Below are 72,089 nucleotides of genomic sequence, written 5' to 3'. Positions count from 1 at the left end.
AATTCACCATGGGAGAGTATATCCATGGATTTCATCTTTCGATTACCCAAGTCTATCCATGGGAATACAAGAATATGGACAATAGTTGACAGGTTTAGCAAGCAAGTACACTTTATCCTTGTCAAAAAGAGTATTAAGGCACACCAAATGGCAACTCTCTTCATATCTCAAATTTTCAAACACCATGGATTGCCAACATCCATTGTGTCAGATTATGACGAGTAATTTTTTGAAAGGCCTTTTTGAAAATCTAGGTACGAGATTGAATTTCTCTTTGGCCTATCACCCACAAACGGATGGCCAAAGTGAGATAGTCAATCTTACGATACTCGATCTACTAAAGACTTACGTTACAGAAGTTGATCAATGCTCACAATTGGAAAAGTACTTACCTCTTGTAGAGTATGCGTACAATAATATTGTACATACTTCTATTGAAAAAGAACCTTTTGAAATCATTGAGGGAAGATGTAAAAGTCCCTTTCTACTTAAAGTACATGGGAAGATCTTCATTGCCGATGAGTATAGCCCTGACCTACAAGAATCTTTTCAAAAGATTAAGGAGGCTATATCCATCTCTCAACAAAGGCAAAAAGCTGTTGCTGACAAGCACAGAAGGGACTTAACATTTAAAGATAATGATTGGGTCTTACTTCAGTTTCCCAAGGCTTGACTAAGGCAAACGACAGGCAAAAATCCTACGGGCCATCAAAAGTATTATGCTAAACTAGAAAAAAGATACTATGGCCCTTTTCAAATCTTGAATCCAATCAATGAGATGGCTTATCAACTCAAGTTGCCCAACCATTGGCTCATACACAATGCTTTTCATGTGAGCCTACTTAAGCCCTACAAAGGAGAGCCACCAAGTGAACCAATTATTGAAGACCCTCCCAAAATTTAAGACCAAGAAGACATGCTACAACCCGAAGCTATCCTTCGGCATGAAGACAAGGTACTATGACATGGTAAGATTATCCAACGGTATCTTATTAAGTTCAAAAAATATCCGTTTGAAGATGCTAGATGGATGCAAGTAATACAGCTTAAGGATAGTATGAACCTTGTCAATGCTTACAATGCTACACTAGAGTAAGCAAATGTACAAATTTCTTTCAAATGATCAATTTTTTTTTCTTATAAGACTAATTCTCTTTTTATTGTGCACATATTTTAATTAGTATGCATGCTTAGAATCATGTTTGTGATACAACGTTTCTCAAACACCAAGTAGAATTTGTCACTCTACTTTGGGAGAAAGAAATGGACTAAGGAGTAGACATGCTTGCGGTAGCTATGTCTCCCAAGCACCAAATGGATTAGTCATTCATCTTGGAATGATGTCGTAGGGTAAAAAGGGTTTCTTAGCCCGCTAAGAAAGATTGACTAATGACTGAGACTTTATCTCTTATATCTCATAGTAGAGGACGACTATGATTTCAAAAGAGAGGTAATGTCATAAAAATATAATATCTAACCAACCCAAATGATTTTTTGATATTAAACTAATCATTTAATGTGGAAGAATAGACAGGAACAAGGGTTAGAATATAGACATGTGCTTTCGGGTCTATCTCGACACAGGGCCAATGGTAAAGGGGCCCAAATGAGAGATGATTTGTCAAAGAGCAAGGTTATATAGTGGATCTTAAAGACATTAGGGTTAGCTTCATTAAAGACCTCCAAAGGTTAGTGTTAAAAAGTCCTATGACCTTAGGTAAGCTAGGGCTGAGCTTGAGGTGGGAACCGGCCCAAGCTTGAGGTGCTTGTCCTACTTGATGACTAAGTGCTTGAGGTGCTGACTAAGATGGTTGAGGTATTTGTCGTGCTTGCGGACTAGGGAGCTTAACACTAGAATGGTAACAGGACACTTTTATGTCCTTGGACACTTTTGTGTTCTGTTAAGTGACCATTTTGCTTGAATTATTTGAAGAGTATGAGAATGGATTTCTAGGTGCTATATATCCACAAAGCTGTCTTATGAGCTGAAAAAAACTTAGCATTTTTTTTGGAGTATCGATCTCACCATTAACCTTACTCTTGCACAACATTTTTGAACCTAAACTGTGTGAAAAAAACAGGTCTTGTTTTTGGCTTTTTTTTAAATTTTTGGCAACTATACCACTCTAAACTTCATGTTTGTGAGGTTTAGATGGCTAGAGGTTACGCCATCATAGTTCTTAACATGTTTTGATGCTTGTAGGGAGAGCTAAATGTTAAAATTGAAAGTTATGACCAATTTACAAGAATTGCATAATCCTGTTTTTTGGGCAAAATTAACACTTTTATGATTTTTTTGGGGGCTTTCTTGATATTCAAATTCAATTTTGATTGTGTAGGTGTAATATATAACATAAATTTAATATTCCTTGAGTTTTGGGGGACCTAATATGCTATATAGCATAGTATATGATGATGGTTGAGTTTTTTGATTGCTGAAGAATACGATACATTTTAGAGTAGCAAGTATAACTTTCTCAATATTGCTAGTTTCTTAGGCCAATTGTGTGTATTTTGTAGGTAGTAACCATATCTAATCATAGACTACAAACTTGGCTAGATATTGAGTAGTTTCTATGGGTTTCTAGAGGTCATGATGCTAAACCCAATTTTTTCATGTTTGCTGTATTTATCACTTTATCATTGCCCCCAAGGTTCCAATTGTAAGAGATCCATTATCCTTTTGACATGCTCCATGGTTCCTTTTGAATCCAAAGGCCCAAATGGAACTAAGAAAACATGTATATAGTATCCGTATTGAGCGTGACTATAGAAACTTTGATGATAGGTCCGCAGAATGGCAAAAATGCAACTTTTTTGTACCTTTTTTTTGCCCAAAAAAAAATTAGTGAGGTAAAAGCAACCATATGTTTTGGTCACCAACCCATTGAAGTTAACACGGCATTTTATCTCATGTCCTACAAAAATCCCCACTCTTATTTATATGCAATCAACCGTAAGAAATTGTTGTTTTGGGCAAAATGCACTGGTCCATCGCTTGAAGTGACCAAGGGGTGAGAAAAATTACAAGTTTCTCATTTTTTCCATATGTAGTAGTTATTGAACTATAAGCTCATGAAAGGATTTTTCAAAATGAGTGGATCTAATATGGTTTTGGAATTTTTTCCCAAAACCCTGAAAGGACACTTTTATGTCCTGTTAGGTTACCATTCTAGTGTTAAGGTGCTTGTGGGAACACTCCCAAGCTTGAGGTGCTTTGTCATGCTTGCTGACTAAGGTGCTTGTAGGGTAAGGTATCCCTACAAGGAGGGGGTGAGCACTACAAGAGGGCGGCTAGAGAGAGAACACACACACCCTCACACAAGGCAAGCTTGGTACAAAGAAAGCAAATAGGACACTTGTCAAGTTCCTCCTCATGTTGCCCTCATGGTGTGCCTAAAGCCTATTGGTTAGCCTCCCAAGGGGTCCAATAATAATTTAGTAGATTTAATTAATTGTTTTTGCATTTATCAAGTCTTTTCTCTCAAAGGGGAAAGGGAGACACTTGTCCCAAGACTACCCTTGTTGCTTCTAATGCATCCTGCATGTGATTGGCCAGACTTGCAGGGGTCCAATGAGCTTCAAGCTTGAGCTACAAGGGGGGGTCGACCAAGGAAGCTAGGGGCATGCTTGAGGGGTGTACTCTCCCACACACACTCTCATGGTGTGAAGTGCAAAGTGCAAGAGCTCCATCTCCTTCTCCAAGCTAGTAGAGAAGTTGAGAGCCTACACCAACACTCTTGGCTATGGAATGCAAATCCAACCAAGAGCTATGCCTCAATGCTTAAGCTTAACATCTTCTCCATCTTCATAACTACGCTATTATGTATTCTAGCAAGAAGAGTGATGATAAGTCAGAACTAATTCTTTCTCCTATGACATGTTTCTTCTTCCTTTTCCCTACCCTCATTCCCCACTAGCTCTCTCCACCTTCGAAGGTGTTTGAGGCCTTGGGACTGAGGCTTGTGATAGTTAACGCTTTTGACAAAGTTTATTTTATGCTCGTGATGCAAGAAGCTTTCCATCTTCATTGCATCACCTAGGTCACGAGGAACACAAAGATTGTATTGTACCAAGTCTCTCTTAATGGGAGAATCTATAATACAAATGCCTATTGGAGGGGGGACCGGCTCCACATAAATCCGGTCCTCAACTATTGTCAAGCTCTCTAAACTCTCTCTCTTGCAAAAGTATTGTTCATGCCAATTTAATTAAGTACTATGTTTATGTTGCTACCATCAATTAAGTTCATCGTCTATGATCACAAAGTTATACCACAAAAATGCTTTCTCTAGTTTCCTAATTCCGTTAGTCTCAAAGTCATAGGCCATTTCCATTACACTTGGCTTGCCTAAGGTCAAAGGAATTTCAAAACTAACCATTGGAGGTCTTTAATGAAGCTAACCCTAAGGTCTTTAAGCTCCATTAGCTAGCCTTGCTCTTTGACAGATCATCTCTCATTTGGACCCCTTTACCATTGGCCCTGTGTTGAGATAGACCCGTAAGCACCTGTCTATATTCTAACCCTTGTTCCCATTCATTCTTCCATATTAAATGATCAATTTAATATGAGAAAATCATTTGGGTTGGTTAGATATTAGATTTTATGACATTACTTCATTCTTGAAATCATAGTCATCCTTGACTATGAGGTAGAAGAGATAAAGCCTTAGTCATTAGTCAATGTTTCTTAGTGGGTGGAGGATCCCTTTTTACCCTACAACATCATTCCAAGATGGATGACTAATTTGGTGCTTGGGAGACATAGCTGCCGCAAGCATGTCTGCTCTTCAGTCCATTTCATTCTTTGAAAGGAGAGTGACGATTCTACTTGGTGTTTGAGAGACGTCATCATCACAAACATGATTCTAAGCATACATACTACTTAAATTTGTGCACAATAAAAAGAGAATTAGTCTTATAAGACAAGAAAATTGGTCATTTAAAATAAGTTTGTACATTTGCTTACTCTAATGTAGCATTGTAAGCATTGACAAGGTTGATACTATCCTTAAGCTGTATTCTTTGTATCCATCTAGCATCTTCAAAAGGATAATTTTTTAACTTAATAAGATACCGTCGGATAATCTTACCATGTCGTAGTACCTTGTCTTCATGTCGAACGATAGCTTCAGGTTGTAGCACCTCTTCTTGGTCGTCGATCTCCAGAAGGTCTTTAATAATTGGTTCACTTGGTGGCTCTCCTTTGTAGGGCTTAAGTAGGCTCACATGAAAAGAATTGTGTATGAGCCAATGGTTGGGCAACTTGAGTTGATAAGCCATCTCATTGATTGGCTTTAAAATTTGAAAAGGGCCATAGTATCTTTTTGCTAGTTTAGCATAATACTTTTGATGGCCCGTAGGATTTTTGCCCGTCGTTTGCCTTATCGAGCCTTGGAATATTAAGTAAGACCCAATCATTTTCTTTAAACGTTAAGGCCCTCCTGTGCTTGTCAGCAACATCTTTTTGCCTTTTTTGACAGATGGATATAACCTCCTTAATCTTTTGAAAAGATTCTTGTAGGTCACGGATATACTCATCGATAGCAAAGATCTTTCCATGTACTTTAAGTAGCAAGGGACTTTTAGGTCTTCCCTCAACGATTTTAAAGGGTGCTTTTCCCATAGAAGTATGGACAATGTTATTGTACGCATACTCTACAAGAGGTAAGTACTTCTCCATTGTGAGCGTTGATCTACTTCTGTAACATAAGTCTTTAGTAGATCGAGTATCATAAAATTGGTTATCTCACTTTGGCCATCTGTTTGTGGGTGATAGGCTGAAGAGAAATTCAATCTTGTACCTAGATTTTCAAAAAGACCTTTCCAAAAATTACTAGTCATTCTGGGATCTCTATCTGACACGATGGATGTTGGAAACCATGGTGTTTGAAAATCTAAGATATGAAGAGATTTTCCATTTGGTGTGCCTTAATAGTCTTTTTGGCAGGAATAAAGTGTGCTCGCTTGCTAAACCTGTCGACTATTGTCCATATTCCCGTATTCCCATGGATAGACTTGGGTAATCCAAAGATAAAATCCATGGATATACTCTCCCATGGTGAATTTGGGATAGGGAATGGCTGGAGTAATCTAAGTTGCTTCCCTCTATCATACTTGGTCTTTTGGCATACCACACATTTTGAGACATACTCTTGTATGTCCACTTTCATGGTAGGCCAATAGAAGTATGTCTCTACTCCTCAAAGAGTAGGTTGAATGCAAGGTGAACGGTTCTTCTTTCTTCCCCAAAGCAAGGACTGACATTATGTATTTAAAGTCAGGGTCAGTAGCATACTTGTCTATCATAGAAGATAGATCATTGTGAGTTGCTATGGACACCGCATTAACTTTTGATCATCGTGAAAGTGCATCGGTCACTTGATTGTGCTTACTATTAATGTGAGCAATATGAAAATAAAATTGTGAAAGAAAACTTTACCACCTCATTTGTTTGTCGGAAAGTTTGGTTTGCGTCATGAAGTACTTGAGACTGGTCTGTTCGCAAAATAAATGGAGTCACCAATAGATAGTGCTTCCATGTGTCTAGGGCATGTAGAACAGCCAAAAGATCTTTCTCATAAATGCCCAAGACTCGTTCATCCGTATTGAGTCTTCGGCTCTCCATAGCATGCCCTTCTTGAAGCAAAACTGCTCCAAGGGAATCACCACAAGCATCACATTGGACCTCAAATGGCTTTGAGAGATCCGAAAGCATACGGACTGGTTGGGAGATAAGCTTCTCTTTGAGTTTTTTTAAAGCATTTTTCTCCTTAGCAGTCCATGAGTACTTAACGTTCTTCTTTGTTAAGTCATGTAATGGTCCTGCTATTTGAGATAATTCTGCTATGAAGCGTCTATAATATGCACACATACCAATAAATCTTCTTAGCTCATGTAGATTCCTTGGATTAGGCCATACTTTTATTACCTCTAACTTCAATGGATCCATACGGATACCATCTTGAGAGATAATGACCTAAGTATTGAATCTCTTGAAGGAAAAATTCACTTTTCTTTTGATTGATGAAAAACTTGTTCTCCCTCAATGCTTGAAAAATCACCTGGATATGTTGCTTGTGTTCTTGGAGTAGATGATGATATTAGTGAATTTGCAGTAGGGTCTAAAGATTTTCTCCATTAAACGATTGAACATGGCTGGTGCATTAGTCAAGCTAAAAGGCATGAGTAGATATTCATAAAGACCAAACGTTGTACGAAACACAATCTTTAGGATATCTTCATCCACTATCCTTATTTGATGATAGCCACTTTTAAGGTCAATCCTACTGAAGTAGGTAGAGCCTTGTAGCTTATCAAACAGATCTTCTACTTGAGGTACGGTAAATCTGTTTTTGATAGTGATATGGTTTAGTGCTTGATAGTCGACACACATGTGGTATGTATAATCTTTCTTTTGCACTAAAAGGACTAGAGAACAAAAGGGAGAGGAGCTAGGCCCCAGTCTAGCAATTCTTGTACTTGCCTCATGGTCTCCTCTTGTTGAGCTTGGGAAACTGGATAAGGAGGTTTGTTAGGTGATGAGCTTCCTGGTAGGAGCTCAATTCGATGATCATCATCCCCTCGTTTCGAAGGTAAGTCCATAGGGATATCATCAATGAACGCATCTTGGAATCCTAACTCTTCTTGATTCCTACCATTTACATTTGATAAAACATTAGGATCTTTTAGGGACTCTTTGACAAAAATCATGTAAGCAAAAACTAAGGTTTTCATTGATTTATCAAAACCAGGACGATTTAGAAGTGGTATAGTACGACCAGACTCACTAGCATCTATATACATGCTCTTTCCCCTGTAGGTGAAGTGGATTCTCCTTTCAAGGAACTTCATGTTGGCAGCCATGCGGTTAAACCATGGTGCCCCTAGGATAGCATCCTCATGTTGGAGAGGAAAGATAATAAAGTCTTCTTTGTCGACATAGCTTTGGACATGAAGCCTCAACTTCCCAATCAAGGGAGTAATGGAGGCTTGATGTCCCTTGAAAGTGTTCTACTCTCTTGGTTATTGTCAGCCATGCTAATTAAACTTGTGTATAGATTACTTTGTGCTTTGGTACCCTCAAAAACCTTAGTCGCTACTCTTCTTTACCTTTGAAAATCACTTCTCAAGCAACGACACCCGTGGTTTAGACATTGTTGATTGCAATGTTACCATATACATGTGGTAGTGATGTGTGTGAACACACTAGGACCGCCGGGGCATTTTTTCCCTCTTTAGGAGGTTTTTTCCCCCGTGCATTGTATATACGCCCATCACTCTAGGGCTATCTATCTTTCTATTGCACAATAAGTAACACACTCTCTATTGTGTGCCTTGAGCTTCCTTCGTCTTCTCCAAGCTGTGTGCGTTTCTCTGCAACCCTAATTCCAACAATTGGTATCAGAGCAGGTTGCGTCCTCCCCGGCTTAGTCGCCAGTAGCTCTAGTACACGCCTGTTCACTTTCTCCAATTTCAATGAGCTTTAGCGAGCGTTCGTTGTACTTCAGGAGAGCTCCTAGAGCTTGGTCTGCTCAGATTTTTTATTTGGGCTCATTTCGGCCTCCGTTTCCAATACATGCAGGTCTACACATGCAATTTTGTCATTTTGTGCAGAATTTCTATCAGGGTCGTTTTTTGCATAACAGGTGCCTTATAGTCTTCTACGGTTTGTGCTATATAGCAGGTGTTTTTCTCACTCTGTTTCTCCTATTCTCGGGCAGTTTTCACATCAGGTGCAGCATTTACCATGGCTAACAACAACAACACAGATGTGTTCAAGATGTTTACTGCTGAGGATAGGTTGAATGGGGACAACTACCCTATGTGGGCTTATATGATGCAACATGTTCTTGTGTCAAAGGGCGTCTGGAACATTGTGCAGGGCATTGATGTATGTCCTGGTTCTAAGGATGTAGACGATGTTGAGGATGTTGCAGGTCTTGATGTAAGGATTGCTGCTGTTAGAGTTGTTTTGCCTACGGCAGAACAAGCTCGTTGGGATGTAAAGGATGCGCAGGCTCATGCATTGATTGCGTTGTCTGTGAAGCACACCATTGTTCCTCACATCCGTTCAGCAAAATCTGCAAAACAGGCTTGGGATATTCTAGCAAGTCTTTATGCAAGCTGTAATGAGGCTAAAATTGCTTTGCTGCGTAAAGAGCTGGAGTCGAAGATTATGCATGAGGAAGATGATATGGACACTTTCCTTGCTAGTGTCAAGGATATCAATGAGCAACTTATTTCTGCAGGTGAAGTCATTTCAGACAATTCCCTTGTGCAGACTGTTCTTGATGCCTTACCAGATTCCTATCAGACTTTTGCTAGTACTTGGAGACTAATGACCCAAGGAAATCCTGGAGTTGTCAAGTTTGATGCATTATGCACATTGCTGTTGCAAGAGTCACTTTCTGATAAAAAAACAGGACTAGACTTTGCAGTCTATTACTCCATATGAAGCATGGCATGATAGAAACCCTATTGGAATTAGGGTTGCAGAAAAATGCACACAGCTTGGAGAAGACGAAGGAAGCTCAAGGCACACAATAGAGAGTGTGTTACTTAGTGTGCAATGGAAAGATAGATAGCCCTAGAGTGATGGACGTATATACAATGCACGGGGAAAAAAACCTCCTAAAGAGGGAAAAAATGCCTCAGCGGTCCTAGTGTGTTCACACACATCACTACCACATGTATATGGTAACAAATCCCCCCTGGAGTGATGCGGTGAACAAGAGCTGGCACATGAGTAAAGGGAAGTGTCGTGCCCTAAGGACATGATCAGTCCACAAGGGGGAGTAATCCCAAAGCTTTGCGGAAAGCTTCAAGCTTCTCACAAGACAATGCCTTTGTGAAAAGATTTGCAAGGTTGTCCTGTGTTGGCACATAAGCCAAGCTGATCTCTCCTGTTGAGAGCCTCTCCCTGACATAGTGGTAATGCACCTCAATGTGCTTTGTGCGAGCATGAAAAACTGGGTTCCTCGCAATTGCCAATGCGCTCTGACTGTCAGTGTAGATAGTGTTGGCAGTGTCATGTCCAACACCCAAATCAGCCATAAGGCGTCTGAGCCATACACACTCAACTGTAGCTGTGAAGACTGCCCTGTACTCAGCCTCACAACTCGAAGTGGCCACAATAGGTTGCTTCTTGCTCAACCATGATATACATGAACTGCCAAGCATGAAACAAAAACCACTTGTGGACACTCGCGTGTCAAAACAACCAGCCCAATCTGAGTCCGAAAAAGCATGTAAGTTTGGCGGCAATGATCCTCCCTTGGGATAAAACAAGCCAAGATGTAAAGTGCCACTAAGGTAGCCGAAAATCCTCTTGACAGCCTGCCAATGCTTAGACCTTGAGCTATGCATAAATCTGCTGACTCGTGAGACTGCAAACTGAATATCCGGCCTCGTGTTGCATACATAAATGAGGCAGCCAACAATAGTTTGGTAAAGAGTGACATCAGCAGGATCGCCAGCATCATGTAGACTCAACTTCAAACCTGTTTCCATGGGAGTGGTAATAGGTTTGCAATCCTCAAGTCCAAACTTACATAGCAATGTCTCTATGTAACTTTTCTGACACAAGGCAATACCACCATCACACTGCTTAAACTGTATACCCAAGTAATTATGCAACAACCCCAAATCTTTCATCTTGAAAGTAGCATTCAAATCAGCCTTAAATTCAGTAATATGTCTCTCATTTAGTCCAGTGATCAACAAATCATCGACATAAACAACCACAATGAGAAGTACATCACCCTCACGCTTTACATACAATGTGCTTTCTGTTGGACTGTTATGAAAGCCTTGTTTGACCAAATGAGTGTCAGCTTTCTCATACCAAGCATGAGGAGATTGCTTCAACCCATACAAAGCCTTGTTACATTTGCACACTTTGTCCTCTTGTTTATGACAAAACTACGAGGCTACGTTACATAAACTTCCTCAAATATGTCACCATTCAAGAAAGCAGTAACAATGTCGGATTGATGTACATCCCGACCAAAATGAGCTACCAATGCACATAGAAAACGCACAGTAGTCATACGACAAGTGGGAGCAAAAGTCTCTTCATAATCTATGCCTTTTTGCTGTGCATAACCCTTTGCAACAAGTCGAGCCTTATGGCGATCAATCTCACCATCCGGCTTGTGTTTCAACTTGTAAACCCACTTCGTACCAATGGCCTTTTTGCCAGGAGGCAAATCACATAAAGTCCATGTGTCATTTTCTATGAGTGCATCATATTCTGATTGCATGGCAGCCATCCAATTTTCTGAATTCTGTGCTTCAGCAAAAGACAGAGGCTCCTCAACATCATGTAACCTAGACACAGCCAAAGCATAACAATCTGATGCATAAGATGCATGGCGAGAGCCTGAACGAGTACGACTAGACAAAGGTGCATCCAATTTACTGTCACGCAAAGTGTGCACCAGCCATTTTGGCATACCTCTAGCCTGCTCATTTTCAACCCTTTCCTCATCAAGTACATCATTTACATCTGCATCAGTAATAGGCTGATCTAAAACATTTTCAAAAACCCCCATAGGCTGTACATTTGCCTCATTGGAACTTACATTTGTATTTCCACCACTGAAAAGAGGCAACAAAGTGTCATAAATGTCCTGTGAGCTTACATTAATGTCTCTAGTACATGACAGCAAGGGCTAAACAGAATCTTCCACAAACACTACATCCCGTGAAACCAGAATACGTTTTGTTTGCGAATGATACAACCTGTAACCTTTGCTTTCAGCACTATAACCAACAAAAATACATTTGACAGCCTTATCATCCAATTTTTTGCGATGCACTTGTGGCACCAAAGCATATGCCAAACAGCCAAAAACACGCATGTGCTCAATAGAAGGCTTTCTATCATGCCATGCTTCATATGGAGTAATAGACTGCAAATCTTTCGTAGGACACCTGTTAAGTACGTAAGTGGCACACATGATGGCCTCAAGCCAAAAAGAATGCGGCAACGCTTGACTTTTGACCATACATCGTGCCATTTCCATCAGGGACCTATTTTTCCTCTCAGCAACACCATTTTGCTGAGGTGTATAAGGCACTGTACATTGGTGTTTTATCCCACGACTAGCCAGAAATGCATTAAATTCTTTAGACATATACTCCCCCCCTTGATCGGAATGGAGGGTGCCCATAGTACATTTCGAGACATTTTCAGCCATAGCAAGAAATTGTTTGAAGCACATAAAAACATCGGACTTTTCTTTAAGCTGAAATACCCATGCATGCCTGGAGTAATCATCAATGAAAGTCATGAAGTACAGGTAATTGCCCAAGGACGGAGTTTGCATGGGCCCACAAACATCACTATGCACAAGCTGCAACCTGCATGTGGCCCGAACTGAACCATTCTTTGGAAATTTAGAACGCTGCATCTTACCCAAAATACAGCCTTCATAAACATGTTTGATTGTTGCTTCAAGAGGCGGCAAAGAAGCAATCATATCAGATTTCTCCAAAGGCAGCAAACTTCAAAATTCAAATGACCAAAACATGCATGCCAAAGTTTTGCATCTGAAATAGCCCTTGAATCTGCAACAGTATTTGCAAAATTTTGTCCACACTTGTCATACAAAGTGAGCTTATACAGTCCACGGCACAAAAGCCCAGATGCAACAATTTCATCACCAAAACTGAGATCATGAACTGTACATCTGTCATCCACAAATTTGACTACAAGTCCAAGTCTAGCAAGTGTGCATACAGACAAGAGATTCTTCTTGATCCCAGGTACATAAAGTGCATCAACAAGTGTAAAGGAGATGCCATTAGCAACAGTGAGCACAATCTTTCCAACTCCCTGAACTGGATAAGAGGCGTTGTTGGCACAAGTGACTGAATTCCCATGAGGGACAGACTCGTGAGAGGTAAAAATTTCACGATGTGAGGTAATGTGCTTTGTAGCACCATTGTCGAAATACCACACATGTGAATCTGCAGCAACTGACAAGCATGTATCATGGACAACAGGATTGTAAGTGCACTCTATGCTAAAAGCCCATTCTGCATCAACATCAGCATTACAGTATCCTTTCACAGGAGACTCAACAATGGCTGCATTTGTAGTGGAACCAGCATTGGCAGTGGAACCACCCTCTTTCTTCTTAGCCTCTTTGGCCTTCAGCTTAGGACACGACTTGATCAAGTAATCATTAGCTTTACAATAATGGCAACGCATCTTCTTTTTGCCCTTATCACCAAAATTTCCAGACGAAGTGCTGCCAGTAGAAGCATTAGGAACATAATTTTTGCCACTCGCAGCAGAACCATAAGAAGTGGCTGCATTGATGTTACCACCCTTTCTTTGAGAAGCAATAAAAGCCTGTTCAACTGCACGCTGCCTAGTCCTATTTTTTCTAGAAAGTGACTCTTGCAACAGCAATGTGCATAATGCATCAAACTTGACAACTTCTGGATTTCCTTGGGTCATCAGTCTCCAAGTACTAGCAAAAGTCTGGTAGGAATTTGGTAAGGCATCAAGAACAGTCTGCACAAGGGAACTGTCTGAAATGACTTCACCTGCAGAAATAAGTTGCTCATTGATATCCTTGACACTAGCAAGGAAAGTGTCCATATCATCTTCCTCATGCATAATCTTTGACTCCAGCTCTTTACGCAACAAAGCAATTTTAGCCTCATTGCGGCTTGCATAAAGACCTGCTAGAATATCCCAAGCCTGTTTTGCAGATTTTGTTGAACGGATGTGAGGAACAATGGTGCGCTTCACAGACAATGCAATCAATGCATGAGCCTGCACATCCTTTACATCCCAACGAGCTTGTTCTGCCATAGGCAAAACAACTCTAACAGCAGCAAGTCCTGCAACATCCTCAACATCGTCTACATCCTCAGAACCAGGACATACATCAATGCCCTGCACAATGTTCCAGACGCCCTTTGACACAAGAACATGTTGCATCATATAATCCCACATAGGGTAGTTGTCCCCATCCAACCTGTCCTCAACAGCAAACATCTTGAACACATCTGTGTTGTTGTTGTCAGCCATGGTAAATGCTGCACCTCATGTGAAAACTGCCCGAAAATAGGAGAAACGAAACAAGAACAACCTGTGCTATATAGCACTAACCGTAGAAGACTATAAGGCACCTGTTATGCAAAAAATGGCATTGACAAAAATTCTGCACAAAATGACGAAATAGCCTGTGCAGTACTGCCTGTACTGAAAACGGAGCCTTAAATGAGCCCAAATCAAAATTCTGAGCAAACCGTGCTCTATGAGCGACCCCGAAAAATTTGTCGACCCGTGAACGCCCGCCAAAGCTCACTGAAATCGAAGAAAGTGAACAGGCGTGTGCTGGGGCAGCTGGCGACTAAGCCCGGGAGGACATACCCTGCTCTGATACCAATTGTTGGAATTAGGGTTGCAGAGAAATGCACACAGCTTGGAGAAGACGAACGAAGCTCAAGGCACACAATAGAGAGTGTGTTACTTAGTGTGCAATGGAAAGATAGATAGCCCTAGAGTGATGGGCATATATACAATGCACGGGAAAAAACCTCCTAAAGAGGGAAAAAATGCCCGGGCAGTCCTAGTGTGTTCACACACATCACTACCACATGTATATGGTAACAAAGCCTTCTATTGAGCACATGCGTGTCTTTGGCTTTTTGGCATATGCTTTGGTGCCACAAGTGCAGCGTAGAAAATTGGATGATAAGGCTGTCAAATGTATTTTTGTTGGTTATAGTGCTGAAAGCAAAGGTTGCAGGTTGTATCATCCGCAAACAAAACCTATTCTGGTTTCACGGGATGTAGTTTTTGTGGAAGATTCTGTTTAGCCTTGCTGTCATGTACTAGAGACAGTAATGTAAGCTCACAGGACATTTATGACACTTTGTTGCCTCTTTTCAGTGGTGGAAATACGCATGTAGTTTCCAATGAGGCAAATGTACAACCTATAGGGGTTTCTGAAAATGTTACAAATCAGCCTATTACTGATGCATATGTACATGATGTACTTGATGAGGAAAGGGCTGAAAATGAGCAAGCTAGAGGTATGCCAAAATGGCTGGTGCACACTTTGCGTGACAGTAAATTGGATGCACCTTTGTCTAGTCGTACTCGTTCAGGCTCTCGCCATGCATCTTATGCATCAGATTGTTATGCTTTGGCTGTGTCTAGTTTACATGATGTTGAGGAGCCTCTGTCTTTTGATGAAGCACAGAATTCAGAAAATTGGATAGCTGCCATGCAATCAGAATATGATGCACTTATAGAAAATGACACATGGACTTTATGTGATTTGCCTCCTGGCAAAAAGGCCATTGGTACCCCAGGGGATTCACCATGTAAAACTTACCGCACCACGTAAGTGCAGGGGAGGGGGGTTTTTTTACACATTACATAAGCATATAGGTTAGGGGTAGTCCCCTAATAATTATCTCCCAAGCTTAAAAATAAGGGAGGGGATATCATATTTATGGGATGGGGGGGGGGGGGGGGGGGGAGAAGTGAGAAAAGGAAAAAATGAGAGAAAGTATTTGTGTTTCAAAATCATGGCTTCCCAAAAGAGTCTACCCTCAATCTTGTGAGTCAATAGCTACAAAGATACACACAAGAACTAACACTGCTTTGTATCAATTTCTTGTTTTGTGATTATAGTTCATTTGTTGAGAGATGAAAGCTATAAAGAGATTGTATAGATGGAAATTTACATGGAGAACCTAACACAACTTTATAACCATATTTTTTGAGTAACTTAGATAGATCATAATTGGAGAGTAGCTAGAGTATAGGTTGAATGTGCACATAATTTGAAAGTCAAACTAAGACACTTGAAGGTACATCTACTTATCAACAGAAGTGGTTTCTCAGTACGTTGCCAATCACTATGCTACATACTCTTTGAATAGTTTTACTCAGCTAGGCCCATGTCACATGAGGGCAGCAGACACAGCCTCCGTGGCTAGCAATGATCAGGTGCTTTTTGCATGCGAAAACACCATGTCCATCAGAGCAGTCACATGAAGCGGTCGCCTTTTCAACCAAACCTGACAAGTTCTGTGTATCTCCACTCTGATTGGTTGTTGTGTAGGATGGGAGGGGCTGGGCAGCATAGACCCCTCGAACATGAATCTTTGTAGTACGCCCATGACATGCCTTCCAGCTCACCAGAAGGGAATCTTGTCCATCGCTCCATGTGACAGACATTTGGGAAGGTGGATTGCAAGATTGTTCCAGCTCACTATGGTACATGGCCATCCGGATACGTCTAACAAAGGCCTTAGATCATGTGAGACCTACATTTTATATGTAAGATAGGGGTATGATAGTTTTTTGTATTGATTGTCGTATAAGCGTAGGAGGTGTCATATTCCCTAATATGAGTCGTATATAGGGGTTTTATCAAAGTTGTCCGCTCGCAGGTGGCGTCCCATTTTGTATATAGAGTGAATCCCCCGGGATTGATACGAAGTGGGTTTACAAGTTGAAACGCAAACCGGATGGTGAGATTGATCGCCATAAGGCTCGACTTGTTGCAAAGGGTTATGCACAGCAAAAAGGCATAGATTATGAAGAGACTTTTGCTCCCACTTGTCGTATGACTACTGTGCATTTTCTATGTGCATTGGTAGCTCATTTTGGTTGGGATGTACATCAATCAGACATTGTTACTACTTTCTTGAATGGTGACATATTTGAGGAAGTTTATGTAACGTAGCCTCGTAGTTTTGTCATAAACAAGAGGACAAAGTGTGCAAATGTAACAAGGCTTTGTATGGGTTGAAGCAATCTCCTCATGCTTGGTATGAGAAAGCTGACACTCATTTGGTCAAACAAGGCTTTCGTAACAGTCCAACAGAAAGCACATTGTATGTAAAGCGTGAGGGTGATGTACTTCTCATTATGGTTGTTTATGTTGATGATTTGTTGATCACTGGACTAAATGAGAGACATATTGCTGAATTTACGGCTGATTTGAATGCTACTTTCAAGATGAAAGATTTGGGGTTGTTGCATAATTACTTGGGTATATAGTTTAAGCAGTGTGATGGTGGTATTGCCTTGTGACAGAAAAGTTACATAGAGACATTGCTATGTAATTTTGGACTTGAGGATTGCACACCTACTGCCACTCCCATGGAAACGGGTTTGAAGTTGAGTCTACATGATGCTGGCGATCCTGCTGATGTCACTCTTTACCAAACTATTGTTGGCTACCTCATTTATGTATGCAACACGAGGCCGGATATTCAGTTTGCAGTCTCACAGGTCAGAAGATTTATGCATAGCCCAGGGTCTAAGCATTGGCAGGCTGTCAAGAGGATTTTCGGCTACCTTAGTGGCACTTTACATCTTGGCTTGTTTTATCCCAAGGGGGGATCATTGCCTCCAAACTTACATGCTTTTTCGGACTCAGATTGGGCTGGTTGTTTTGACACGCGAGTGTCCACAAGTGGTTTTTGTTTCATGCTTGGCAGTTCATGTATATCATGGTTGAGCAAGAAGCAACCTATTGTGGCCACTTCGAGTTGTGAGGCTGAGTACAGGGCAGTCTTCACAGCTACGGTTGAGTGTGTATGGCTCAGACGCCTTATGGCTGATTTGGGTGTTGGACATGACACTGCCAACACTATCTACACTGACAGTCAGAGCGCATTGGCAGTTGCGAGGAACCCAGTTTTTCATGCTCGCACAAAGCACATTGAGGTGCATTACCACTATGTCAGGGAGAGGCTCTTAGCAGGAGAGATCAGCTTGGCTTATGTGCCAACACAGGACAACCTTGCAGATATTTTCACAAAGACATTGTCTCGTGAGAAGCTTGAAGCTTTCCGAAAAGCTTTGGGCTTACTCCCCTTTGTGGACTGATCATGTTTAGGGCATGGCACTTCCCTTTACTCATGTGCCAGCTCTTGTTCACCGCATCACTCCAGGGGGGATTTGTTACCATATACATGTGGTAGTGATGTGTGTGAACACACTAGGACCGCCGGGGCATTTTTTCCCTCTTTAGGAGGTTTTTCCCCCCGTGTATTGTATATACGCCCATCACTCTAGGGCTATCCATCTTTCTATTGCACACTAAGTAACACACTCTCTATTGTGTGCCTTGAGCTTTCTTCGTCGTCCCCAAGCTGTGTGCGTTTCTCTGCAACCCTAATTCCAACATGCAAAGACTAGTGGAGAGGGTCTAACATTGCTCGGTTGATTATGGTTCCTGTTGAGCTTGCTCGTAGCTCAATAATGGTGAAGCCAAAGGAAAACCCCGAGAGGCTCCATTATTAAGACTATAGTTCCCAACGGTGTACATTGAACTAAGTCCTTCTTAACCAAGATAATAGATCCATGTCCCACTTACCCTATTGCAATAAACAGGCCCAACCTTTCATGGACAACTTAAGGACCTCTCTTCTTAAGCAAGAAAAGAGAAACCAACAGCTCTGAAACCAATGTAATGGAAATGGCCTATGAACTTTGTGAATAGCAGATTTAGGAGAATTAGAGAAAGCATTTTTGTGACACTACTTTGAGAACATAGAGGGTGAACTTATTTAGCGGTAGCAAATTAACCATAATACTCAATTAATTTAGCATGAGCAAGAGAGAGAGTTTAGAGAACTTGACAACAGTTGAGGACCGGATTTATGTGGAGCTGGTCCCCCCTCCAATAGGCTTTTGTATTATAGATTCTCCCATCAAGAAAGACTTGGTACAATACAATCTTTGTGTTCCTTGTGACCTAGGTGATGCAATGCAGATGGAAAGCTTTATGCATCATGAGCATAACATGGACTTTGCAAAAAGCATTAACTATCCCCAATGTCAATCCCAAGGCCTCAAACACCTTTAAAGGTGGAGAGATCTAGCAGGGAATGAGGGTAGGGAAGAGGAAGAAGAAACATTCATAGGAGAAAGAAGTAGTTCCGCACTTATCATCACTCTTCTTGCTAGAATACTTAATAACATAGTAATGAAGATTGAGAAGATGGAAAGCTTAAGCATTGAAGCATGGCTCTTGGTTGGATTTTCATTCCATACCCAAGAGTGTTGGTGTAGGCTCTCAACTTCTCTACTAGCTTAGAGAAGGAGATGGAGCTTGAAAGGGTGGTGGTAATGTGTGTGCTATTCTCCATCCAACCGTGCTATCTTATAGCCTCCCCCTAACATACACACTATCCGGTCGTGCCGGTGGCCTTGCCCATAGGACCCATGTCCTTACATTCCCCCCCCCCCCTTGGAGAATCGTTTTTGTCCTCGAAAAAAAATGTAGGAAAACGTTTCTTAAGTGGGGAGACATTCTCCCATGTAGAACCTTCTTCAGGTCTATCTAGCCATTTTACCAACACCTGTTGTCTGACATGATAGCTCATGAGAATCCAAAATCTTTTTGGGCTCATGAGGGATGCTTGGCGGTTTGATAAGGTCAACTAACACACCTGTGTCAATGACATTATCATTCTGTCCTAGCTGTTTTCGTAAACGGCTAACATGAAAAACAGGATGAACTCGTGAGTGCTCTTGAAGAGCTAACTTATAGGCCACTTGACCTATATGTTTGAGAATGGTAAACGGTCCACAATAGCGTGGTGAAAGTTTAGCAACTTATCTCGTCTTCAGACTTTTTGAATGCTTCAGAACCTTGAGGAAAACCTTGTCTCCTTCTTCGAAAGTAGCAAGATAACGATGCTCATCTGCATACTTCTTATATCGATCTTGATCTTGCTTAACATTTTTTCTAGCAACTCGAAGCATGTCAAAATGGTCTTGGAGAATATCCTTCGCTTGTTGTATCTTCTCCTTAGCCAACCCCACTGTAATGGGTGATCTAGGTTGAAATCCATATAAAAGCATAAATGGACTAAACCCTATAGTCACATATAAGCAAATTCAAATATAGGTAAGTAGTTCTTCCCAATTGGTTTGCTTCTTGCTAACATATGCTCGTAGCATATCCTCTAGCACTTGATTAACTCTTTCGGTTTGAACATCTGTTTCTGGATGATCAACCGTACTTAGATTAAATTTAGTTTCCAACTTTTGAAACACAACTCTCCAGAAGTGATTACCAAACTTTCGGTCTCTATCACTAATGATACTAGCTGGAAGACCGTAGAGTTTATATATATGCTCTACAAATAGCCGCGCTAATTCCAGTGTCTTAACCGTAGTCCTAGTGGGAATGAATCAAACCATCTTTGTGAAACGGTCTACAATGACCCATATGGCATCATGGCCACAATTTGTAGTAGATAGTTCTAATACAAAATCCATAGAGATACTCTCCCACTTACCTTGTGGAATCTCTAAAGGATGTAAAAGGCCACCTACCTTGAGGTGCTTTGCCTTATTAACTTGGCACTGTTGGCAGTTTAGTACGTACTCTTGAACATCATGATGTAAGCCTGACCAATAAAATTTCCATCGAACTAAGACATGCGTCTTACGAATACTTGGATGACCAGCACTTGGACTATCGTGAAATAAGATTTGGTGTCTAGTGTTTAAGTCCTTTGGTACACATACTCTACCCTTGTGGAGTAAGTAACCATCATCAATGGAAAAAATTTTCCATTGCTTCAGCTCTTCCTGAGTACGGGTGGAGCTCTATGTGTTAGAGTTTTTATCTGCGCGTGTAGAGACATGTTGATCTAGCTATACAGAGATATGTGAGTGTGTGGGGATCCCTTTTTAAAACTGCACTCCACACTTCAGCATATGGTTGCTCTTGTGCACACTTGCCACGTAAGGACTCCAAAAATCCACTCTTTATTTTCGTGAAAGAAAGTGAATTAATCTGAGGCATCCGACTTAATGCATCAGCTACTACATTATATCGCCCCTTGCGATATTGTAGCTTACAATCATAATCTTGAAGGATTTCTGCCCATCTAGCTTTACGGTTCTTCAAGTCCGTTTGAGTATTAAACCATTTGATATTCTCATGGTCAAAAACTACTTCAAACTCGACACCATATAAATAGTGTCTCCACTATCGTAAAGCGTAAATTATTGCATAGAGCTCTCTGTCATAGACATAATAATTATGTTGAGCTCTCTCTAACTTTTTACTTTCAAAGGCTATAGGTCTTCCCTCCTGAAGAAGTACCGCATCAATTGCTTTATCACTAGCATCACTCTCCACCACAAACGGCTTAAGTGGGTCAATGATTGCTAGGATGGGAGCAGTGGCTATAGCTACCTTGAGCTGTTCAAAACTACATTTTTGGGCTTCTTTCCGAGAAAAGATCTTACCTTTTGCTTTAAGTTGATCCTTCATAGGAACAGTAATTTTGACATAATCATGGATATATTGTCGATAAAATCCAATCATGCCTAAAAATATTTGAAGCTCCTCAACCGTGTTGTGATGTGACCATCGAAGAATGGCAGCGACCTTTTCAGTGTCCATTTTGATGCCAAAATAAGAGATCACATGACCGATGTAATGTATCTCTGTTTTAAAGAAATTGTAGTTGCTTTGCTTAGCATACAGCGCGTGAGCTCGTAGATGTTCGAACACTAATTGTAAGTGTTCTATGTGTTCATCTTCAGTCTTACTATAAATGAGAATGTCATCAAGGAAACCACAACAAATTTTCCAAGATAGGGACGTAAGACACTATCCATGAGTGTCATAAATGTAGCTGGAGCATTGGTTAAACCAAAAGGCATAACCAAAAATTCAAAATGCTCGAACCGTGTTCTAAAGGCGGTTTTGGAGATATCTTGCAAAAGGATACGAACCTGGTGGTATCCTGAACAAAGATCTATCTTTGCATAGTATCTTTCCCCATGGAGTTGATCAAACAACTTATCCACTCGAGGCAAAGGATACTTGTTCTTGATGGTTATGGCATTTAATCTGCGATAATCTACACACATGCGCATAGTACCATCTTTCTTTTTAACCAATAGAATTTGTGATGCCCAAGGAGAAGTGCTAGGTCTAATGAAACCACGGGTGAGGTAGTCAGTCAAATGACTCTCAACCTCCTTGGCTTCTTTAGCACTCATACGATAAGGTGGTTTACTCATCGGTTTAGTGCCTGGCAAGACATCTATGCCATGTTGCACATCACGTGTAGGGGGTAAACCCGACGGTAAATCACTTGAGAATACATCACTATACTCCATGACTTAGAGAGTCGGCTTTTGCCGTGCAAAAGGAGAAAGTAAACTAGAGTTATGCTGGGATGGAGAATCTTGTAATTCATGTAAAGTTTGTGTTACAACAGTTGCATGTTGCTCTATAGGATTAAAATTGAGAGCACTTTGCTCGTTAGATTTGTTAACACTTTGCTTATCATTAGAATTCATTGCACTTCGCATACCATTACTAGAATCAACACACTTCCCATCACTCTTTGAGTCCTTCCTCATCCCACAGCACATCTCATCACTCGTGTGTGACTAAGAAGAAAAGCATAGAAGGAATCACTTAAAATTTTAAGAGAGAGAGAGAGAGAGAGAGAGAGAGAGATTTGACTCACCTCTCTGACCTAGTGTGTAGGGAGTATGTAAAAATGTCATATAACACGTGTGAACAAGAGGTATTTAATAATTCCTTACCTGTATATTTTCAAGTATTATAAGTACCCCTTATGTATGCATTTTTGTTAAAAAAAACTAGCCCTTATGTATGAAATTTTTCACTTTCTCAATTAAAAAACCCTTTATTTTGTAAATGTACCTAATTATAAATCCCTTATTTTGTTCGCATTCGCACGTGCTATCTTACATATTTCCTAGTAGACGCCACGAGACCTGGCGCTACCATCTTCATCTCTGTACGCTTCACTATGCAAGCACTGTGCGGTGCCTCCACCAAGGCTCTACCATTGTACAACCCTGCTTGCTATCAACTGAGCAACTTGGCAATAGATGCCAACTCATACACAACTGGACGTCCTCGGTTTGAAGGGGATTGGCATGCTGGTGAATGATGGGTAGAGAATGAATTGACGAATATAATGTATGTACACCGCACTTGTTGGCATACATATTGATCAAGGAGTTGTTGAAATATTTGCCCCTTTCAAGTAACCCACCTTGCATATATTTATCCATGTACATGTCTTCAAGATGCATGCATAGGTGGTTGCATATGGAGAGGCCCTCACTATACATCTAATGAAGACAACCTAGAGCTTCTCACCCAACCACAAAGTTTTTCTTCAAGACCCCCTCACTAGCAATCTCATCATGAATTTGTTTGCCTCTGTCAACTTCTTGCATAACTTATGATGCCTTCAAGATGCGAGCATAGGTAATTGCATCCAAATAGAAATCATCCCAATACTTTGTTGCCTTACCTCGATAGAGTTGTCATATTATAGGTGAATCAAAAAAAGAATCTTCTAAAATATGAGGAATCTCATGGTGTGCTATATATCAGTAGATAGAGCTTGAAGAGGACATTATAACTCTCAAACCTCCGCCAACTTTGGAGTTTGTTTGCAAAATTTTATCAATGCGTCCGTTTTGGTAGAGAGAGGTAAAGTCAAACTCCTTAAAGGGCCCCTTTGTGAGTCCAAATTTCACCTAATGTAACCTCCTTAGCTTATGTGCTTTTGGCTTGTGCCCTTATTTAAGGACTATCTTGTGCTTGACACACTTTGCTCCTCACAGATCTTTATACTTTGTTGCAAATAGATTTGGAAAAGAGGCACACAATTGGACATAGCCTTCTCTCTCCTGCTTGGTCAAATATTCACTTAGCATAGCAGCTACCTTCTCGGCACCTATGCCATGAACCTGTGGTTGCACCTCTTCTTTGGTATGAGAGCTTTCTACGTTGATGCCAAACAAATTTCCATCGATCTTTAAAATGGCATCCTTGCTCTCCTTCTCCTCGGTATCTATTGGTATACTTGCAATGCCCACCTCTCTCAATTTTGCCACCACAATATATGTTGCACAGTTTGTAAGACCCCCATATGAGAAGGAGCCATTGGTACACATATATTTGGTGGATTCTAGCTTTGCACACGCTGATGAGATCTCTATTTGTGATTGTGGATGGTACGGAGAAAATTTAGGGCCAACTTTGGGGAATATTCCTTTTGTCGAAATATCATGGCCGGACAGTGGGCCGAAAGACAATTGGAAAACGGTTGTCCAGTGATGACCGGTTGTCCATGGTCTTTGGCCAATGGCCGAGTTCTAGGCGAACTTGTCTACCCAAAAGAGGCGACACATGGATGCATGGGAGAGTCCTACTTGGACTTGGTTACACAAGGGCGGCCACACACATGGACGCATGGGAGAGTTCTACTTGGACTTGGCTATCTAAGGGCAGCTACACATGGGTGTTTAGAGGCTCTCGTCGATCGTTTCTTTTTTGTCTTTCCAATCTTGGTAGAACCATGCAATTAATGCACTCTAGGGGACAACATTATGGACATGAAGCTCGTCAAGCACTTTTTGTGCTTTCATGAATAGATGACATTTGGCATACATGTCTACCAAAGAAATGCCCTCAAGCTATATGCACAGATGACTGCAGTCAAAGAATCCCTTACTCAATACTTGGTGAAATCAACCAATTACTTCTTAGTCCTGGCCCTATTGGGCATATCCTATAATCAATGAAATTCAAGATACACTCTATATTCACCAAATTCATCCAAGTACTTCTTGCATAAAACCACATGCCGTCAAGATGGATGCATAGGTGAGTCCATTTGGAGAGTGTCCCTCACTTTGTAGTTGAGGAAAACAACCACATCCAATGGCCATTCATACCTTCACTCGTGTCACATTCTTGCATAATACCACATGCCTTCCAACATGGCAACACAGGTTGCCACATGTGAAGAGAGCCCCTCACTTTGTGTATGATGATGCCAACCAAGAGCTTCCTTTCCCTACATATGATAAAACATATCTTGCAATACATGTAGTCCAAGAAATTGCATCTAAGACCAAAAAGTTTTCATAGAAGGTCATCAATGACTTGTTGAGGCCCAAAAAATGCACCAAACTTGCCGTACATATCAACTCACATGTTGCTAAAGTATGTGTCTATTTGAAATAAAACACATGCAAGGCAAACATTCAGAAGGAGAGTTGGCATGAAGTTGGCAACTCTTTATAGCTTATTAATGTTGTCAAAATTTGCACGCATAGTTTATTTCATTTGAGGAGAGGCCCTAACTTTGCATCCAAAAGACACCTAGTGCCACATACTTTCTAGATGCAAGCATAGGCAATCACATTTGGAGAGATATCCTCCCTTTGCATTTGATTTAAAAAAACCAGTAGAAAATGGTGGGGGGAACGTTGGGTGTGATATTTTCAAGGAGCCTCTTGCACGATGGAAGATGAAGAAGATAGCAGGGAAACCAATGGGTATCCCCCACCGTGCAATAACGAAAAACCCATTACATGTTGGCGCGCATCCATCCAAGGAGAGAACACATCATTTAGAGTGGGTTTTCATTGCTTTTGTTCCACGCAAGCAACCACTCCCGCAACCTTCGCTTCAATTGTCTTTGCTTGGTGCATGGAATCCATGCTTCCCACACTTGTCCTCAGCCTCGATCACACATGGCACCCTAACAACACAAGATCCCTCCTACTTCCATCTCCATGGAGAGAGAGAGAGAGAGAGAGAGAGAGAGAGAGAGAGAGAGAGAGAGAGTCCATGCAAGGCATACCAAGCCTTCCACTCCTCGCCCCTACTCTCCCCTCTCCCCTAAGCACTGATACCAATGTAAGAAACTAGGGACAGCCGCATGCACATCACCACCGAACCATACTATGTATAGTCCCTGTCCCTAGCTATATATATACCTACATACTGCATGTGGGTCACGGCCCTACCCTTGGCCTGACAGAGATGAAGGGCTCTCAACTTCAAAGAAGGTTACAAGAAATGGGGGAAGAAAGGATCCAGGACCCTCTCATGAGGCTTCACTACAAGTTCCTCCTCCACCTAAAGTACCATGGATAAATCCACAACATAAATGAAGAAAGAGGAGACAACAGCTAAAGAGAAGGGTGTTGCTACAATGCTACAATTTTACATTGAAGATACTAAAAACCTCAAGGTATTGGAGGAAAGGATTTTGAATAGTAAGGTTGAGTTTACTTTGGGTGAAGTTCTTGGCATAGCCAAGCATGAGCTCCATGAGAAGATTATAGCTAGCATAAAAAGGAAGAGGCAAACTCTAGTAGAATCTATTCCTCCAAAATTATAGGGAAGGAGTTCCATTGAAGGCAAAAGAGATACATGTACAAGAGAAGGAATGTGATGAAGTGGGTAGGATGCTACTAGTCTTTTGGAAGAGAAGAATGTGTTAGATTTGTGGATGATGATGATGATGAAGCCACACACAAAATCCACTACTCTAAAAGTTATTGAGCAAGAGCTACAATGAAAACTTTGGTCAATGTGGGTGACATTGAGTAGCCATATGTTGCACTCATAGATAATGGCTCTGAAATCAATCTCATGTCCAAGAGTCTTCACATGAAGGGAAAATGGCTGATAGATATAGATCATGGTTGAATTATTAAACTTTGAAAATGTGAAGGTGACTAATCGCAATGTCAAATATGAGTAGAACTTTTGGTACTGGAGATGTCTACTTGTATTCTTATCCTTGGGCAGCCATACATCATAGCCATTTGCAAGGAAACAAAGGTCTTGGATGTTTTGCTTATGTGCCATGTTAGAAGTAGAGATGGAAAGTGCGCTTACTATGTGTGTGAATCATGAGAGAAACCATGATAGTCTTTGGGAGTATCCTCTACCAAACTTGAACAAAGAGTTTACCCATTACATAGAGATGAGGAGTTTTGTTCATGTACCATTGTAAAGCAGGTTTGTAATGGTACAAAAAGAAAAAGGTTTTCTCTTGGCCCAACGAGAGAAATGTTTTTCTACATGTTTTCCTAGGGTCACCCATCAAAAAATTCCTATATCATGTGATTTTAAAACACTCCACCCCCTCTAATGTATACATAAAAGTATACATTTGTGATAGTCCTCTCCCATTAACTCACGTGATATGATACATGTTTTCAAAAGGGACTACCCCATGATGATTTCAAGCACTAGTAGAGCATGGATCAATATGTTTTATGAAGCTTGAGGATATGAGAATAAGTGAACGACAATATGTATATATAATATACGAAAAGAGATGAGGAAAAAATGGTTTCATAGAGGGTAATGAAATGTATTTCAAGTTTCTTTGAGCAAGTTTTTTATGTAGATACTACGTATGTGCTTGAGGCTACAATGGGTTCTAGTAGGCAAGATTGAAGCCAAGTTCTAGACATGTACTCTATTGAAATGCATGAAGGATAGAGGCTTTTAAAAATGAGGAAGGTTTCAAGGTCAATGAAGGACCAAAAGTGTGGGTAGAGACCAAGTACCGCACTGTGGCAAAAAAACTAAGAATAGTAGCCTTACCTTTACCATCAGATTGCATGGAGCTAGAAAAAGCCTCTTTGTAGCCAAATCTTAGAGCTCAAAAAAGAATTGGACGCTAAGTTCACAATGGAATCTCTATAAGAATTAAAGGTTGGTTGTGAGGAGTTTTTAATATGACAAGAGAAGAAGTATTTTAAAGAAATTATTTCAAGACATGTAAGGCTTTTGCTTTATAGACACATGAGATAGGGTTTTTTCATCCTAGTGTTGTTGATGCACCTATGGTGATCTTCACTATAAGTCATGTACTTTGAAATGTGTGTCCAAGTTTGGTTGTAGTAGCAACAATGTAGTAATTGCTCTCTTAGTTGTTTGAGCACTTGCTCTTACTTTCAAGATTGGCATGATGTAGAGATTTTTCTTGGTTGTTTTGAAAATTCATTCTTACTTATAAATGGACATTGCATGTAATAAAAGGTGTCTTGGTTATTAGAGATGATACTCTTACCTCCAAGTAGGTTGTATTTGTACTGGTTTTGAGCCAACTCTCTTACTTTTAAGTGAGCATAGATGGTTGTTTGACTTAAGAATTCACTAGTTGTGTTTTTGGGCAAATAGCTCTTACCTCTTAGGGAAGATAATCTCATTGGTGAGTTTAGGTGCTACTTGGTTGTGTTTGAACAAGGTTTTTCCCCCGGGGGATTCACCGTGGAAAACTTACCGCACCACGTAAGTGCAGGGGAGGGGGATTTTTTTACAAGTTACGTAAGCGTATAAGTTAGGGGTAGGCCCCTAATAATTTATCTCCTAAGCTTAAAAATAAGGGAGGGGGTATCATATTTAGGGGGGCAGGGGGGAAGTGAGAAAAGGGGAAATAAAAGGATTTTTTTGTGTCTGAAAATCATGGCTTCCCAAAAGAGTCTTCCCTCAAATTTGTGAGTCAATAGCTACCAAGATACATGCAAGAACCAACACTGCTTTGTAAGTATCAATTGCTTGTTTTATTATTATAGTTCATTTGTTGAGGGATGAAAGCTATAAAGAGTTTGTATAGATGCAAATTTACACGGAGAACCTAATACAACTTTATAACCATGTTTTTTGAGTAATTTAGATGGGTCAGAATTGGACGAGTAGCTAGAGTGCAGACTGAACGGGCACATAGTTGGAAAGTCAAACTAAGACACATTGAGGGTACATCTAGCTATGAACAAAAGTGGTTCCTTAGTACATTGTCAGTCACTATGCTACATGCTCTTTGACTAGTTTTACTCAGTTAGATCATGTGAGACTTTAATTTTATATGTAAGATAGGGGTATGATAGTTTTCTGCATTGACTTTTGTATAAGCGTAGAAAAGGGGGTCATATTCCCTAATATGAGTCGTATATAGAGGTTTTATCAAAGTTGTCTGCTCGCAGGTGGCATCCCGTTTTGTATATAGAGTGAATCCCCCGGGGGTTTTCCCTCTACGTTGGCATAGAAATGTGTCTCTTGGGTCTTTTGGTGTTTTGAGCTTCTACTCTTACATCGAAGAGACATAAACGCTGCATTTTTAAATGGTGTTACTTGGTTGTTTGTGAGTAAACTCTCTTTACCTCCAAGTAGCCTTAGATGTCAATGTCCACCGATGAAAGTTTTTTAGATTCTAAAATTTAGTATCTCTAAATTACATAGCACTTTTACATAATTTCATGTACGTTGGTCTTTTGGTGTTTTGAGCTTCTACTCTTACATCCAAGAGACATAAACAATGGATTTTACAATGGTGTTACTTGATTGTTTGTGATTAAGCTCTCTTTACCTCCAAGTAGGCTTGAGGTAGCCTTAGATGCCAATGTCCATTGGTGAAAGTTGTTTAGATTCTAAACTTTAATATCTCTAAATTACATAGCACTTTTACATAATTTCATGTACTTGGTTACTTATAGCATTTTTATTAATGGGGAAACTAATTGTATTGTGCATGAACATTGTAGGAAGCACCAATAAAGCTCAAAGAATATGGTGGAAAGGAGTGGACTAACATGAAACCCTTGATCATGGAAAACTATCTTCAAGCTTTAATGCTTGACTTGCAGCCATCTCTTCGACGTCAATGAAACTCGCATCAAGGAGCACTTGTTTAGTGTCGGCACTAATGTGTTGAGCTTTCCAACACCACCTGTGGACATTTGGGTTCACTTTGTAGCTTCCATAAATGTGTACAAAGAGAAAGGATTGCTTCTCAAAAAACACAAGGGTGGGCAAGATACATGGACCATCTACAAGCGCCTGTGTAGGGAGTAGACCCACCGCCACTTAAACATTGCATGCAACTTTCTAGAAGCAAAACCTGTACAAATAGCACCTAAAATGGACTGGCATGTGGAATTTCATTCAGTGTCATTAGAATTCCCTTTTAGAGATTCATTAATGTCCACTGCAAAGAAAGGCTTTGTCTTACTATGAACGCGATACTCAAGCTAATAATGCTTGATTTTTGTCCCAATGTTTGGTTGTAACATAGCGTTGGATATGTGGACTAGCTACCAAAAGAATCCATTGATTGATGTAATGATAGTCTAGCTGCCCCAAGGTTTTCAAATCCATTGACACCTCTCTAGAAGAGAAGATGGTTTTTTTTTAGCAAAAGTGTATGAGCGTACCATCAGTTGACTAGGTCCCCCCCAAAAATGCTCTGCCAAAATGTGTTAGCAATTGTGATTGGCAATGCCTCCAAGTACAAGGGTTCATGCCTGGTTATCTAAGAGTACCCTAGAATTCCATGGATATCCTATGTCGAGGGGGTCCACCTTTCAAATATACATATAACATGTGCACTCAAGAGGTATTTATAAAACCCCTCTACACACATTTCACCATGAATTAAAAGACCCCATTTCGTTCATAATCTTTTTATTTTTTAAAAACTTTTCTTTTTTAACCCCTTTTGTACATGTAATTTTGTAACTCGTTGAAATAAGAAAAACCTATCTGGGTGAACTCACGTGCTTGAAACATTTGCATAGTATCTGCATTGAAACGCATGTTTCTCTTCTTGATCCATAGCTTATAATCTTTGTATTGAGACATTTGAAAAGCTTTTGAACCCTTACCCTAACTTGTTTCGCGTCAGGTTCACCAAAAAAGTACAGAGAAAAGTTTGTGGTACGGCTACGTATGCACCAAGCATGTGAATGTGGGAGTTCAACGTACTCAAGAGTGGATCACAATGCGTAAAACAAAACTCACGTGTTTGTGGTGATTTCTTGTAGCCTCAACCCCGATTGCATAGATACAACTCTACTTTGCCTTGTGGAAAACCCTATTTTCCTCCCTCAATTCTTCATTGAGGCAATTTCATGGAGGCTTAGGCACCTTGATAACAAGCCCAAAGAAAACCCTAATTGGAACCCTTGCTCACTCGAATACAATGTAGGAGTAGGGCAAGATTGATGGAAGAACCATGTGTATCCTTCTTTAAAGAGGGAGAAAGTGCTCATACTCAACCATAAGCAACTCGATAAGCAAGCACTTCCCTTCCTTACAATCATGCCATTGTGTGATGTGGCATTCTTTTACCCTGAATGGGTAGATTTTGACCATTTTATGGCCATTTTCACCCAAAAATGACCCGTTTTGAGCATAAAAAGCCCAAATGAGTTGAAAAAAATGCCTAAGTTTGTGTAAAAACACCCTTGAACTCAATTTTTATGCTAAAACTCATTTTTCACTTGTCATGACATCTAACCACATCATTGATGATTGTGCATACCGACCGCTATGTTTAGATGGTGTTCATCATTGAGCTTCCTAGAAAAAGCGAGTGTGCCACCATGATGTTGTTGGGATTGTGGCGTTTGGCCTATATCGGCAACTGGTGTGTGAACCATCTCTCTACATTCAACATCCCAGTCACATCATATGAGCATGTGAGGGCACATGGTCTAGTACACTTGACATGTAAGTTGCACAAGAGTCCAAAAAGGTATCCCAGTCACCCTAGCTTTCCACATTCTATGGAGCCACTCTTACCCATTGGGAGTTGCCCCTTGACCCTCGAGAAAGATATCGATGTGATCCTTGAGAGGTGCACCTAGCCACTTTATACTTCTTATCTTATACACTTCAAGCATGTTAGTTTTTCATTAATCAAGTTATCATTAAAGTCTACTCTCTCTCTCTCTCTCTCTCTCTCATTGCGTAATTAAATAATACGTTTGATTATCAAAAATAATACGTTTGATTATCAACTATGCTACCATGACTTCCACGCTTTCTAATCCCCCCTAATCCTTTCAATTGGTATCAAAGTCGATGGTTTACACCTAGGCCTATTAATCCCTAATCACTCTCTCTTAATTACACACTTGATCCCTTTCTTTAAATCAAGTGTTAGTAGGAATTAGCTACATAATCATGTTGTCATAGATTTTGGGCACGTTCATTGCTAGCCACTACCCTCATCTATGAGAGGAACATGCGATTAGTAGCAATTAGGCAATGAGTGTGTGTGTGTGTGTGTGTGTGTGTGTAGGCTATTGCATTTTCATCTAGGCAATTAGGCAATTTATGTGTGTGTAGGCTATTGCATTTGCATCTAGGTTGCCTTTTTTTTGTTGATTTTTTAGCAATTCAAATCTTCAATTAGTTTTTCCAACTTTGTTTTCACCGTGCCACTGTTCACCTCCTCCTTGCAAACTCTCAATAGAATCCTTAAACTCCCAAAATCGAGGTCGGGAGCTCGACCCCAAAGCCTAATTTTTACTCGTGTGTGTGTGCGTGTGTGCATGTGTGTGTGTGTGTGTAACTCTGTCAACCAGGTTGTTTATTTTTATTTTCAGAGGCTTTGACACACTAGCTAAGTGGCTTGGTGGCTGGTGCATTGACCACTAATTCGGAGGTCAGGGGGGTAGTATCCTAGCTTGGGCAACTGGGTCGGACACAAAGCTCATATAGAATTCTAGTTTTGGAGATCGACGGGTCCACAACAGCTATGCCACGTGCTCAAAGCTTTCAAACTTGTCATTTTGACTTGAAAGAACATTCAAATTAGTTTTCAACTCTCTTCATCTCCACAAGATGGTGATCTCGCACCTCTACACACCCAAGGGATCCCTGAGCATACAAAGGGGTGCAATCCCATGCAAGCAGAAGAGCACAAGCCTCAAGGCCTTATAAGGGGCAGTTCCCACGAGTGGAAGAGCACAAGCGTGAAGCCCTTTTAAGGGGTAGTTCCCGCGAGTAGAAGAGAAGCAAAATTTGTAACTTTTCAAGGGGACTTCAACAAGTAGCTTCAAAAGGACATTCAAGAGAAATACCTAAGCATCAAAAGACTTTCATCATCAAAGCTCAAAAGCTTTTTCAACGGATCAAGGCTCAAGCAAAGAAAAAATTATCTCTCTCCCTCTCACTTATACACATGATATTAAGTCATTCTTGCTTCCAAGCCCAACTGAAGAAATATATGCCGCCATTGCACTTTTAGAGGTAATTGTGGAAGTATACGGGGTTCAAAAGTTGGCCTTAATATAAAACCAAGTGCTAAGGCCGCTCCATAGCACACAATGGGGAAAGTGAAGGAAATAATATGTATGTCAATTTCTTGCCATTAGAAGGAACACATGGTGCATGCTTGGGATCTCAGAGTACATCTATGCACACAAAAGAGCAAGAAGCAAAGGGGGAAATTCACTTTAAGGGGAGGAGCATTACATTAGCGGGCGTTTGCATTAGATCTTTTTCATCATGACTTCTTAGCACTACATCTTCGTCCAATTAAAAGTGTCAAGGAAAGTTGTGAGCCCGGACATTTAGCAGAAGATTCAAACAGTGTACACATTGTGTGGAAAGATGGGGCATCCCTCTTCCAAGTGTAGAAGCAACATCAACATCCAGAGAACAACGTTATAGGAGGGATGGATGTGAAGCCAATATTTTGTGACTTGGCAATGACACTGACAACTTGTAGACAAAATATGGGTGAATCTCAACCTCATTTTTTGGACTCATCTTTGAGAATAGCTCGATCTGTGTGGACAGCTTGGTCCTAATAAGAGACTCGGGGTTCAAGGGGAGGAGTCTTTGGCCTCCGTGGCACCATAGTCCATTGAGTCACCATAACCTTTGTGGTCTAGCCTTTGTGGCATAACTTGTGTGGTATGGACTTTGTGGCAATGTGAGCTCATGGCAGTGGGTCACTAGTCTAGTCCAAAGTCCGAGGGAAGGTTTGTTGGAATTGTGGCCTTTGGCCTACACCAACAACTGGTGTGTGAACTTTCTCTTCTACAATCACTAGCCCAATCATCATATGAGCATGTGAGGGCACATGGTCTAGTACACTCAGCAGGTGAGCTACACAAGAGTCCAAAAAGGTATCCTCATCAACTTAGATTTCCACATTATATGGAGTCACTCTTGCCATTTGGGAGTTGCCCCTTGACCCTTGGAAAAGATGCCTATGTGACCCTTTGCACCTAGCCACTTGCTACTACTACATAAGTAGCCAATTCTTGTACACTTCAAGCATGTTGTTAGTTTATCATTAATCAAGTTATCATTTGAGTCTACTCTCTCTCTCTCTCTCTCTCTCTCTCTCTCTCTTGCATTGAGTAATTAGTTTAATAATAAGTGTGATTATCAACTAATCAATAATTGATTTGAATGTGTTGTTGTTAAGGCATTTAAAAAATAGCAACCAATCAAGAATTCCTTTACACTAATGAAGTAACAATCTTTTTAAACTAGAGTGCATCGTTAGCTTTGTTCGCATCGAATTAAGATTGAGCAAATTATTGGAAACTATATATGCCATTTCAATACTTCTCAAGTGAAAAAATTCGATTATTTGATGCTATTAATTATGTCTAAGATATTTATCGATTGGGAGGAGAGACATCAAAATGAAGGGAGAGAGAGAGTCTGTTTTCATCAAAGGGTGTTAGATTTTTTTACCCGAGAGAGAGAGAGAGAGAGAGAGAGAGAGAGAGAGAGAGAGAGAGAGAGAGAGAGAGAGAGAGAGAGAGAGAGAGAGGCTACCGATTTCCGTGGTTCAGAGGTGTACCTCGCAAGAATGAGATACCGATCGTAGTGCTTCAGAGGGGTACCTTGCAGAAAACCACGAGGAGGGTTAGAGGTTTGTCAAGCTCAATGTTTGTAATCATACAAGATGTCAATGTCATTAATTGTTTGTTGTTCCATTTTTATGTTTCAAAAAAAAACAAAACATGCAAGTTTCCTTGCTTGGGGAGTTTGCACAGTCCTCCCCAATTTTTATAATACGAGGGAACGTGTCATTCCCATGGCAGCGTGCAATTTTTAGTGTGTTCATTAACTGCATTCGCAATGTCAAAAATCACACAATGATAATGCTTACTCACCGAGGAATTGAGTGTCTGTCGTCGATGCACCTTGCATCAACGATGTTGGGAATCTCTTGCTCTTAACCTGCTGCAAGAGACGACATCCCATGGAGGATGAAGGAGATAGGCTTGTGACTATTTGGGTGGAGGAACTTTAGGAAGAAGCGGGTATTCTTATATTTCAGCTTGTGCCAATTCAGAGCCTATCAAAATTCACTCGTCGCTTCATACGTCCAAATTTGGTGGAAGCAAGAAGGATGGTGCTTAGCTATGAAAGGCACATTAACAATGGGCGATCAACATCAACTGGTGTAAAGAGTTCAAACTAGGTTATTTCTGCCATCTGCACTATATGTATTGTTGTTCTAATTAGTTCCAAACTGAAGGTTGGAAAGTTGACAAGATCATTGCAAGCAATAATTACATCAAGGAAAGCGGGTCTAAAGCTTTACAATCAGAATGAGTCATGTGAGCGAGGACCTTGCATGTGGCATAGTGCACGTAAGACAGAGCTGATAGAAATTTTCTTATATGCAAAGCAAGCCGTGGAGATTCGCTATGCAAAGCCGACTGTGCAGATTCACTTTATAAAGCTGCTGCGTGCATTTTCCATGAAAAGTGTCGCCACCACATGGACAAACCTCCAGCCAGAATTTTTAATCTGTGTCTATGCTAATGAAGGTATGGCGAGAATTTCTCAATTCGCATATGGTAAAAGTAGTCAGGGCTTTGTTGGCACATCCATGTTGCACATATCTTGGAATCAATGCACTCCAAGAGACTAACATAGAAATCTCACCACGAACTTGTTGTGATTTCATAAGGGCGCCACATTTGGCACACACTCCAAGAGACAGCGCTTAACAACCCTCACTTCCCATTTGGTTGAAGTAGGCCGAAGCTTCCCAAACACAACAAAGGCGTGCTATAAGAGACCTGCAAGAAATGTCTGGCAAGAATCTCTCAATTCGCATCGGGTAAAAGCAGTCACAGCTTCATTGCCACATGCATGTGGAACATATCCTGGAATTATTGCACTCCAAGAGACTAACATAGAAATCTCATCAAGAACATTTTGTGCTTTCATAAGGGCACCACAATTCACATACATGTCAACCAGCACACATCTTTTTCCAAGACTTCTTGGGCAACAATACATACATTGAGCAAGAATCGTGACTTTTCATATGGATAAGACAGCCCAAAGCTTCCTTGCTAGAGCCATGTATCTCATATTCAACAATCAATGCACTCTGAAGGCGACATTTTGCATAGAAAGCTCATCGATAATTTTTTGTGCTTTCATACTGACACCTCATCTAGCATACATATGGATCAAATCATCTCTTGAATGTTTCTGCAAACAGCCCTTGACTTGCAACCACATCATGAATTCTTTCACCCATTCAAAGATCTTGTAAAAGGCCACAAGCCTTCCAGGTGGAAGCATAGGTGATTGCGATAGAGACAGAACATCCATTCGCATCTTGTAAAAAGAGCCCACAGCTTCCTTGCCACGACAAGGTTGACCATATCCTACAATCCACTCAGTCAAAGAGATAATCCACTCATCCTAGAGACTATCCCCATCAAAAACTTCTCGTGCTATTGTGACATCACTACATTTGGCATACATATAGATCAAAGCACTGCCAAGCATGGCATATTGATCCGATAGCCCCTGGCTAGCAATCTCATCATGAGTTAAGAAATCATACATGTGAAGGTCTTGCCTAAGCTTTCCACAACCAGGTTGACCATACCTTGCAATCCACTCACTCCAAGAGACAACATCCTAGAGAGGACCCCATCAAAAACTTATCGTGCTTTTTAACAGCACCACATTTGGCATACATATAGATCAAAGCACCGCAGTCCATGCATTCCAAGAGATGACATTTGGGCTCTTCAAGCACTTTTTGTGTTGTCTCAAGTGCACCACATTTTGCATACATATCGACCAAGGTAGTTCCAAGCACGACATATTTTTTTCAAGATCCTCTGACTAGCAATATAATTGTGAATTTTTGTGCGTATATCAACATCTTACATCTTGTGTAGAGCCACATGCCTTCAAGATGCACACATAGGTGATTGCACTTGGAGAGAGGCCCTCGCTTTGCATTTGCTAAAAATAGACTAGAGGCTAAAAATAGACTAGAGCTTTCTCGTCATGCCCCTGTGGGGCAAATCTTGCAATCAATGCATTCCGAGAGTCCACACTCCAGACAGGAAGCTCCTCGACCACTTGCGTAGAGCCACAATGAATTCCCTCACCAATATGAAGGTGTTGCGTAAAGCCACATGACCTCAAGGTGCAAGAATAGGTGAATGCATTTGGAGAAAGTCTTTCCCTTTGCATCTGGTTAAAACAAAGTTTCATTGCCACAAGGCAATATCCTGCAATCAACACGTTCTAAGTGACATTACCGAGAGGATGCCAATCAAGTCTTTTTCATGATTCACTGACGGCACCACATTTGGCATACATATAAATTGAAGCACTCGCAAGCATGCCATCTTTCTCAAATAGACCTTGATTGGAGATCTCGTCGTGAATTTTCTCACCCATGTTGATGTCTTGTGTAAGTAAGGCCACAAGGTTGAAAGGTGCAAGCATAGGTTATTTGCATTTGGAGAGAGCTCTTCCCTTCGTCACATCCACCAATGAAAGCAGCACAAAGTTTCCTTGCTCATCAAGAAATTTATCTTCCCTTTGTCGCATCCACCAATGAAAGCAGCACAAAGTTTCCTTGCTCATCAAGAAATTTGTGTGCTTTTATAAGGGCACTACATTTGACATACATATAGCATTGCCAAGCACAACATGTTTCTTCAATAGCCGTTGACTAGCAATCTCATCATAGATTTTCAGCCCCAATTAAAGATCTTGCGTAAGCCTAGTGCTTTCTTGAGGGATGCATTCCCTTGGCATCCAATATCCCGCATCAACACGCTCCAAGTGACATTACGGAGAGGATGCCAATCAAGAATTTAGCATGTTTCCATGACGGCACCACATTTGGCATACATATCAACTAAAGCACTACTAAGCATGCCATCTTTCTCCAACAGACCTTGACTGGCAATCTCGTTGTAAATTCTATCACCCATGTTGACATCTTGCGTAAGTAAGGACACAAGGTTGAAAGGTGCAAGCATAGGTGATTTGAATTTGAAGAGAGCTCTTCCCTTCGCATCGACTAGTAAAAGCAGTAGAGTGTTTCCTTGCCACAACCATAATAGGCATCCTACAATCAACCTTGTCCAAGAGACGAGGTTTCAGATTTACATGTCTAGGAGCACACCACCCCACCCAGCATGATATGGATTTTCAAAAACCCCTGCCTTAGAATCTCATCATGAATCTACTTCCCCCTATCAATAGCTTTGCTTGTGGCACAAGCTTTCAATGTGCAAACGTATGTCACTGCATTTAGCGAAACACCCTCACATTGCATCTACTCAAGACAATTTAGAACAAATCAATCTCGTCCTTCATGTGCATAACCTGCATAACCATGTTGTCAAGTAATGTTTTGGACTCATTAAGCTTGCCACATTGCCAAGCACAAAATGTTTTTGCAACAGACCAACATAGCCCCTAATTGCATAGGTGATCGCATTTGAAGGAAGGCCTTTCCTTCACATGTGCTAAAAACATCTCAATGCTTCGTTGCCACAACCATCTTGTGCATATCTCATGAAAACATCCTAGCCATGAAAAAGGACCCTTCTTTTGCATCTGGTGAAAAATCTGATTACTTCGTTATTGCCACAGCCATGTTGGGTATATCTTGTAGTGCACCATATTTGATATACATATCAACCAAGGCAGTGCCAAGCACGACATCTTTTTCCAAGAGCCTCTGACTAACATATAATTGTGAATTTTTGTGCCCATATCAACATCTTGCCTAGAGCGACATACCTTCAAGATGCATGCATAGGTGATTGCAGCCAGAGAGAGGCCCTTGCTTCGCATCTGCTGAAAACGGATGGCATTCCTTGCCCTGCTTTCTACACCCCACTTGGCATACAAATTGACCAAGACAATGCCAAGCACAAAATCTTTATTCAACAGCCTCTAACTGAATTTTTGTGCCCATATCATCATCTTGCGTATAGCCAGATGTCTTCAAGATGCACACATATGTGATTGCATTTGGAGAGAGGCCCTCACTTTGCATACATATCGACTAAGATAGTGCCAAGCACACTGATATGGCCACAACATCTTTTTTCAACAACCTTTGACTAACAATGTAATAGTAAATGTTTTTGGCCCATATTAGCATCTTGCGGAGAGCCAGATGCCTTCAAGATGCATCCGTAGATGATTGCAAGATGCAATTGTAGATGATTGAGAGGCCCTTGCTTCGCGTCTGTAGAAAATAGATGGCATTCCTTGCCCTGCTTTCTCAAGCGCACCCCACTTGGCATACAAATTGACCAAGACAAATTGACCAAGACAATGCCAAGCACAACATCTTTTTTCAACAAACTTTGATTGAATTTTTGTGCCCATATCAACATCTTGCATAGAGCCAAATGCCTTCAAGATGCACGCATAGGTGATTGCATTTGGAGAGAGGCCCCCACTTTGCATACATATCAACTAAGACAGTGCCAAGCACATTGATGTGGCCACGATATCTTTTTTCAACAGCCTCTGACTAACAATATAATAGTAAATGTTTATTTTGACCCATATCAGCATCTTGCGGAGAGCCAGATGCCTTCAAGATGCACCCGTAGATGATTGCAACTGGAGAGGGGCCCTTGTTTCACATACATACTCTCATCCATGTCAATGTCTTGTAAAAGGGTATATTCAACCCTTGTTGCAATATCTCTCTTGGAATTGAGCACCATCCCTTATACATTCAATGACTTCATGTATGAGGAAACGATGTTGCCTACGTTGATGCCAACATAATTATCATTGAGATGTCAGCTTTCTTGCGATGAGTCGAGTTGAACTTGACAGCAAAAATGATGGGGCCCTTCTGCCCCATATGCAATATGTGTGAAGGAGTGTTGAAGGAGGCTTGGCCAGAGTACTATTTGCGATGGGCTACTGAGGCAGATCGCAAGCAACGCTCTCTTTTTACTTCGTTCAATTGGCGATTAAGAAAGCGAGTTAAAGATAAGGTGGATGAACCTCCAGCCAGAGTTGCGATTTTGGCTATGGTGAGTTTTGCAAAAAATTAAAATAAAATAGATAACACTATGAGATTCTTTCTTTGTACGATTAATTGCTGGAATCAGGGATCGATTCTCCTTCAAACAAGAAATTGCCGCAAACTCAGCTTAGTAAAATTCGAGTACTTGTCACTTGATCAGATTAACCTAAGGAACATGTCAGCTGCGTGCGCCTGATCGTGTTCAGCACTAAATGGCGTTGATTGGGCTTCCCTTGACATCATCAGGTTTCCCTCTTTCTAATGCTTCTTCTGTTGTACACACGTACTTGCAATTTTTCATTTTGTGGGTCTCTATGTTCGCAGTCTTGTACTTCAGCGTGATTCCATAGATGGCCCATGCAGCTCGCTTGAAATGTGTGCAGACATTGTAGATGTTTGCACATGCGAGTTGGGTTGCTGTCACGCACATGTCCGTATAATGTTGATTAAAGTGCCATGAGTGGCGCTCCTCACTGAGGTTTTCATATCAGTTTATGCGTGTATTGCGTATATGTGTGAGGTAAACCTCCTCAATGAGGTTTTCATATCCATGGATTTGTGTATTGCGAATATGTGCAAGTTATTTGTTGATATTGTTATGCTTCAGAGATGAAGTCTACTATCTTACATTTTTGCAGAGGTGCAGTCTATGCATGGATGAGTTGAGGTTCCCCTTCTTGAGCTGACTAAAGAGATGTTGTCCACTCTGAAGCGTGTTCAGACATCAGTCCAACCCATTCATAGGTTTGACACTTGGTATATAAGTGATCTTCTTATACAGGTTTTTACAGTCCTCTGCTTCCTTTCGCTTAAAGAATTTGACGGAAACACAGGAGTCAGAAGGGATGGATTATGCCAAGGTGCGCAATTATGCAAGCTCCTGCTCTTCCCATGCGAAGCAGGGAAGTCAAGAACAGGTTTGTCCATTTTTTTAGCATTGCCATTATATGTCTCACTATGGCTGGGTGTTTATGTTCACGAGCATATGAGATTGTTTAATGATTTCAAAATTACACTCAAATGAAGGCATTCGTAAGTTGCTTTGAATTTTGGTGACTCAATAGCCAAGAGCATTACTTGCTAGCTTATTTATGGTTATGAGCCAAAACCACCTATCCCTATTGGATTTAAGGGTCCAAGGGGGTCAATTGCAGTCCGTTGCAGATTTTTTGCAAGATATGGAAAAAATTATCACGATTGCACAAGACAATGCCACTTTGTATGCTAAACTACATAGTTAACTTGGGCATGCAAATATATCTTGAAATACACATGGGACACATTGCACCGGTATTTGCCCTTAATTATCAGTATGGTATCCTATAAGTTGGATTCACCGTCATATTCAGTGTTCATTTAATGTTCCACACTAGCTGTTTGAAGAACGTTTGGGATAGGGTGGATTGGCTGTTCTACTTGAGGAGGTTCCCAACCTGGAGGATAGTGCTCGCTAGGTTACACTTGACCTCGGGTTGGTCTTATCAGAATAGGCAGCAGAGGATGCAATGAAGACAAAGAACCAGCCTATGATCCGGTGGATATCTTGTCACGTGTAATCTAACCCTATGTGCATGTGGACAAGCCACTTCAAGTCCAGGGTTCAGGTCAACTTAGGAAGTGTTCTGGCACCTTTGTGAGCTTGTGCGCAGGCCGTGCATGTCCAGGCACTTAGAGTAGTTGCATATCCTCTGGTTGCACACAACATGATCATCAGCATGACAGTCAATAGTCATCATGAGCATTTTACAGTGCACAAAACCTATTTTCCCTATTTTAGCCATTTTTCACTTATTATTAATAAGTGACTTTGTTGGGAAAGTGAGTAGGGCAAATTTGCTAGTCTCTTTAAAAGAAACCTAGCGCTAGCACTTTCTCGCAAAAGAGGCAGCAAAGTACCTACACTTGCAGTGCACCTTCTCAGCAAGAATAGGCAGAATTACTTAGCGTTTTTCAGCAATTGCAGACCAGCCCTGGCGTTTTGCAAATTGTAGATCAGCCTTGGTGTTAGCAGATCACAGGATCAGGCCTAGCGTTTTTGCAATTGCAGATCAACATCAGCGTTTTGCAGATTCCCCAGCCATAGCATCAACGTTTTCCATTTTCAGCACTTAAGACTCCGCAAGATCAGCCCCAAACCTCGCAGATCTCATGCACTAGCAGCAGATCCTCGCCGCACGGTCATATCAGCCAACGTTTTCAGTTTCAGCCCGTTGTCCGCAGATTTCAGTATTTGCGTTTTCAGCGCATCGTCGTCGCCATCGCCATCGCCATCCTCGTCGACACAGTGTCTTCAACAAATAGTAGATTTGCAGGTTTCAGCCCCTAGCATTTTCAGTTTTCAGCTCGTCTCGTCGCCATCATCATTGTCGTCGACATCGTCGGCAAGTCCATTGCAGCTAGACCATTGTACCAGATTTGTGCAATCGATAGTATAGACCTCTCTCGCCATAAAGAGTGGGGCCCTTGGAGAAGGGTTTGATAACATTCTGGTGTCGTATTTTTCTCTCTATCTCTCAGTCTCAGCACCTTCATTCACAGTGTCATTCACTTCGTTTGTGATCATTTGCACTCTCTCACTAAAGGAACGGAGGGCTCTCCCTTCCGTAAGTAAAAGGAACCCTTGAGTACAGTTCGAGACTCATTTTGAGCAAAGTTCAACTTTCACTTCCGCTGTACCTTACACACCTAGACTCCGATCTAGAACACCTGCAATGCTACATATATGAACAAGGCACTTGTGGAGAAGAGACATCACTGAGGTAGAGAAAGACAGAGAGAGTGAACAAAAGAGAGACGTGGTAAAGGCTCTCCATGCTGATAACAAGCTGCTCATAGAAGTGACAAAAGGTGGTATGGCCTAGATCTGATATGCCCCAATGGATAGGCCCGAGGTACACACAATTGCGACTACTACTGACACTGCCAACTGCTCCTGCACATAAGACCTCCGGTAACAACTGAGAAACCACCGAGCAAGCACGAGGAGGACAAGTCTAGATCTCTTCCTGGCATAGGAAGACATGCCAAGAGGATCATCTGATCTAGGATTGTTGCTCCATTTGCATGGAGAATTGACTGTGCAGTGGATATGTAAGGACCATCATGTGCCTGATTGGTTGCCTGTAACAGACTAGGACACTCCAAGTCGAGATTCTACGGCGACATCACAAGAATTCACTTCAAAACAGTTCACAGTTTACAATTGATTCGACATTGGCCCGGCGGAGTTCCGTGCCTAGAGATATTGGCCCCAAAGACTGGCGCCCCTTTCGGTATTTCTTTTTGTATTAATGTGCAACTCACAGTACAAGGGAGTGGGAGGCTTTCACTCTCAGACTCTGCGTCCAGATGCTCTGAGAAGTGGGAGGCCTGCCCACACTTGTAAAAATTTTACAAGGGATGCCAAAATCAGAGCCCCAAAAGCTTCAAAGTTAAAAGCTTTCAAAAATAAAGCAAAAGCTCTTTCTCTCTTTTCTCTTGCAACTTGTGTAGCGAAAAAGCAAGTCCAAAATTCTGCCCTGCTGTCGTAAACAGCGCCGCAAAAAGCGGAAATTCCGTATAGCGTCCATGGATCGCGTTGCAAAACGTGGAGGCTGCCACATCAGCTTTTCTGCCTGCATTTCGGGGAATTCCTGCAAGGGGAGGGTGTGTGTGTGTACTGGGCAGCCACGTCACCAGTTTGTGACACTTCCCCTCCTACTACACATCTCCGCAACCTCTGCTCATGGCTTGATGCCCAAAAATGCTGGTTTGGGAGGTTGTCCCAAAACGCTATGGTTGGCCCCTTATTGCCTGCTGGCCTCTAAGTGCCATCTCCTTGGGGCCCTTCTTGGGGTTCTCTGCATGCTTAAGAGGTGACCCCCCTCGTCTCTATGTAGGGCCAACCACTATCTGCCTGACCCTGTAATATTTTTAGCTACGGCTACAGAGAAATGAAAATGACTTTTGTGCACATAAAATAAATTTATAAATTTATTGGTACCAATTTGAATGGGTAAATTTTCTGAACAACTTGGCTGTGTCACGTGGACAAGCTACAGCATGACGATGCATATCCTCTGGTTGCACACAGCATGATCATCAGATTTCCATCAGATCCCGTCAGGAGCATTTTTACATTGCATAGACCTATTTTCCCTATTTTGACACTTATTATTTATTAAGTGACTTTTGTTGGAAAGTAGGTAGGGCAATTTTGTTAAGTTTTATAAATAGAAACCTAGCGCTAGCACTTTCTAGCTGAAGAGGCAACAAGAGCACCTTGCTCAACAGGCAACTTTTCAGCAAGATCCCCCAGCAAGGCGTAGCGTTTTTGCAACACAGCATCAACAATGGCATTTTTGCACCATAGACCAGCCCTGGTGTAAGGTGCAGCGGAAGTGAATGTTGAACTTTGCTCAAGATGAGTGCTCCGAACTGTGCTCAAGGGTTCCTTTTACTTACGTAAGGGAGAGCCTTCCGTTCCTTTAGTGAGAGAGTGCAATGGACACAAACAAAGTGGTGAACACTGTGAATGAAGGTACTGAGACTGAGAGATAGAGAGAGAAGAATACGACACCAGAATGTTGTCAAACCCTCCTCCGAAGTCCCCACTCTCTATGGCGAGAGCGGTCTACTATTGATTGCACAAAACTCTACAATGCTTTAGACTTGCCGACGATGTCAACGACGATGAGGACGAGGGCCGAAATCTGAAAATGCTAAGGGCTGAAATCTACAAACCTTTATCTGCTGAATTTTGACTCTATGTCGGTGACGATGTCGATGGCGACGATGCAACGACGACGCGCTGAAAACGCAGATGCTGAAATCTGCCTTTTCCTGGCTGAAACTGTAAACCTCGATGGATTCCACCGTGCGGTGAGGAATTGCTGCGGGAAGGTGAGGTCTGCGAGGTTCGGGACTTCTACTGCAGTTCGGACTGCTGAAAACTGAAAACGCTGAGTCTAGGGCTGAATCTGTCGCGATGGAATTGCAAAACGCTGAATGTCATGCTGCTCCAAAAACGCTAGGGCTGAATTCGGTTGTCGTTGTGGAGTCTGCTAACACTAGGGCTGATCTGCTATCTACAGGGGAATCTGCTAATGCTAGGGCTGATTTGAGGTCGTACTGTCGTCGAGAATCTGCAAGTGCAAAAATGTTGGCTGATCTGATGCAAAAACACTAGGCCTTTTGGTGAGTGAAAATGCTAGAGTTGTTGCGGGGGGGGGTCTTGCTGAGAAGCTGCCTGATGAACAAACTGTTCGTGCTGCCTCTTCTGCCAGAAAGTGCTAGCTCTGGTTTCCTTATATGTTATCTTAGCAAAATTGCCCTACCTAGTTCCCAACAAAAGTCACTTAAAATAATAAGTGAAAATTATCAAAAATAGGAAAAATAAGTCTATGCATTGTAAAAATACTACTGACGGGTTCTGACTGTATTCTGATGATCATGCTGTGTGCAACCAGAGGATATGCATCTAATCTAAGTGTCTGGACATGCACGGTTTGCGAACAGACCCACAAAAGTGCCAGATCACTTCCTATTTTAGACCGACTTGATTGAACTGAACCCTTGTCATGTTGTAGCTTGTCCACGGACACATAGGGTTGGATGTGTCACGTGACATCCCCTCCTTTTCAAAGTGAGGTACCGGTACCGAACTGTATGGCGTCGAGGGAGATCGCCAACAGGGTGTGGAATCTTGGAAAGGACTCTTCGCCGGCCCACTTTGATGTGTGGGTCGTGCGATACTTGAACTTCATAAAGGTCTGCAAAGTCTTCTTCTTTGGACCGCGCCGAAAGTGACACAAAGTCATCTTCAATGCTTCCACTTCGTCTATAGTCATGCGTCTACCTTGTCTACCTTCTTCAAGAATTTCCGAGGCTGAAAATTCTTGCAATCACTTCGAACACAAAAACATGAACATACCCATCCATGTAAAGTGACTGGAAAAAGACTATTTCTTCGAAAAAACTGTGCATGCAATGCAGATGAACATAGAGACGAAGTACCAAACGGTTCATCAAACACACTTAAACAATGGGGTCGAATCTTGTCTTCCTAATCTAAATCAATCAACTGTGGCAAATCACAATGGAGATGCCTATCCTTGATGCTCAATCTTTCTTGTGCTCTTTTGGAAACTGTGTCATGCCAAGGAAGAGACATGGAATGTAAATTTCTTGAATGCAAACATTTCATCTTTTCATGAACAATCCGCATACATCCGTGCTCATCCATGAGTGAATCGTGCTCAACGTACAATATGTCATGCTTAGGAAAAGGGATCACATAAGGACGGTGATTGAAATACAGGAAAGCATCACGAATGAAACACTCGAACAATGCGTGTTGACTAATCATTCGAACACATAATACTGCCTGTGGGGGTTCTCTGGACCTAGGCTTGAGAGCCAAGATCGGTTCTTTCTGAGGGGGTTCTGTAGACCTCGACTTGAGAACCAAGATCGGTTCTTCGTGATTGATCGAATCTGCAATGAGGTTAGCTTCACTAGAAAAAGTATCAACTAACCCATCATTCTTGTGAACAATCACATCTTCTTTATCTTGCAAATCATCATGCTCGTGAGAAATCACATCATCTTCCTGCAAATTATCATGCTTGTGAGAAATCACATCTTGATCATGCAAATCATCATGCTTGTCATTGTCATTCGATTCATCATGCTTATCATCATGCAAATCCTGTGTATCATGCTTTGGAGAAGAAGAGACTGAGAGAGTCTCCTTTTCCCGAATTTCTTGCATTTGTGCCTGAACTTGAGAAAAGAGTCGCAACATTTCTTGCATTCTTGCTTTATTCTCGTGATTAAATTTTGCTTCTCTTTCGTCGTGCTCACGCGCTATGTCTACCATTCTTTCTTCGTACTTACGATCGATTTCTGCTTTTCTTGCTTCGCGTTCTAACTTGCTGTCCATAAACATATGCTCCAACTCCTCCATAGGAGTTAGTGCAATCCTTGGCGTAGATGGGGAAGGGGGAGGGTCGGAAAAACCTCTTGGTGGGGAAAACTCTTCTTCGCCACTCCCATGCTCACCACCTCCAAGCGAAGTATCCATTCCGCTTCGAGTGATGACTATCCACTGAAGTCTTGGGTTCTTGTGGTCTTGGGTTCTTAAGTTCACGAGGAACTTGGGTTCTTGGGTTCTTGAGATTCTTGAGGGTCTTGAGGTTCTTCTTTAGCTTGCAACCTGTGTTAGAGAAGGATCTTCTCTTCACCCGAGCTCTCCTCTTTCCCGCGGACACCCCTTGGCGGCCTTGCGCTCACACCAAGGTTGCTTTTTCCCACCTCACGTCGATTGGTCGGCCGCTAAGTGCACGGTCCGCTCTCAATGAGTGAAAAGAGGCACAAGGGGAGGCTAAACAAGCCCTTCTTTCTTGGGTTTCTTGTCGATCTTTCAAAACACGATTAGGAATCGACACGCCCGAGAGGTCTTGGGTTACGTGCGATCGCAACAAGCAAAAATAAAAATAAAAATTATGTGGCTCTTTCCTTGAGTGATATAGAACACTGTCAAAGCTCTGATACCAATGTAAGGTGCAACGGAAGTGAATGTTGAACTTTGCTCAAGATGAGTGCTCCGAACTGTGATCAAGGGTTCCTTTTACTTATGGAAGGGAGAGCCTTCTGTTCCTTTAGTGACAGACTGCAATGGACAAACAAAGTGGTGCACATTGTGAATGAAGGTACCGAGACTGAGAGATAGAGAGAGAAGAATACGACACCAGAATGTTGTCAAACCCTCCTCCGAAGGCCCCACTCTCTATGGCGAGAGGGGTCTACTATTGATTGCACAAAACTCTACAATGCTTTTTACTTGCCGACGATGTCGACGACGATGAGGACGACGACGAGATGGGTTGAAATCTGAAAATGCTAAGGGCTAAAATCTGCAAATCTTTATCTGCTGAATTTTGACTCTATGTCAGTGACGATGTCGATGGCAACGTTGCAGCGACGACGCGCTGAAAATGCAGATGCTGAAATCTGCGTTTTCCGGGCTGAAACTGTAAACTTTGATGGATCCCACTGTGCGGCGAGGAACTGCTGCGGGAAGGTGAGATCTGCGAGGTTCGGGACTTCTGTTGCGGTTCGGACTGCTGAAAACTGAAAACGCTGAGTCTAGGGCTGAATCTGTCGCGATGGAATTGCAAAACGCTGAATGTCCAGCTGCTCCAAAAACGCTAGGGCTGAAATCTGTTGTCACTGTGGATTCTGCTAACGCTAGGGCTGATCTGCTATCTACGGGGGAAACTGCTAATGCTAGGGCTCATCTGCTATCTGCGGGGGAAACTGCTAATGCTAGGGCTTCACCTTACATTGGTATCAGAGCTTTGGAAGTGTTCTGTATCACTCAAGGAAAGAATCACAAGAATTTTTTTTTGCTTATTGCGGTCGCACGTAACCCAAGTCCTCTTGGGCGTGTCGATTCCTAATCGTGTTTTTGAAGAGTGACAGGAAACCCAAGAAAAAAAGGCTTATCCAGCCTCCCCTTGATTCTCTTTTCACTCATTGAGAGCGGACCGTGCACTTAGCGGCCGGCCAATCGACGTGAGGTGGGAAAAAGCAACCTTGGTGTGAGCACAAGGTTGCCAAGGGGTGCGCCCGCGGGAAAGAGAAGAGCTCGGGTAAGAGAAGATCCTTCTCTAACACAAATTGCAAGCTAAAGAAGAACCTCAAGCACCTCAAGCCTCCAGAACCTCAAGAACCTCAAGAACCCAAGAACCAAGAACCACAAGAGCCCAAGTTCCTCGTGAACTTAAGAACCCAAGACTTCAGTGGATGGTCATCACTCGAAGCGGAATGGATACTTCGCTTGGAGGTGGTGAGCATGGGAGTGGCGAAGAAGAGTTTTCCCCACCAGGAGGTTTTTCCGACCCTCCCGCTTCTCCATCTACGCCAAGGATTGCACTAACTCCTATGGAGGAGTTGGAGCAGATGCTTATGGACAGCAAGTTAGAACGCGAAGCAAGGAAGCTAGAACGCGAAGAAAGAAAAGCAGAAATACAGCGTGAACACGAAGAAAGAATGGCAGCCATAGAGCATGAGCACAACGAAAGGAAAGCCGCCTTGTTCCGATTCTTTTCTCAAGTTCAAACACAGATGCAAGAGATTTGGGAAAAGGAGACTCTCTCAGTCTCTTCTTCTCCAAAGCATGACACACAAGATTTGCATAATGATAAGCATAATGAATCGAATGATAATGATGAGCATGCTGATTTGAATGACAATGATAAGCATGATGATTTGAATGATAATGACAAGCATGATGATTTGCAGGAAGATGATGTGATTGTTCACAAGGATGATGGTTTAGTTGATACTTTCTCTAGTGAAGCTAATCTCATTGCAGATTCGATCAATCACGAAGAACCGATCTTGGCTCTCGAGTCTAGGTCCACGGAACCCCCACGGGAAGATTCAATCAATCATGAAGAATTGATCTTGGCTCTCGAGCCTAGGTCCAGAGAACCATCACAAGATGTACTATGTGTTCGAATGATCAGTCGGCACGCATTGTTCAAGTGTTTCATTCGTGATCGTTTCCTGTATTTTAGGCACCGTCCTTATGTGATTCCTTTTCACAGGCATGACATATTGTACGATGAGCACGATTCACTCATGAATGAGCACGGATGTATGCGGATTATTCATGGAAAGAAGAAATGTTTGCATTCAAGGAATTCACATTCCATGTCTCTTCCTTGGCATGACACAGTATCTGAAAGAGCACAAGAAAGATTGAGCATCAAGCATAGGCATTGCCATTGTGTTTTGCCACAGTTGATTGATTTAGATCGGAAAGTCAAGATTCGATCTCATTGTGTGCATGTGTTTGATGAACGGTTTGGCACTCCGTCTCTATGTTCATCTGCATTGCATGCACAATTTTTTCGAAAGAATAGTATTTTTCTAGTCACTTTACATGGAATGGGTATGTTCATGTTTTTGTGTCGGAAGTGGTTTCAGGAATTTTCAGTCTCGGAGATTCTTGAAGACGGTAGACGCGTGACTATTGACAAAGTTGAAGCATCGAAGGAGCCTCAAAAGACTTTGTGTCGCTTTCGGCGCGGCCCAAAGAAGCAAGCGTTGCAAATCTTTATGAAGTTCAAGTATCGCATGACCCACACATCAGAGTGGGCCGTCGAAGAGTTCTTTCCAGGATTCCGGATGCTATTGGCGATCTCCCTCGACGTCATACAATTCGGTATCAGTATCTCACTTTGAAAAGAAGGGGATGTCACGTGACACAGCCAACCCTATCTGTCCGTGGACAAACTACATGACAAGGGTTCAGTTCAGTCAAGTCAGTCTAGAATCGTCCCCGTGAAAGAGCACTTTTTACGAACCTAGGAACCAAGCTAAATTTTTCTTCAGCTTATAACCCTCAGACAAATGGACAAAGCAAAATCACTTACTCCACACTGCACAGTGCTATACATTTTAAAGTGCTATGTCTCAGATGACCAACGAGAATGAGAGAAGTATCTACCTCTCGTAGAATTTGCCTATAATAACACTGTACATTCCTCTACTGGAAAAGATCCTTTTGAGGTTATTTATGGCAAACCATATCTTCTTTGAATCCTTGTCACCAAGGATAAGATATTTGTAGCTCTTGAATTTGTTCAAGACTTGGAGGGAATAAATATCCCTTGCCAGCAAGAAGATACGTGGCCATAGAGAGAGCCAAACCCTTGAGCTAAACATGGTTGCAATGTCCTGACATGAGAAAACTACCTCACGCTAGCCGAGCGCAGCCACAAAACAACCCTCACTCCCTAACACTTGTCCCTGGGAGAAACTGGGACCAACTAGACAAATTTAGAGAGATGCCATAACTCTAACAAGTGACATGTCCTTGGCCAAAGGTCTCATTGGACCTCTTGCTTAGAGTATCGGATAAGTGGAAACATTGACCTAAGTCAATTGCAAGTTGGTGAAGTGGCTGAAGAATTGGATTCTGATTTTATCACAAGGAAACTATTGAGGACAACAATTCAATGTAAGGAGAGAAGTGTTAGATCACTAGAAATTAGGATGGAGATTTGACCTATGCCGTGCCAGTGTGGGTCAGGCCCCTTGGCTCATTTGTGAGCTATCTTGTGTGATCATAGCACTTGGACTATATACCCTTAGCAGTGCCTGCCCAGACACCTTGGCGAAAGTTTGTGTACACTAGTGCCATGGGAGTCTAGTTCTTGAGGTGTGGCACTAGGCCAGGGTAGGTGCACACTCCCCAAGCTAGGGGATGAACTAGTTTGGCTCTATGGCCGGGAGAAGAGTGAAGATATCAATTGCTTATGTGCTTGGTTTGTGTCATGTGTGCAAGATGGATCCTTGGGAGCACCAAAACAGACCCATTTGAACTCAAATCAAGAGTATCCTCCTACCATTCTAGAATATATAGGTAAGCCACTATAAACCCAAGGAAATGAATTCCTCATAAACCTCTGCAAGTTTTTGTAATAAGTTAATTTCCAACTTCCTGTACAGGACAAGCTTAGGATGTATGAACAAACGTCTTGAGGATTTCCAAGGGATGACTTTTTGGGTGAGCATGAGTCTGACACTAGGGCGACTCACTCTTTCAGCCCGAGAAATCTAAATTCCTATCATGCTTCAGTATCTACATGGTTATCCAAAGCTGATAGGATGAATTATGATGTCTTTGCACATTTTTGGGAGCGCCCCATTGGGAGCTTGGTTTGGGCTTTGCGTGATTCAGTAGATGTTCTGCACAGTCACTCAAACAAGGTTCTTGGTATTGCCTCTGGTTACTTTGCTGCATTATGCTTGATGTTTGGTCTCATATTTGATGGATAATATATGTCGGATTTTGATGGCTCGGTTACTCTATGCAGGAGATGCTTGATTGAGTACTAGGAATTAATGGTGCCTCTTGTCTTGGCAAGGATGGATCGATACGTTAACCTTTCTTGCAGCATTGGTATATGCTTTGCCATGTATTACTGCAGGGTTTGCAACATATTTTTGATACAGGATTGATGCCTCCCACTATGTCTTCTGGGTTGATCTTTCTTATACAGAGGGACAGAGATTTGACCTACTTACTACTAGAGACCAATTACTCTCGTGACCTCTGTTATAAGATTTTGGCTCAGATTGTTAGTGCACGATCGCGGCCTTTCTTGCCCAATCATCTCCATGTATTTTTGTTCAAGACGGATACATGTTGAACTATATTGTCGCAGTTGAGTGGGCACGACATTCAGGATAGCCAGTGGTTATTATCCTTCTCAATTTTGAGAAGGCATATAATGAGGATTTGGGGTTTCTTAGGGGGACTTTACAGATGATTGGGCTTTCCCTCATAGTGCATTGTAGGAGTTGTAGCTTATTAATTTACGTCTAGCTGTGTCACTATCTGTAATAGGACTAGTCTTTGAAGTTCTTAAAGTCGAAAAGAATGTAGCTGGGCATATCTTTCCTTAGCACGATTTGAAAGATTGTTGAATAGTCTATTAAATAGAGCTTATACGAATGAGTTGAGATATTAAGGGAGAACATATATTCTTTTTTTAAAATAATACACTAAAGACGGATTTGATAAAGATTAATGAATAACAGATAGTCTGTCTATGAACAGTAAAATTGAGATTTTTATTAATATCAATGTTTTATATTTATGTGTTTTAGCTTAAAATGCATGGGTAGGCTTAAAATAAGTTGTAAAAGTAGTGGAGACCCAAAAATAGAGGTTTTATGAGTCGCGACCTAAAAGGTGCGTTTTTAGCCAAACAGAGATGTTTTTCGCAATTCTGTCCGCGTTGCCTTGTAGACCAGACCTATTCCCGTCGTTTTGAGTACCTGGATCGCTCTGTTCTGAGTTCGTTTGTAAAAGTTATGATGAAAACAAACAGAAGGTAGCAGCAGTGTAGTGTACACAGGGACAAACAGACATACAACATCATACAGTTCTACCTGCTATCAACCAAGAAGTGGATTGTTTCTTCATGGTAGAGTATGGCAATTGAGATTATGAAGGTATATAATTATGTTTTTTTACTTTGATTATCATGTTGAATTGGTTGCATGTTCTTTTGGCTATTTTGTAGGCGATGCAGAAATCAATGTGTGAAACAGGATTTGTGCAAAGTTTCATGATAGAAATCTAACCTTTACGGATCGCTTAGCGATCACGTTCTTATATTATTCTCGCAGGTATACTTGGTGCAAAAATCGTACAGGCTTTTCGAGGAAAAGAAGGATAAAAGCACGACGGGTGGTGCGTTTGGGAATCATTCACCGATCTCTTCTTCTGCGAGTGCGAGTGCGAGTGCGAGTGAGACGCTGCATGCAAGCGAATTGAAGCTCGGGGGTGGTCGGGAGGTTCGAACTCCGTACAACGGAGTGCGCCCATATATTTTGCTTCTCTGTTGTATCAAAAATCTATAAAGATTCATCAATACAAAGATCTCTTTCTCTATCTTTTGCTATCGATCTCTATTATTCGGTTCCCGTGACAATTGGTATCAGAGCAAGCGGTTGATTCTGGACATGGAAGGATACGAGAGGAGGATGAAGGAGCAAGAAGACCTGATTCAGCGACTATGAGAAGATCTGAAAATTGCAAATCGGGAGTGTGCTGAGGCTCTGCGGAGCAAAGCAGCACGAGAGCTTGATATCTATGTAGACCTTGATGGCCAACATGAAGGTGAAAACCATGCTAATCCACCTGGAAACAATAATCATCGTTGCGGCGTTGGGATACCGCCAAAAGAAATGATGACGATATGGAAGAAGCGACAACCAAATCATTCTTAACGAAGGCTAAGCTTAAAGAGTTTTATGGCATAAGAAAGATATGCGAAGATTTAGAAGCGTGGATTGAAGAACTCAAAGATTTGGATTATACTTTCAATATTGAGAACACGACCACGAGACTTTCGAATGCTTGAGCAAGGTGACCGATAAGACAATACGTACCAAGATGGCTCAATTGGAGACTTTTGGCGATACGTACGATAAAGGTAAGTCATCTACCCCTTCTTTGTGATGTTTTATGTCTTTGATACGTCCTTTGAAAGCTTCTGTGAGATCGAATTTATGCGTAGAAGTTGAGATTAAAATTTGAATTTCTTAATTGATTTGGATAGTATTCATTGCTTCTTATCGTTTAAATTGATTGAGAAATTAAACTTGAAATTAAATCGAGAAGTTAAAAGACTTGTGGACTTAACTAGTGGTAATAATAGTTCCACGAAAGAGTTAGTAGAATTTTTTATTTTTTTTTCTTTGAAGAGTCGAAATCATAAAGATGATTTCTATAACATAAACATTGATATGCATGATGTTATCATTGGTATCAATTAGATCATTGAAAATCATGTTTTGATTGATTGTTAAGAAAGAAAAATATATCTTTAATCATTTGATGATGATAAGTCACACTCTTTGTGGAAAGAAAGAGATTCTAAATCTAGTTTTGGCAATGGAATTGATAAGGTGACTTAGATAAGAGTGTGAGACGTTGCTTGTGTTTGCTAATGAGATTAAAGAGAATCTGGGGATAAACATAAAGGGACAAATCGAGAATTTATAGAGGATCTCTTACATGAAGTTAAGGATGTGTTTCGGACGATCTTCCTGGTATACCTCCGCCTAGAGCGGTAGACCATGCCATAGATCTATATCTAGGAGCGACACCTTATTCCAGATCTCCATACAGGTTCAATATTGATGAGCTTAAAGAGCTCAAGATACAACTTGATGATCTTTTGAAAAAGGGTTTCATTAAACCTAGTGTATCTCCTTGGGGTAGTCCTGTGTTATTCCAAAAGAAAAAGGATGGTACATATAGGTTATGCATCGACTATAGGGGATTAAACAAAAAGACCATTAAGAACAAATATCCTCTTCCTCACATAGATAAACTGCTTAGTCATTTGAGTGGTGCCACAATATTTTCAAAGGTTGATCTTCGTTCTGGCTACCATCAAATCCGCATTAAGGTCGAGGACATTCCAAAGATTTCTTTTCGTACACGTTATGGACATTATGAATTTAGAGTTCTTGCTTTTGGTTTGACTAATGCACCAACAACTTTCATGTGCTTAATGAATAATATTTTTCACCCGTATCTTGATGACTTCATTCTGGTATTCTTGGATAATATTTTTGTGTATTCTACGAATGAAGAAGATCATGCATTGCACTTAAAGAAAACATTTGAGGTTTTGCGTGAACATAATTGTATGCCAAAGCAAGTAAGTATTCTTTTGCAAAGGATCAGATTGTGTATTTGGGAAGAGTGATTTCTAAAGAGGGGATTCACATTGATCTTGATAAAGTTAAGACTATGTTAGTAAGAGATGTAAGAAGCTTTATGGGTCTAGCACAATATGAGAGAGCACACATTAAAGATTTCTCTAAGATAGCAAGTCCTTTGACCGAATTGACCAAGAAAGACAAGGGTTTTGTGTGGACTTCTAGCTGTGAGACTGCTTTTGAGACCTTGAAGGCTAAAATAGCGGAAAATTTGGTTTTAAAAGTTCCTGAGATGGGCAAACAATTTGTTGTGTCCTGTGACGCTAGTGGTTAACAATTAGGTTGTGTTTTGACACAAGAAGGAAGAGTGGTTGCATATGAGTTTAGGAAATTAAGACGACATGAATTGAACTATGCAACACATGATCTAGAATTGCTTGCTGTTGTTCATGCATTGAAGCATTGGCGTCATCTCTTGCTTGGTGTAAAATTTGAATTGCGTACTGATCATCAAAACTTGAAGTATATTTTCACTCAGCCATTGTTAAATAACAGACAAAGAAGATGGATTGAATTACTGGCTGAGTATGACTTTGATTTGAAGTATTTGTGTGAAAAAGAAAATAAAGTTGCAGATGCATTGAGTCGTACGCCCATGGGTAATTTGTTGACTGTTGTGCGATCCAATTTGATTGATGATATGCATGCTGAAGTTGAAAATGATTCTTTTTATATGCCTATTTTGAAATTCTTGCGTGAGAATATTGGTGAGAGGTATGAGAACAGATATCACTTGTATAAGGAAAATCTGTATTATTATGACCGCTTGTGTATTCGTGCAAATTCTGCTTTTAAGAGTCAAATTCTGCATGAGTGTCATAATTCACCTTTTTCTGGTCATCCTGGATTGAATAAGACACATGAAAAGATTAAAAGTTCATTTTTTTTCCGCGTATGAAATTGGATGTTAAGAATTATATGCGTGAATGCTTTCAATGTCAACAAGTTAAGATTGAACATAAGAGGATACTTGGTGACCTTCAACCCTTAGACATTCCTTTACAGAAGTGGGAGTGTATATTCATGGACTTTATCATTAGACTTCCTACTACTCGTGGAGGGTATGATTCGATCTTTCTGGTGGTAGATAGACTCACAACACAAGCTCACTTCTTTCCTGTAAAAATAACTTATACTGCATTGATCATTGCATACTTGTTTATGAAAGAGATATTTCGTTTGCATGGCATGCCCAAGAGCATAGTGTCTGACAGAGATTCTAAGTTCACTTCTCATTTCTGGAGAGCGACTTTTGACTCTATAGGTACCCAGTTACGCATGTTCTACTGCTTTTCATCCTCAAACAGATGGGGAAACGGAGAGAGTGAATCGTATTTTAGAAGATATGTTACGAATGTATGTCAATGAAAACCAATCTAATTGGAATGAATATTTGCCTTTGGTGGAATTTGCATACAACAGTTCATATCATTCATCTATTAGGATGACTCCGTTTGAGGCAATGTATGGCTATAACTATCCTACACCTATTCATTTTCTTAATTCGAGGAATAAAGTAGAACTGTCACGTGAGATGCTTGAGAAAATGGATAGCGAGTTGGCCGAAATCAGAGAGAATATTAGAGAATCTCAAAAGAGACATAAACTGTATTATGACAAGAAACATCGTGTTGTGGAGTATGAAACTGGTGATATGGTTTTTTAAAGGTTATTCTTGAGAAGTCTCATTTGATTCTTGGAGATGATAGAAGATTGTCTCCGCGATTTGTTGGTCCATTTAAAATTTTGAAGCGCATTGGTTCATTAGCTTACAAATTGGAATTGCCTTCTCATGTTAAAGTGCATCATGTATTCTATGTGAGTTTATTGAAAAAGTATGTTCTTAATGTGCATCATGTTTTAGAGGACAACTCTAAGTTGAAAGATGACGGACCATTGACTGTAGAACCAGACTTAGTACTAGATAGGCGTTTTAAACATCTGAGAAATAAAGACATTGTGGAAGTTTTGGTTAAGTGGCAGAACTATCCAGTAGAGAATGCATCATGGAATGATCTTAGTGTTTTGCAAAGAGAATTTTCCTCTCTTTAGACCAACTCTGAGGACAGAGTTAATTTTGATAAGGGGAGAATGTAATAGGACTAGTCTTTGAAGTTCTTAAAGTCGAAAAGAATGTAGCTGGGCATATCTTTCTTTAGCACGATTTGAAAGATTGTTGAATAGTTTATTAAATAGAGCTTATACGAATGAGTTGAGATATTAAGAGAGAACATATATTCTTTTTTTTAAATAATACACTAAAGAGTGATTTGATAAAGATTAATGAATAACAGATAGTCTGTCTATGAACAGTAAAATTGAGATTTTTATTAATATCAATGTTTTATATTTATGTGTTTTAGCTTAAAATGCATGGGTAGGCTTAAAATAAGTTGTAAAAGTAGTGGAGATCCAAAAATAAAAGTTTTATGAGTCGCGACCTAAAAGTTGCGTTTTTAGCCAAACAGAGATGTTTTTCGCAATTCTGTCCGCGATGCCTTGTAGACCAGACCTATTCCCGTCGTTTTGAGTACCTGGATCGCTCTGTTCTGAGTTCGTTTGTAAAAGTTATGATGAAAACAAACAGAAGGCAGCAGCAGTGTAGTGTACACAGGGACAGACAAACATACAACATCATACAGTTCTCCCTGCTATCAACCAAGAAGTGGATTGTTTCTTTATGGTAGAGTATGGCAATTGAGATTATGAAGGTATATAATTATGTTTTTTTACTTTGATTATCATGTTGAATTGGTTGCACGAGTATGTTCTTTTGGCTATTTTGTAGGCGATGCAGAAATCAATGTGTGAAACAGGATTTGTTCAAAGTTTCATGATAGAAATCTAACCTTTACGGATCGCTTAGCGATCACGTTCTTATATTATTCTCGCAGGTATACTTGGTGCAAAAATCGTGCAGGCTTTTCAAGGAAAAGAAGGATAAAAGCACGACGGGTGGTGCGTTTGGGAATCATTCACCGATCTCTTCTTCTGCGAGTGAGAGTGAGAGTGAGAGTGAGAGTGAGAGTGCGAGTGCGAGTGCGAGTGCGAGTGCGAGTGCGAGTGCGAGTGTGAGTGAGAGTGCGAGTGCGAGTGCGAGTGAGACGCTGCATGCAAGCGAACTGAAGCTCGGGGGTGGTCGGGAGGTTCGAACTCCGTACAACGGAGTGCGCCCATATATTTTGCTTCTCTGTTGTATCAAAACTCTACAAAGATTCATCAATACAAAGATCTCTTTCTCTATCTTTTGCTATCGATCTCTATTATTCGGTTCTCGTGACACTATCAGAGGTCATATTGGACGATGGTTTGGTCAAGGTTGCCCGCTAGCCCCATATCTATTCCTATTCTTTGTTGAGGTTATGTCACTTTACGTGAGACCCTGTTATTCACTCTGTACGATCCACATATACTCAACGGTCTACGGGAAGCTCTCACTACCTTTTGCTTGACAAGTGGTGCTCTTATTAATTGGCATAAGTCCTTTGGTTATCAGGTGGGAGCCGAGGACTGTCTGGCAACTGAAGATCACTTCAGTATGCTGGCACCCAGCCAGACTCGTAGATGTATGGGTTTTCATGTTGGCATTGATGGAGCAGTAGTTTGAACCAGTCTTTCAGTCTATCCTTCCATGCAATTCGTCTTTGGCTGGCAGAGCTTTGATTGGAAATCAGGTCCTCCTTGCAAATGACAGCCTGGTTTACTACTTAGTGTGCAATTTCTGTTGGGGTGGTTCAGGTGTCTCTAGAGACATGTGGCCTAGAGTTCACTGGTGCACCATTATTGTCCTTCGCAAGGAGGGAGCCCTGAGTAGTGCCTTGCTTTCCAAGCTCTTAGTCCGAGGTTTTTTCCCTGCGGCGGAGCCTTGGAAGCAGGTGCCTTACCTTGCATTATTCCTCCGTTTGGCTGTATGGACAGTGATGGCCTTGGTGCATGATGATTCGTTTCATCTTTCCGATGCCTTGCTGGACATGTCTTATATGTCCCCTTGTATGCAGTGCCTGTTGAGAATTTGGTTGGTCTTATTTGACAGAGGCCATGCTGCTTGGAGTTTTGAAAGGCAGCTCGTGGTGGCATGCCGTGCTTTAGATGACAGATCACCTTGCCTTCTCATGAGAGATGGTGGGCCTTCTTGGATCCCTCCGGCCACTTGCTATGGGACTTTTGTTTTCTCGAATGCTGACACTGGTCATGATCATCATATATAGCTGGCCTTTTAGGGTTTGGTGATGCCTCCAGAACATCCAGATTTCCACTGGCTGCCTATTCCAGCAGTGCGCTTCCTTGGCAAGCAGTCTTGTGTTGATCATGTATTACCCTCTGATGAGGCAGCCCTTTGGTGATTATGGATTTAGGATGGAGTCCCCTTGGCACAGTTGTTATGGGATCAGCCGTTATCGGATTGTAATGAGTGGCAATGGAGGTCTTGAAATGATGTATCCTCTTTGTGTGTGTGTGTGTGCACGCACGTGCACCTCGTGTGCTGTTTTGAGAGCATATATTGATGCTCACTATTAGACACTCATGACGATAAGGGGGGGGGGGGGGGGGTATTGCAGTATCTACTACTGGATGATTTATGTGCTTATGCAGATGACTATTTTTCATGCACAATTGATTATGCAAATCCTGCTTAGGGGTTATTCTTGTTGCCTGTTCTTCTTTCTTGTCACTGATATATGTCTGGGAATTGATGCTGTGCAGTACCCCTGTGGAAGACATCAAGAAGCTGAGGCTCATTACGGCAATCAAAACACCCTACCTTCCAGATGGACGCTTTGACCTAGAGGCATTTGATGGATTGATACATATGCAGATAAAGAATGGAGTTGAAGGGGTGATCGTTGGCGGGACAACAGGTGAGGGGCAGCTGATGAGCTGGGATGAACATATTATGCTTATTGGTCACACGGTAAATTGTTTTGGTGGAGAAATCAAAGTTATAGGTAACACAGGCAGTAACTCAACGAGGGAAGCAATACATGCGACAGAGCAGGGATTTGCTGTTGGTATGCATGCTGCTCTTCACATCAATCCATACTATGGGAAAACTTCATTGGATGGCTTGGTAGTGCACTTTCAGAGTGTTCTGTCCATGGGTCCTTGTGTGATATACAATGTCCCTGCTAGAACAGGTCAAGACATTCCACCAAGGGTGATCGAGGAACTCTTGGGCAGTGAGAATTTTGCAGGTGTTAAAGAGTGTGTAGGTAACGCTCGCATTGCAGATTATAGTCAGCTTGGTATAGCTGTATGGAGTGGAAATGACGATCAATGCCACGATGCAAGGTGGGATTTTGGGGCTTGTGGAGTCATTTCTGTTGCCAGCAACCTCATTCCAGGCTTGATGCATGACCTCATTTTCGATGGAAGGAACAGGAGCTTGAATCAAAAGCTTCAACCTCTTATAGAATGGCTGTTCTCGGAACCTAATCCAATTGCTTTAAATACAGCTCTAGCACAGCTGGGTTTGATCAGGCCAGGTTTTCGGTTGCCATATGTCCCCTTGAATATTGAGAAGAGGCAGCAATTTGTTCGAATAGTTGCAGAGGTAGGACGGCAGCACTTCGTCGGTAATGACGAGGTGCGAGTTTTGGAAGACAGCGACTTTCTTCTTCTAGGGCGTTATTAAAGAGTAAGATTTGGGACTCTTTTAACTTGAATAATAATCGAAATCTTTGTATCGGCTCTCAAATTGTGCAAGATTGAGCAGCGTTGGTCACTCGCCAAGAGACATCAGTGCTGGAACATCTCTTTTTGCTGTCAGAATCTCCACATCATTGTATGAAGTGTACCTCAGTGTGAAGGCTGAAATTGAGGGGGCTTCAACTTGAGCTACATCTGTCCAGTGTGTTTTCCAGAAATTTTGCATATGCCAGGATGGGCTTTCCTGCAATTTAGGATTCTTTGTCTTGTTGATTGTTCTTGAAGATGGTATATTGATAAGCAAGAAAGCTTTGTGGAAGCACAGGAATAGTGTAGGTAAGCAACAAAGCGATTTTTGAAAGTACTACCTGCTTTTTTACTCATCTTTACTTCTATGATGCTTTGACCATGAGATGTGTACCAGAATCCATTGGCCCGACGCACAATCATTCAAACTCAAGTTTTTTAGAAGATTGGACTTGCCACACTTGTGTTTACAGTGCAGGAGGTTTGTTATTGCTACTTCCTTCCCTTGACTTTTGGGTTGGCCCTTGGATGAGGATTTAGGAATGTGCTGTGCATAGAAACTAGGCATATTATATGTTCTTTCAATGTTTGTGCTACAGAGACGTGAAAAATACTTCTTACTTCAAAGTAGTTGGACTTTCTTTTTTATTTAAGAGTGGAAGGTTTAAATAGAGTCACCTTCTGTTCAAGTGTTAATTGATATTTCTGTTTCTAGTAGTCAAAAGTACTAGCCATTGTCTATGGCCATCATCAAGGGAGAGAGGTTGACCTCTTAAAGAAAATTGTGCACTCTCATTTACAACGGGCTTGTAATTCCTTTTAGACAGTTGAAAACAATAGATGATGTACTCAAATGGCGAAGAGAGCTCCCGATGTTGGCATTAGGACAAGTTTAAGGTCACTTTTTGGTCTTGTAAGAGGGAATGGATTAGAAAAAAAATGGAATAAGTTTTTGGGATAACTTATGAACTTTTTCTTCAATATGAGTATCTCAAGTACACCTTTGAGTTGCATCTCAAGTTCTACTTTTGCCGTTCTCTTTCACACTTTTTCGGGTTAAAACCATCTGAATTCTAATTTTAATTTTTGTCACCTTCACCATGTTTCATCTTTGCTCATGACCCTATCTATTATTCTATCAAAGGCATGAATCTTATTGAAAAGAGTCCGATGATCTCCACATTGAGCAAGAAGATGTTTAACCTATCTGCAAAAGAAGTAAGATGATTTCAGATAAATGTTCCCTTTTCCGAAGCTGTCTCAAGGTAGGGTACAAAATAGGGGAAATAGGTCTAGCCAAAGCTTACCCTTACCACTCATGTGGCATAGAGATGCCATTGAGGGCTTGAAAAATTTCCCAATTCTTTAAATTGAACTAAGTGGATAGTGCCCTTTGATATCCTTTGCATGAAACTCTCTTTTCTTTGCTTTTTAGGATCCAAAACCCATACCTCTGGGCATAGGAAATAGAATACTTGGCCAATCAAATAATATCAATACCATGGGCTTGAAACCTAAATGAACTAGGCACATAAATATCCTCATTTTGCATGACCACTCTCAAGGGTGATAATGTGCACATTGTCCTCATCTTCATAATGGCAAAAAATTCATTTTGCAACCATGTGTAAGCATACAAGTGCAATCAACTCTACACCAGCCTCATAAAATATTGCATACTCCAACATAGCAATGACAGCACAATGTGGGCCTCACTACTTCCAAATGTGGCTTCCGTGGAAGTTGCATGAACTAGCTCTCCAGCCCAACTGTATAAATAAAATTTTGGTCGTAAGATTTTCAAGTATAGAAAGCTACCCACAATTTTCATGTACATGTTGGCATTCTCATGTACATTGCCCACATCAAGTTGTACCTTTAAATTCTGACCAAAGATCATAGCAATAGACTTACAATCATCCATACCATATTTTGCCATATCCAACACATATTGCCTTTTTGACAACTTTACACCCTCTTATGTGTGTATAATTTCAATGCCCATGAAGTATTGTAACTTTTCTAGATCCTTCATGTCAAATTCTTGCTTTGAGAGGATCTTTACATGGTCAACTTCAACCTCATGAATGTCTCCAACAATCAAATCATCCACTCATGTATATGATCACAATACCTATCTCATTCTCTTGCACATACAAAGAGCGATCTACATCAACCATAGAAAGATCAATAGTAACCAAATAAGCTGCAAATTCTTTCACACTAAGCTTTAGGTGCTTGCTTTAATCCATTCAAAGGTTTTTATCATCTTACATATGTCATGTCTTGCATCCTCATATTCCTGTGGTTGCTCCATATATACCTCTTCTCGCAAATCATCACGTAAAAATGAATTCTTCACATCCATCTAATGCAAAACTCAACCTTGTGCTGACGCCATTGCAATAATGGAGCAAATGGTAGCCATCTTTGCCACAAGGCTGAATGTCTCCTCATAATCAATTGTATAAGTATGTGCATAGCCTTTTCTACCAACCTAGCTTTGTGTTTCCTCACTGAGCCATTTACATTGTGTTTTACCTTGTAGAGCCAATTACAACCAATCGTGCCAGAACCATCTTTGCGATTGTAGCCTGATCCCAATTTATATCTTCTCAAAGAAAGTGGGTTATACATCTTGCATATCTTTGCCATATATGCATAGTGGCAAGCCACATAATTTTTATAAGTCAATATATGTATAACCTTCTCTACTCTCCAAGATCTACATTATCTAGGATCTCTACCATGTGCTCTATTTTTTGCCTACATATTTGTTGCACCTTGACTCTTCACAGAAGAGGGTGTTCTAAACTCCTCATCAAGATGTTGCTCCATTGATCCACTTCAATCACCATCATCGTGTCCCACATTCAAGTTTGACATCCTTGGGGTTCATCAACATTTTCATTCCCTTTCCTTGATATATTTTATGAACTTGTAGGACTTACTCTCTCATGCCACCTACCACTCCATGGATAGTTTGCATAACCTGAAGTGGGTGACCTTGACAATCCACTCAAATCCTATGACTTTGTACTTTCAATTTTTGCTCCCAACAGTAAACTAAATATTATCCTAACACTTCGAAGTATACAAAATCTGGTTTTGTGCCAATAAACTTATCCTCAAACTCCATGTTATGTATACTAGTAGTGGGAGCTCTATTCATAATGTAGACAGTGGTACACACTACCTCAACCCAACAATAATGGGGCCCACAACTTTTGAGAAAATTGCTAAACTCATTGGAGAAGTACTTTTCCATTGGAGAAAACTGTAGAATTCATCAGAGAAGTACTCTTCTCCTCCATCTAACCTCAGACACTGTACATAGTTTCCGGTTTGTTTTTCAACCATAACTTTGAAATTTTCCAAGTGCATAAATACCTCAGTTTCCTTTTTCATGATATACACCCATACTTTCCTTGTATGATCCTCAATGAAGGTGACATATAATGCACTTACTCCATTAGAATGAGCTAACTCCCCACTAACTCCAACAAATTTTTTTCTTACATGTGTGTCATGAAAAAAAAAACTTTGTTTGTTTTCTAAACTAACAAGCCTCACAAACTTTATGCATTTCAACTATTTTAAACATTGGAAAACCCGTAACAAGAACTTGTGTTTGAATTATCTTATATGCACCATATGATATGATGTATCATCCCCAATCTCAACATAGCTAGGATTGTTCAAAGTTTACAAGTCCTTAAACTATTTATTATGGTTGATCCTGTGATTTGATGCCCTTGAAACCTCATATCATACATTGTCACCACATTTTGATACATTTGTAGACATATGTTTTTATCATATGTTGCATAACAAAAGACCTCTCAAGCTCATTTGCACCTCTACTAGTAATTGCATATTTGTTTTACTACCTTCTTTGTACTCTCACAGTGAACTTGCCTTCCACATGTCCAATGTAGCCTGCCATTGTCATCTACGTTATTTTTATAAAAATATCCATAATCCCTCTAACTCCCCCTCTATAAAGAGATGGAGAAGGATTAAGTTGAAAAACAAGAATGTGTGCTACATGCACACAACTAACATAGTACAATATGTGGATAGAGGTTGAAAGCTTCTTCTTCTTTAGAGACTAAAAGTTTCCTTTTCTTCTTTAAAACACAAAATGATCATACGGTCTACAAAAGATGTGGAAAATCAACATAATAAGAGAGTATGTACAACAATCAATATGAAACTGTTATCAAGTGAGCTAGCAGGATAAGTGACCATTATGCTTAGTAGGTAGACCATGTTGATGAAGTCCAACTACTAGCAATGATCCGTAGTTCGTGATAGATATAGGTGAGGTAATCTAGGCATACCATGTGTTGAGATTAATATCCTAAAATGCACCCTCAAGCTCAATGTACTGGAATTTGACTAACGGTTATTTATTGTAGCTGATATATAAAAAAGGCATGCTTGATTTACAGTATGTGCAAAAGGACAACATATTTTAATATTAGATAGCTCTTTATTAGCTATGGTCACTTAATGTCTGGGCAGATAGTCTGTAATCATTTTGGACATTCAAACAATCTATAAATAAATATGTGCAAGAGAAAAATGCTCATTCTTGTACGGGGTGAGATTGCACCCAATGTTTGTATCCTTCTTCTCTTGTCTCACCCCTCTTCTCTTTGTGCCTATGTAGGAGTCCTCTCTAGGAGGTGGACTTGCATGTTCTCCCTCTTGTTCTTTGTCTCTCATATCAGTCTTGTTGTGTATTCTATGTGTAACGATCTTCCAGGTATGCAGAATTGTTGTTGTGTTGCTCGTAGAATGGTATTTTTTTGTATTTTGTAGGCCCTCTACACACCGAGTTGTAGCAAAGGTACCAAAGCCAAGCTTATGCATATGTGGTAGAGATTATTGGCATAGCTGATGAGGAAGCACTTTTTCCTATCAGAAAGTTCAAGGCTATGCTCTGATTGACACTTTGACAACTTCCAACATCGTGACAATCAAAGCTAAGTCTTGCAATTTGTTTACTTTGTGATAATTGAAAATAGGAGATCAAGCAAGAGTAATCTAAGTATGCAGGTGCATGAGCATGAGATAAAATTGATATAAATGGTATATATGCTAGTATCACATGTATGCGTGGGTGATTGCTCATATGATAGTACTATTTTTAAGAAAATATGCGAAAAGATGGAGAAGAAACATAATTTTCTCCCCTTGCCTTTTATTTTCTTCCACCCGTGCAAGCCTAAGAAACCATATATAGCACAATTTGGGAAGAAAATAAATTTGTCAACATCATATAGACAATCTCAATAGACCTCAAAGAAATTTGGTATTGCATAGCTTGCACAAGACATGGTAGTATAGTCACAGGGGGAGCATAGAACTCTAGTGAGTCAACTCATCTAGCCTGTTGATCGTCTGATTGTCCCGACTATAACACCATAACACATGTTCAACACACTATCCAACAACACCACAAGCAATGGCGGTACTTCCTGATATCTCAATCAGGCTTTACCTTCACATTCTGCATAAAAATAGGTGTATCCCCTAATGATGAGCATCATTAGGTAATTAACATCGTGTAAGTGCTTTTGAGTGAGGATGCTTTGTCAGTATTATTCCTTCCTTTCCCATGTTGGTTTTAAGTAAAGAAAAGAAGCTGAACAAAAAAAAGGAAACACCCAAGTACTTTCATTTTACATAGAAAATGTATATTTCTTTAGTGTATAGTCGACCAGCTAAGATTTCAAACCTATCATCACCATAAGTTTATACACTTCTGGTGTAAAAAGTGGCAAATGCTCACAACGTTAAAAGCGCGCGCTGATATGAGGCAACCTCTCACACACATGCAAGCGTCTGCCGTCCGGCAACACTACCGCTTGTGACCCCAACGAGTAGCCTGGGTGGCATGACGACAACCCCATCATAGGCAGCGAGCCTCCGACCTGGTGTGGGGCCAACAACCAGAACCCATGGCCGTAATCACCCGTCCCCCACTCGGTGTCCCAGCACGTCATGCACATGGCAGTAATAATAGCCGAATCCAGGTCTCCACTACTGCTGGCGGCCATCCCAGTTTCATGCTATACAACTCTTGGTAAGCTTTTCTTGGCAGTGGGGAGATCACATGCAACCGCCCCCACTTTTCTTTTTCTATTATTATTATTTTCACCAAGTTTATTTTGAGCTGCTCACGGCGCTTGTCATCATGCAATTTTGCAACCACACATCAGCATCCAAAGTCGGCTTGGCTTATGCAATCCCCCATGCAACGGATCCCACTCCGCCTTTCACCCTCCCTCATCATCATGTGTGCCAACCACTTGCCCGCCCACCCTTCTCTACTCAATTATCAACCTCTATAAGCTGACCCACTTCACAAAACACATGCACTAGTTTCACTATCATATCTCCCTCTCTCTTGCACGCTCTGTGCGCACCACATACACAATCCAAGACTCCTCACGTACTCTCACGCTACAACTACTGCTTTAACACTAGTTCTGTAATTGGACACTAAAGTGTCCTGTTTTTCTACCAAGTTTTGGCAATTTATTTGTCAAACTAAAAAGACGTTTTTTACTCTTTGGTTCTACCATAGATTGGTTATGAAGGAAAGAAAACACTATATTTTTCTCTATATCAAAATACAATCTATATGGAGAGAATTCTGGTAAGTTCTAAAACATAAATTTTAGTAAAATTTCAAGCTGTTTTGCCAAAAAAATCATAAAATCATTATATCTTTTTGTAAAGATGACATTTTTTATGTTTATAAAAGCCAAGTGTTAGTACTTAGTGTTGCAAAATAATGGAATGCACTCCAAAGATAAGTTTTCAAGTTACGCAAGCTATAGACATAATTTCATACTTGAGCACGTGCTCATTAAGAGCATAATTTTGGTCTTCCAAAGGTCTCTTCATGAAATTGGTACTATTTTAGTGCAATTTGACAACTACAAATGACTTTATATGTTTAAACCAAGAAACTATGTATTTTTTGGGCTCTTAATTCAATTAAATCTCGTTGTTTGAACTCTATCTTGAACTTTTTATCGTGCAAAAACTCTTGAAAATCTTGAGTTCTCCATAATAACATTGAAACCAAGGTTTTAGGCACCCCAATAGTGTATGTACCACTTACTTTGATACATTTAGTTGATCTACATGGAAAGTTTGATATTATTTAAAGTTTTGAATGCTTATGTCTCAAGAATGAAAATATGAAAGTTTTCTCTTATACAGTTTTAAATATTTAAAATGATCCAATGATTTTTGCTTACCAAAGTCCTTCTACTTGCCACCTTGAGTGCTCAATGGAAAGGGCAAGCAATGTATCTCTTTCTAAAACTCACAAATACATCAGAAACATATTTTAATTTGTATACAATGATATGTTTGAAATGACCTTATCAAACACATGGAACTTTTCATTATTTTATATACTTCAAAGTCAATTTTTTTGCACATGAAACTTTCAATTATCTATAGAAAAATTTGTGGAAGAGTCACCTAAAATTTTCTACAAGGTCGCTTCATTTTTTCTTGAGCTTATAAAGGTGATTTCTTCAAATCGTCAATCGAAGTCTTACGAGGGTCAACTTGATGAGTATAGTTCTTGATCATGATACATTCTAAAATGCAAAATTATATTTTTTTTAAACCCTCTAGCTAACATATTTAAGCATATCAGGAGGGTTTTCTTAAATAAATCGTCTAATGCAAGTAGCATTTAATTTAAATTTGTTAAAAAAGGACACTTAAAGTGTCCTGTTTTGGTACCAAACTAGTGTTAAGGCAACTTAACAGCCACTCATCATCCCCCACTTTCAGGGCTATGAATGCCGACTAGTGAAAATTCCCATGTAGCTTGCCTCATAACATCCAATCATCTCTCTCTGCTTTACAACTCCCATCCAATAGTTTCGCTCTCTCCCCCTCATTTGCTACACACACAAAAGATACCGTGGGTTGTCAACCACCTCACAACTCATCCTTCCCCCCTATTGCACCTACATGACCTTCACTTTCTCTCTCTCTCTCTCTCTCTCTCTCAGAGTAACACAACGCTCATCATCTCCCACAATTCACTACACCATTTCAACTTGCATGACTCAAACAACAATGTCATGGTTGCTTCCGAGCACTGTCATACATTTTATTATCTTTATGTTGTCCTTTGCACATTAAAAGATGTTGAAATGTTACTCATTGATGGAAGCACTATACCCTTTTTATTTATTTAAATCTATTGCATATTCACACCTGAGTCATTCTCACCCAGCAATACAAGAATTGACCACACTTGAGGATAATCAGATGATCGGATCATCTTGATTACTCTCATCACTTTGTCAAAGTACTCTGTCCATCTGAAGAGGTTCACCTTGGAACTAGGACAGACGATCGACGCAATGTGAGGGTACAAAAGATGATGTTAGAGATCACGGTAGACATAATCAACGTGAAAGAAGTAACAAAAGACAAAGAGACTCGGACTGAGATAATAAATATAGCAAGGCTCATAGCCGCAATTGTAGGACTCTCAAATAAAATGAAGGTTGCAAGTGACCCTGCTTGCACTTGAGATGCTAAGCATGAAGATAAAAAATAAAATCGACACATCTAAATTTTCATTTAGCTTTAGGCTAAGATGAGGCAAACCTTCCTTGTACATTGGTAACACGTCAATCTTATATCTTTTGCTCCTTGTCTTTTACAAATAAAACTATGATATGTCTTGTAAAAATAGACAAATATGTAAAATTTGAAGGGAAAGGGTGCCCATCAAAAATCAATCCTAGATTGATCTTTAAGGACTCTTGGAATAGTGGGTCCAATATTTCAGTTCCTTCTGATTGACGTATGGCCTATAAGCGGGTTGCAATCTGTAGCAATTAAGATTCAAAATCTATGGTACTATTTGCAATCGATAGAGGCCTACAAACCTTGAGCGAGACTTCAAATTAGGCAGTTAATTACATTAAAACTATTTAACATCATTATGTTTACAAATTTTTTAAGGAAATACAAGTCTCTATCTTGACTGAACTTCATTTTAATGATTTTGATGAGTGATGATCTTTATTATTTTTGTTTAGAGTACAATGAATTACAAAGAGCGGTCAAGTAAGCTCTCTCCTCGTTTTAGTTACTTTTATTTTTTTCAAAGTCATTTAGAAAACATAGGTGATAATATACCAACAACATGATATCAGATTTTAGCATAGTGTCTTTGCTTGGTACACAGTCAAATATGTAGACCTATAATTTATAGTAATGAATTTGTTCAGCACACAAACTATGTCGTACAAGATCGTGCCACACTCCTAAATCTATCTATTAATCACATTCAAAGAGAAACACAGGCACACAAACTCAACTTACATGGCTCGCTTCTCAATTTTATTACTAGATATTTCTTCAAAGAACCTCTAAATATACCTAAGGAGGAAGTCCAAAGACCCAGCAAGATTTCTCGAGCGAACCATAGCCCAAGCGAAACCAGCCTTTTAAAGAACACAACTTGCATGCCATTATCACCTCTGCGCACATTTTGGAAACACTTAATGTCGCATAAGAATTCCAAAAGGTAGCAAATACTTCTCTCTCTCTCTCTCTCTCTCATGCACACACAATATAGCTTATGAAAATTTTCCCTTACATCATTTTTTGAGTTGCCATACTTGAGAAAACAAACAAAGAAAAGTGCATCTTTCATTTACTATGATCAAAGACATTACTAGAGTCTAAAGCATTCACGATAGTGATAGATCATGGTAATAGATGCACATGGCCACATCTAAAGTGTTTGTTTTTACAGCCACATCTCCTTACACAAAAATGAAAGGTGCTTTCAGCCACATCTCCTTACACAAAAATGAAAGGTGCTTTCAACTGAGTAGTGAATTGAGTATGACTAGTATATGATACAAAAGCGGAATTATTGCATAATTTTTTGCTTATAAGTAAAGATTGTCAAATACGTCCATATCAATGGGGCCAATTGTATTTAGGTTGTGTTTAGACAAGTGGTGGCATAGGTAGAGAAGGGTTGTGACTTGAACTTGGAAGAAGATAAGTTTATAAATAGTAGAACACCTGCTTTCAAACCACCTCAAAAAGGACAACACCCCTCCCCCTCAGAACGGACTTTTTTGTGTCTACTATACAACATGAATCATGGAGGAGCTTGCACAAAGGAACTATTGACCAATAAGAGAACAATTAGCATAGAATGGTGGGTAAGTGTCTTTGTCTCATTTGAAGTGAGGGGATGGAAGCACACATCACAAAGGTGCCCTATCAACACCCCATTTGAACCCAACCTTAGAGCTTCAATTGCAAAGTGGTCTCTCTCTCTCTCTCTCTCTCTCTCTCTCTCTCTCTCTCTCTCTCTCTCTCTAAATCTTTGAGCTCTCTTGGTATTGTTTCTTTGACTTTAAAAACTTCTCTTCTTGCTCTCCTTCTCTCTCTCTCTCTCTCTCTCTCTCTCTCTCTCTCTCTCTCTCTCTCTCATCAACACCTAATGGCACTTGATTAGCTTGATTATTGGATCAAAAATCCACGCGTAGACTCCAAATTTTACCACTTGACAAGTCTGATTATTACCACTATGAAAGCACCAAAACTTTCACACTTGCCACATAAGTACTATGTATTGCTAAAAAGATTAAATACACCACAGTTTGACAAAGGTACTAGACAAATTTTTACATCTGAGTGATTTTACGAAAAAAAAAGTCTTGCCCATCAAAAAAACATGCCTTGTTGAGTACCTACCCATCTGATACGAGAGAGATTTGACTACATTTTGAACGCTAGCAATGTCTTGAGTAAACCAAAATCAGTGACCTGACGTCTTACTAGGTCATAAAAAGCTCTACAATTTTTTGCTTATCCCCAAAACGACCTACTAGACCTTTGGCTGGTCAATCGGATCTCCTTTGTACAGGTAACTTCAAATAGGTGGTACCACTATCGGAAGCAAAAGCCCTACTCCAGCAATCAGGTAGGAGAAAGCGATAGCAGGATCCTTGATAATAAAGTGTCTCAATGACTCAAAAAAACCGGCTCCATGGCGTGAAATGCAGCTCTTGACTCATGGATCTTCTCCCTCTCTCTCTCTCTCTCTCTCTCTCTCTCTCTCTCTCTCTCTCTCTCTCTCTCTCTCTCTCTCTCTCTCTCTCTCGTGCGCGCAT

General features: G+C 40.7%; 2 protein-coding genes across 5 annotated transcripts; one reads left to right on the top strand and one right to left on the bottom strand.

Moving 5' to 3' along the window:
• Positions 1 to 35,660: 35,660 nt before the first annotated feature.
• LOC147437766 (pentatricopeptide repeat-containing protein At2g34400-like) lies at positions 35,661 to 37,355 on the bottom strand. The gene is made up of 4 exons (XM_086486608.1): positions 37,206 to 37,355; positions 36,317 to 36,530; positions 36,064 to 36,271; positions 35,661 to 35,862 (listed from the first exon to the last, which is right to left on the bottom strand). Exons 1-4 carry the CDS (start codon positions 37,353 to 37,355, stop codon positions 35,661 to 35,663), a joined length of 774 nt encoding a protein of 257 aa, XP_086342734.1.
• Positions 37,356 to 40,010: 2,655 nt separating this feature from the next.
• Positions 40,011 to 61,132, top strand: LOC147437765 (4-hydroxy-tetrahydrodipicolinate synthase, chloroplastic-like). Of its 4 annotated transcripts, none has more exons than XM_086487240.1 (5): positions 40,022 to 40,167; positions 40,246 to 40,441; positions 40,560 to 40,677; positions 40,755 to 40,838; positions 59,923 to 61,132. In XM_086487240.1, exons 3-5 carry the CDS (start codon positions 40,616 to 40,618, stop codon positions 60,848 to 60,850), a joined length of 1,074 nt encoding a protein of 357 aa, XP_086343366.1. In that variant the 5' UTR covers positions 40,022 to 40,167; positions 40,246 to 40,441; positions 40,560 to 40,615; the 3' UTR covers positions 60,851 to 61,132. The 4 variants fall into 4 exon arrangements, with proteins under 4 accessions (XP_086343367.1, XP_086343365.1, XP_086343366.1 ...); XM_086487242.1 differs by having other exon boundaries at positions 40,023 to 40,167; positions 40,560 to 40,665; XM_086487241.1 differs by lacking the exon at positions 40,246 to 40,441 and having other exon boundaries at positions 40,011 to 40,167; positions 40,560 to 40,665.
• The last annotated feature ends 10,957 nt before the right edge of the window (positions 61,133 to 72,089 follow it).

Source organism: Adiantum capillus-veneris, chromosome 17 (assembly GCF_014529385.1).
Source record: "Adiantum capillus-veneris isolate H3 chromosome 17, ASM1452938v2, whole genome shotgun sequence".
In the NCBI taxonomy this organism is placed as follows: domain Eukaryota; kingdom Viridiplantae; phylum Streptophyta; class Polypodiopsida; order Polypodiales; family Pteridaceae; genus Adiantum; species Adiantum capillus-veneris.
The sequence above is the reverse complement of the archived record's forward strand: the minus strand, read 5'-3'. Positions and strand labels throughout refer to the sequence as shown.

What these genes read in the sequence shown, in the direction of transcription:
- LOC147437766 (XM_086486608.1), bottom strand. Translation starts at nt 37,355, where the DNA reads ATGCTTGCACCTTTCAACCTTGTGGCCTTACTTACACAAGACATCAAC. An exon ending in AGAAGTTTTTGATGGGGATA is followed by an intron (nt 36,272 to 36,316) that starts GTCTCTAGGATG and finishes AGTGGATTGTAG; the next exon opens with GATATGGTCAACCTTGTCGT. An exon ending in AGAGATGATTTGATCCATAT is followed by an intron (nt 35,863 to 36,063) that starts GTATGCTAGATG and finishes TCTTGGAAAAAG; the next exon opens with ATGTGTGCTGGTTGACATGT.
- LOC147437765 (XM_086487239.1), top strand. Translation starts at nt 40,616, where the DNA reads ATGTTGTCCACTCTGAAGCGTGTTCAGACATCAGTCCAACCCATTCAT. An exon ending in ATTCATAGGTTTGACACTTG is followed by an intron (nt 40,678 to 40,754) that starts GTATATAAGTGA and finishes ACGGAAACACAG; the next exon opens with GAGTCAGAAGGGATGGATTA. An exon ending in AGCAGGGAAGTCAAGAACAG is followed by an intron (nt 40,839 to 59,922) that starts GTTTGTCCATTT and finishes GATGCTGTGCAG; the next exon opens with TACCCCTGTGGAAGACATCA.